At 46.6% G+C, this 72,089-nt stretch overlaps 2 protein-coding genes across 2 annotated transcripts; one reads left to right on the plus strand and one right to left on the minus strand.

Moving 5' to 3' along the window:
* Nucleotides 1-29,043: 29,043 nt before the first annotated feature.
* On the minus strand, nt 29,044-36,306 carry ccdc172 (coiled-coil domain containing 172). Its single transcript, XM_034552471.1, has 8 exons — nt 36,228-36,306; nt 35,953-36,038; nt 34,222-34,338; nt 33,870-34,035; nt 32,986-33,087; nt 32,300-32,402; nt 29,298-29,379; nt 29,044-29,082 (listed from the first exon to the last, which is right to left on the minus strand). Exons 1-8 carry the CDS (start codon nt 36,304-36,306, stop codon nt 29,044-29,046), a joined length of 774 nt encoding a protein of 257 aa, XP_034408362.1.
* Nucleotides 36,307-39,162: 2,856 nt separating this feature from the next.
* Nucleotides 39,163-51,014, plus strand: gfra1a (gdnf family receptor alpha 1a). The gene is made up of 5 exons (XM_034552472.1): nt 39,163-39,226; nt 39,710-40,018; nt 40,977-41,057; nt 50,410-50,535; nt 50,956-51,014. Exons 1-5 carry the CDS (start codon nt 39,163-39,165, stop codon nt 51,012-51,014), a joined length of 639 nt encoding a protein of 212 aa, XP_034408363.1.
* The last annotated feature ends 21,075 nt before the right edge of the window (nt 51,015-72,089 follow it).

Raw genomic sequence — 72,089 nt, forward strand, 5'->3', positions numbered from 1 at the left:
GAGCGTTGATGAGGATGACGCGTGAAGGTGCAGGACCACGATGTGTGTGTCTGGTGATGGATCATAAAGATAGTAGCGAATGCAGAGGAAGCATTTTAGGATTTAGAGGCTTTTTCTTTTTTTTTCCCCCTGCTACTGTGATAAAGTATGCTGCTCCGGATCAGGAGACGGCCTGATCGGCTTCGTTCTACTTTTTTCTTTTTTTTTTACTTTCACTCTGTGACTGTAAGACACACACACACACACACATGTCTTGATCTTAACTCTTACTTCTTAGATATACAGAGTTAATGTGCCTCAACCGGCCGCTCCGCTGAGCAGAGCTCCTCGGGGGGGGTTACAGTGCGCAGTAAATGAGCATCGACTCCTGGGTCGTTAGGTCTGGGAATTAAAAAACTGGAGCTCAGACTTGGAGCGCGTTTCGGGCCGGCGAGGTGCAAAGTGAGCTTGACTAAGACAACACGGCCCCAGAGGCCACAGAGTGCTGAGTCAGCGAGTTCAGGCCGCTGACGCATGCTGACCAGTAACAACCCGGCGGCTGCCTCGTTGGATGATTACACGCTTTTGACACATTTTACCTGGAATTATTGTTGTTTTTTGTTTTTCCTCATTATTTGTGATTTCTGGGCACAACTGGTTCATTATTTCAGGGGGGGGGGGGGGGGGGGGGGGGAGAAAAAAAAGTGTTTTTCTGACTGAAGCTACTTTGCTCATCATTTTTAGGGGAACATAAAATGATGTATTTGTCAAAGATAAATACATAAATATCCCCAAAACAAATCTTTTTTTTTATTTTTTTTTCAACAAAGTCATTTATCTTGTTGACTTAAATGTTATTTGCAAAAAGTACTGTGCTGAGAAAGTGAACCGGGGTGGCATGAGTATAACACATCAGATACACAAGCGTCTTTGTGTGTTTTGAAAAGCACTATATAAATTCCATGTATTATTATTATTATTATTATTATTCTAGCGGTTCATTTCCTCCTGCTCAGAGCTTCACCCTTTTTCCGGTTCATTCAGATAATGTGTACCTCATCGTCTCGCATATCATAACTACATTATAACTACATTATAACTACATTATAACGATCTCCCTGCCTTCCCATGACCCACGAGTCAATTAGCTGATGCTGCACTTATCCCCCTAATACCTTTCTCTTCTTCTTTTTTCCGTATCCGCTCTCCTCTTTTTGGGGAGAGATTTTAAACAACACGATCTTCCTCTTTCACCCGCTGGTGAGAGTAAGTGGTAAAAAATGTCAGGAAAATCACTGATGTGATTTCCACGCGGAGGTCGATGTGACTCCACACACACACGTCAGAGGACTCCGGAGGATGCTGTCGAAATCTGTTACCGGCTGTAACAACGAGCTAAGTTTTCAGCCGGTAACACAGACGACCTTTGATGAACAGGAAAACAGAATAATATGGTTATCAAGAGAGTCTCAACGAGCCGGAAGGGCGACGTGAAACCAGGATCGCTTACAACGACTTCGCGGCGTCCGTGTTTGTAGGAGAAAAAAAGGACGACGTCGTACGAGCGATCGCAAGAGTTTTTACAACAAATCGAACGGAATCGAGAAATCGAGCACAATGAAACGTTTAGCTGATATTCAACATGGAGGATAAGGAGAATGATACTTTTATGCTTCGTTGTTATACGGGAAACGGCAGTAGCGTCTGAGCTTGGCGAAAAAAACGGTGGTTATCTTACAGAAATATCAGGACTTGAAAAAGGTCAATAAAATATGTGACATTTCCCTAAAAAATACAAAATACAAACGTCGCTTTAAAACCCTGTACTGCAGATACCCTCCTGTCTGTATTTACTCTTTCTTATTACTATTACTCTTCGGGACTCTCTGGACCCTCAGTTAGCAGCTTTTTTTGGACCCTGATGTGATTGGGGGGGGGGGGGGGGGGGGGGGGGGGGTGGACCTTCAAATGATATCTTCTCAGCTGGTATCCGTGGAGTTAAAAATAAATAGTATTTTTGTCCCCGTGCAGGTCGGACGGCGTGCGGTATCGACCGTGGAGCTCCACCTCGTCGCTCTCTCGGGGCCGCGGACGCTGTCGATACGGCAACAACGGCGTGGGTCGGGTCGGCGGTGCATTTGTCATCGCGTGACCATAGATATCTGAGATGCATCTCGCCCACGCGGTCATGTGGGAGGCGCAATGGTGGTGGTGGGGGGGGATGGGGCAGTTATGAATGACACCTTTAGGCTCGGTTATTCTTTTTCAACGACCTTTGCCCATCACTTCTCACGGAATCGCTATCCAGAGGACGCTTTCAGTCGGAGGACTAAGTACATCTGTCTTCAGTCTTTTAGGACTTTATTTATTCGCCCTTAAACTAAGCTGTAGTCCATCTGAACATTTGTCTTACATTTGTAGAGTAGAATAAGCTTTTTTTGGAGTTGTTCCTGATCCGATGTGAGGCCTGGGACGGGGATGTGTACAGATTTGTAAAGCACATTTGTAATTTTGTGATATTGAGCTATACAAAATAAACTGAACTGAATTGAATATGATTGTAGGGAACCACTTGTTGTAGTATTTTTGTAGTAAATGTCGTCTTTCTGACTCCCAACTCGTTCAATGACGCTTCAAAGATCGACTCCGGTGGGAAACTCTCGCGCCTCGATGCGTGTTCCTTTTAATGCATCGTGTCTTTTCAAAATAAAACGTCCGTGTTCACAGGAAGTGATCAGTGGGCCTGATCTTTAAACTCTATGTACCCTCTGGCGTTAATTGTGGACGTGTCAATATATATACGCATATTTACACGCCTTTATTTATTTTTTAATAAGCTTTTGTCTCTACAGGAAGTTCGGTTTAGGCAAGAAATTACCTTAGTTTTTAAAAATAAATTGTAATTGCATATCTCGACTGTGACCAGAGGCTCACGTGACTACCGATACTAACGAGTCGATGTGATTGACGACCGATGTGATAGATTACATCAACGGTCCTGTGTCTGTTCCACATGCCACCTTGTACTACGTCTAATAATACGTCTAATAACGATGCGAGCGGGTTAATATCGAGCGAGTTAGTTGAAATATTAAGGAAACATAGGAAGTTGTGAATAGTGGTGGCTTTTTTATTAAATATCCTGCGCTTCAGAAATGAGCTTTTAAATAACATAAAAGACCATTTGCCCTGGCTGGAGCGATCCAGTTTAGAGCTTTTATTATTTTAGTCGCGCAATCGCTGCCAAAACCAACCGGCCGCCAGGTGTGCCCGTTGCTCTGGAGGCCACCATGGGCGTGTTGATCCGCCCGTGTAGTGACTCAAAGGACTGAAAGCTATATTCTACTTTAAAGTTTCTTTATTTTCTTTGTACACAGTGACTTCTTCCAACAGGTCATGAAATAGTCTGTTAATTGGACACGAGTTGTACGTGGTGGTTTTTTTCCAGCACAAATTTTTGTTTTTTTTTATTTACGTCTCGATCCACGGTCTTTGATAACTTGGACCACATATATATAATCCTTTTTGAAACCTGTCAATCTGCTTTCAGGTTTTGGCGTGTGTTCTAAAATCATCCCAATGAAACTTGTGTAAAATATGGAGTACCCCAGGGCTCTGTTCTTGGCTTTCGGCTTTACTCTCTTTTCATTTCACGTTTAAGGCCAAATGAAACGCATTGGAATGCATTTCCACTATCACTCAGTATAGTCTTCTATACGTATTATTTTACGTATTTTTATGCTCTAAATTAACAGTAACTCCACAACTGAGTGACATCTTTGACAGCCGAGACTCAAACCATTTCTTGTATTCAGCGCATCAAAGAAAAACTGTGGCAAAGTCTAATTTCACAACTTTTCGAGTGCTGGCAGAGACAGTCCAGTATAGCTACTCCAATTGGATTCAAGCCCCCCCCCCCAAAAAAAAATCATGTGAAATACGTGTTTAAAAAAGTCAATATTATTCATAATACTGTGGGCACGCGAGTGGCATCCTGTCAATTGCCACGCGAGCCGTCGAGTCGGCATTCGCTGCATCCGCCAAGACGCGTGTCGAGCGGAGCGTCGCTCCTGTCAGATCTCCGAGCACAAAATACTTCAAACTTTTTTGTTGTGTTGTTGTGGGTTCAGTCCACGTGTTACGCTGCCACACTCTCTCCAGGAAAGCTTTGCAAAGTGTGATAACCAGAGTCCGATCTAACCGACTCGCCAAGTCACTCTTGCATTGAAAAGTTGTTCGCGAACTTTTCCTTTTCTTTCTTTTTTTTTAAAAACACCTCAGTGTTTACGGTCTCATTTCCCCCCCCCCCCCCCCCCCCCCCACCCCCCCCCCCCCCCCCCCCCCCCCCCCCCCCCCCCCCCCCCCCCCCCCCCCCCCCCCCCCCCCCCCCCCCCCCCCCCCCCCCCCCCCCCCCCCCCCCCCCCCCCCCCCCCCCCCCCCCCCCCCCCCCCCCCCCCCCCCCCCCCCCCCCCCCCCCCCCCCCCCACCCCCCACAACACCTGTGGCACCTGGAGGTTAAAACCTGCACCGAAGGAGGAGAGGATAACAAATGATGGAATGTATGGATGGAGAAATGTGTGTGTGTGTGTGTGTGTGGGGGGGGGGTAATCCTGTTAGCCGGCTAATCGTCGTGGATACATGGTCTGGGGACGCAGACTGTCAAGACACGTGAAACTGCAGCCTCAGCATCACCGCTGAGAGTGTGTGTATGTGTGTGTGTGTGTGTGTTTCTGGAAGGGGACGGGTCTGGATATCCATTACCCATTATCATCCGGGGCTCTTGGGGATTACTGTGAATAAAGAGAGAGAGAGAGAGAGAGAGAGAGAATGGGGATTTAGCCTTATATGCTGCAGCTTTTTTTTTTTTTTGCTTCTGCTGTCCGGCTCACCACACAATCAGTTGGCTGACGGGCGAAGCTGCTCAGAAAGGGGAGAAATGCCGCAGGACGTGTCGTACGGAGGGGGGCCGAAGCGGTAATTGAAAACTTGATTAAAATGTTTAATAAAGTTTTTTTTTAAAAAGCCACCTCGACGTCCTCCAATCTAATCCAACCTGTCAAGACCGTGGAAACTGCCATAACTTCCACCGACGACGGCATTCGTCAGCAGAAGTGCAAAGAATAAGTTCTCTGTATTTTTCACGAAGCGTAGAAATAATTGGCAGCAGATGGTGGGCGTCAACATAAAGCTACTTTTTTTTGTTGTTGTTGTTGCTGATCTGTTATGTAGGACAAACATGCACCGGTATAAGTTTCATTAGGTGCAATATATATATATATATATATGGGATTCAGAGCATTAATATAGCTGCAAACACAAAGATATAGTGGATTAATGTCTACGTGAGCAGAGAAGGAAGTCGCTCTCCCTCTGTGTGTGTGTGTGTGTGTGTGTGTGTGTGTGTGTGTGTGTGTGTTATCTAAGCTTCTTCCTTGCGTTGCTGATGTGCACGTGTGTGCATGTGAGGCTGCCCTTACACGGGGGGGTTAAAGCACATGACAGTGTTGAGAGTCCCTTTTTAAAAATAAAAAATACTTTGTTGTGGGTATCATTTGGGAAACATTGTCCTCTCATTGATTTAAAAGAGACATGTTGTTTTTTTTGCAGACATGAATAATGACTGCTCTCTCTCTCTCTCTGTTTGTTGCAAAAGGCCATAGTAATTTGAAATGGGTGACAGTAGCCTCAATATAAAAAATAAATACACTTTGCCACTCTAGTCTCTGTCCCCCACTAGCATCCTCTATTTTCTTTTTCTCCTCTTCATAAGAGTTTGATTTTGTTATAACGGGTAAAATAGCAACACAATGTCTAGATGTGTCTTTATTCTGGTTCGATAATTTTATAAATAAAAAAAACTATAGTTTTTGTATATATAATATGACTATATATATATATATATAAAACGTTATATGCTGTGATAATAAGGGAAAATGGCTCTTTGGATAGGAAAGGTTGCCGACCCCTGACCTAACCATACATTAACATTAATATCAGTCACTTTTGGTGCACTTGTTTTGGTATGAGGACTTAAAACCAACATTCATTGTGTGTCCTCAACTGGTGTAGAAGACCCAACCATCCATCCTGACCTTCCACATGGCCAAAAACATGGCGCTATTTCCTCCTTTTTAGCCACGCTGTGAATGAAATATCTCAACACTAATAGCCGTGCAGTGTGGTCCCGACATCGTGGGTCTCCCTCGGGATGTATTGTAATCACTTTTCTGATCTAGCATCATCAGGTCAACATTTACATTTTGGGGCAATACTTAGGTTTATGACTGAATACCTGCAGAACTAATGACGTTCCCATCAGCCGTGGCTGAAGCCTCGTCTTCAAGGGGGCCAATGAGCAACATGTTAGCATGCTAAACAATGTACCTGTTAGCACTCTCATTGGGAACATGTTAGCATGCTGACGTTAGCATTTAGCTCATAGCACCACGGAGCCTCAGGTACAGTCTCACGCAGCGACTACTGCTTTCAAAAAATAATAAACGCAGGTCATTTAAAGCTATTAAAAAAAATAAAAAATAACCCCCAGAAACAGGATGAGAACGGCTAAACAGGCTTTTTTAGCTGCCCACAACAACAAAAGTAAAAAAAAAAAAAAAGCTACACATTGTGCAATTAAGGATTTATGCCTCCGAGGCGTACGCGAGGTCAGAGTGCAGTGGAGCGAGTTCAGCGCCGCCGCGCTCAAGGGCACGCCGACACAAATCAATACCTGCAGTGACCTGACGGCTCACATCATCAGTCTAATGCTGCCAGTGCGTTATGCTTCCTCTGAAACAACACTATCTCTTCTGTTGTAAAACATGGCCGCATCGCCATTCCGCAGGCACAGCCAACTCAGTGAGTGACGTTCTGCATCTGTTCCAGCTGGTAACATCAAGGACACTCCAAGACACACACACACACACACACACACACACACACACACAAACAATGACTTTTAAACAGTGTTTATATCAAACCTCAAGTTATTCCAAAAGCGGGAATATCATTTGAATAAATGAATACAGTTACTTAGTGCTGTTCAGCATGGCAGTTCATGCACATAAACAAAACGACATTCATATTTCATGTGTTGGAGCCACCGTGTGCTTAACGTACCGTATTGCATATTTCAGGGGCTTTTAGTGACACTAGTTCGGTAGTGTGAAGCCCAAAAGATATCTTGAACACACCGAGGGGGAATGCAGTAGACACACAAATACCGCGTTTACAGCATGCGTGGTGCAGCAAGGGTCCAGATGTTGCCGTGTTCATTTATTTTCCCCCACACACAGCTGCGACTGAAAGAGCGTCACGGGTCATTTGAGATCCCGGTATATGGCCTCACGTTGTTTAGCCTTGAGCCATCATTTGGTTTTCCCTGTGATGTCGTTTTTGAAATCCAGGCAGCAAAGGGACCCCCATCTGCCGTGCGTCTGTGATTGCTTATAATTATGCATCACAAAGTCAATTAATACTGCATGCGAGCGCTCGTTCCACGAGTCCTCGTCGTCTCAAGATTTTCGCGAGACCCGTCGTGCATTCGCAATTTGTTGGCTTTTTGGTTTGATGAAGGATTTTGGATTGGATTGGCAGGACAAGAGACAGCCGGAGAGTGAGAAAGAGGTATGTGCTGTGTGTGTGTGTGTGTGTGTGTGTGTGTGTCAATAAGCCCACAATACATTGCCAAAATTTGAATTGAAAGTGTTCCACATGAGGTCAGAACTTTCTCTCCAAATTTTTAATTACTAGATCACAGTTGCGTCCAATTTCACATTTGTACCACTCGTGTTTCATTAACCCCAACCTCAAGTTTTTTGGAAAACCCCTGAAGTTTTTACTCCCTTTTTCGATAAGACTTGTAATGAGTCTACAGCCACGCTGGCTCTGTGAGGCGGACTCATGTGCATTTGGGTATGTTCATACCCAAATGCATTACAATTCATCGTGAGAAGGGACTCCAACGTGAGCACCACAAAGTTCACGGCAATCCATCCAATCTTCTTTTCTTTTTTTTTTTGTCAACCTCCTTGTTTGCTCTTGAAGATTCATTGTCGAGGCAAAAAAATGTTCCGAGGCCATCCATCAAGCAGTCGTCAAGGTATCATTCTGGAACAAAGTGGTGCTGTTACAGCAACGCAGGGTCCTCACTTGGATTCAGGTGATCCTCATAATGCCTACAGATATGGCCGTAAGTGACAGACATCGGATTTCCTGCGATAAAAAACCCACATTTGCGGTTTTTTGATTGGCCGGTTACTGCATGTAGGATGGAAAAGCTGGACTGTAAAAATATCCTTTTAAGTACCTTCAATTTACAGATACTGTCTTCCAGCTCATCTCGCCTCCCCGTTCCATGTGCCCTTTTCTCTTTCAGGAGAAATTACTCATCCAGAGCAGCCACCTACATTCAGAAAGTGGTGAGTTATGAAATTATTGTCCTCCCGTGATAGCACCGTTCATCCAGTTTCTCCTCACAATAAAGAGTCCCTCGCATTGATAAAGCCAAGTACAAGTAGTTCATCTGACAGACATTTTAATTGCCTTTTTTCAATCCTCTTTCAACTACTGTCCATTTTTCTTTTAATTATGATGAGGAGAGAAAGGTGTTAAAAAAAAAATAAAAAAAATATGACAAGATTGCTGGAGACACTAGAAGTGACTCACTTCCCCCGTCTCGTGTAAGACGGCGCCATCAATAAAATTAGCCGTGAGACAGCCGAGGGACAGCGGAGCCAATTGGTGGGACGTTGTGATGAGCTGAAGCTACTGGTAGACGAGCCAAACAGTGGGGGAACTGGGTCGTCCTCGCCATTACAGAGACGTGAGTTATGTTTAACATTAGAATTTAGAAGCTCAAATAAAAGATAAATGGTTGGTACCATACTGAGGAGAGAGGTGGGAAAAACTGAAGATAGAAAAAAAGCGTACAGCCTAATCTCAGAGGAAACTGTGTGATATAGCACAGGATATCACCTTGAATTCTCCTTCAAATTGGCTCATTTGCAGTGTTTTGTTTCTAAAGTGGCTTTCTTATATTCTTCGAATTACATTTCAACCTGCCTGAGAAATAATTAAGTGTGAAATTTTAAATTATATCTCTGCGTTAGGAGGACGGGAAAAAAAATGTATTATAGAATTCAGCTGGATCAAATTGTTAATTAACTTTTTCTCACTATTTGTACTGTGAAAATTCACCTACTGGTAATTATTAGGATCCTAAGGTAGCACATATAAATGCACAAGAGAGTGTGTTTGATAGTGAAGGCGAAGGGTCGGTGATGCGTCCTCATAATCTAAGCAGCAAGCAGCAGCACAAAGCACTTGATTGATTTCTGTGTTGAACTTTGGAAAAACTCCGCCATGAATTTTGCATAAAGAATAAAAATCCATCTTTTTTTTAAATGATTTGTTTTGCAGCACTAATACCAAACCCAAACCATCCACTGGATAGAAGTAGTGGACGTAGTCACAGTGATGTCACTCATTGGTTTGTGGACGGTTTTGAAGCCTCAAGTTTAGCATTTTGACCGTCGCCATCTTGCTTTTGCTTTGCAACCACAATTAACAATGAACTCAGTGAGAAAATCTTAAAGTTACAGGATGAAAACACAGAAAGGACAACGCCGTGGCAACGCCGATCAATCACGAGGTTGACGAAGTTGATCACGAAACCATCCACTCATGTTTACTAAGGTATGGGAGAGAAGTAGGATTTTCTAATAGCAACGTAACAAGATTTTACGTGATTTGTTACGGTCATTCAGGAATCCCAGGGGGGCGTTCATTGATGATCTTGAGATCCTCATGACATTTTTGTGTTGCCCCATTTCTGGTAAGCCCCCAAATAATGTGAGCAGTGGTGTAGGCGAGGCTTTTGGAAACAAAAGGTAGGGGTCATTTCAGAAGTGATTTGCTCTTTCAGTGATGTGAAGCAGGTCAAGCATACCTGCAGTCACAATAAACCCTCAATGGATCGTCCCACGGTATGCATACAGCATCGTCTGGACTAGAGCGCATGCCATGACATAGTTACACTGATTCACTGGGGCATTTGGCTTGGTTGTGACTGTTTTCCAAATAAAACGGTGATGATTTATAAACCGTTCTGACCCACCGCCTCAAAGGATGCGGATTGAAGCTGAAGGTTGGGAGGCAATGCTTTTTGGTTGTGGTGGTAAGAAGCCAATAGTGACTGTGGTTAGCAGGTGAGATGTGTACCAGCAGTCTCCAGTGTCGGAGAGAGAGAGATAGATTGTATACCGAGACCCTCCATCTTGAGATTTAGCCAAACTACAAAAGGTACACGCGAGGACTGCCTTGCATCACGGTACCTTCACATGAACACAAAGCAGTCATTAACCCATTCGTAAGTGGTGGAGGAGGAAGAGAAGGTACTGTGCGGTAACATGCAGCCTGTTTGTTGAACTGAACCGGCCTCAAACAGGAGACTGGACAGGAATGACCAACACTTTCAGCTCGAACCGGCTATCCCACACTGCCATCTGTGGATCAGTGTGTGAACACCACCCCCCCCCATCACAAAAAAAAACAAACTTGAGACTGCCCTTACATAAGTGATCTATAAACCTGCAGTGTGAGTGGGTGCCTGATAATACCCGAGCTGAGATGATTCTCAGCTGTGAGATCCCGCCGGAGAGCCAATGCGAGGTCGACCCGCTTGTGCTGATTTACATGTGACCCACATCACTGCACCAGTTCTGTGCCTCCGAAAGATCGAGGGGGAGTGAAAGGGATTGAAAGAAACACAGACGGAGAGGCTGCACACACACACACACACACACACACACACACACACGTACAGTAATTTCTGCCCGTCTCTGATGCAGTGAACCCAATCCCATCTGTTCAAGGAGGATAAATTCTGGCAGAGGGAATTTATCTGCAGCCAGGATTTATTTACTGGAAACAACTTTTGGGTTTTCTTCCTGGAGCAGCCTGTCTCTTTCTTCTCGTTTTCACTCCTCCCTCATGCTGTTTCTGCCTCCCCGCCGTGTGTGTTGTCCCGCCGGTTCTGTGCGAGCTCGGCCAGGTCGATAGCCACTAATGAAAGGCGCCTTTATGAAGGTGTCAGCTGCTTTCCCTCACCGGAGCAAGCAGCTCTAATTTAAAGTAATGGTTATTGGCTAAGCCATTGATTTATCGAGCTGGTGATTAGTGCACTGTATCAGCACCCGGAGAGGAGGGGAGGGACGGAGGGACGGAGGGAGGGAGGGAGATGGAGTGCAAAAGATGGAAGGCGGGAGTCGAGGAGGACGTAGTGTCTGATGTGGATGGGTGCTAAGGTGGGAGATAGAGGAAAGATGGGAAAGTATTTGTAGTTGTGTTGCTATGAGACCAAAAAAAGACAACAACCACAAGCGATGTCAATGTCAGGCTCTATCATCACTGTCCTATTTCCTGGATCAAATAAAACCTGACAAAATGAAGTGATTCTTGATCCAAAAAAAATAAATAAACCAAATATGTATTCAGCCTTGGCTAAGCCCCCGGTCCCCTTCTGCTTTCGCCATCAAGCTGTCGGAGTCACCGTGGAGCCCACACGGCCACTAACTGCACAGCCTGAATAAATATGATCTACCTTTCCAAAAAAAAAGAGAAACAGACAAATTATATCAGGATGCCGGGCTGATTCAGCAGTGAAAACAGGTTGAAAAGATCACGATAGAAGCTAAAGCTACAGATCACAGTGTACAAGTGAACCACCGCGTCACCTGATGATCGAGACAGAAGACAATGAAATCGAGGAACAACACAGTTCCTGTAAAGCCGGGTAGATCTTCTTCCATTGTTGCAATCGTTAAAAAGCATTATAAATATACATTAAGTATACCTTCAGTAGCCAGCGTCAGCTTAGTAATGCTATGCTAACGTACCAAACTATGAGGCTCTAGGTACCCTTCAGTTTTGGACGAGTCAGGGTTGTGACAATGTACGCTTGTTGCATCCGTGCTGTCTTTTCAAAATAAACTTCCGTCTTCACAGGAAGTTTGGAGAAAAAAACAACAAAAAAAAGGTAAAGAAAAGCTTTTAACTTCACTTACTGGGTACTTTGTTTGACCCATCCAGCACCTGTGCTGTTTCTCTTTATACTAATGCAGTTTCTATGACCTTACGTGGACGGGTTTGCATTGGAGTCAGTTGAAAGACCAATATGCCTCATAGAGACGCTAAAGGGCGCCTCAAACACTATTTAAAGAAGGACCTGGATTTAGAAACCAACAGTAGCCAAAGCCGTTGATGCCCCAGGACAGCCAATGGTCCGCCGCAGAGGAACCCCAGTGCTGTAGAAGAAATACATTTATATTGCTGCTCTACTTCTTTCTCCAGTCTGTGACACAGTTTAAGAAAAAGTTTTCAAGTTTGTGTCTATATTTTCAGCAGGTACGTCTAAAAAGTATAATTTTTCTCACCGTCTTCTCCTTCAGTCCACATAAAGTTGCCTTTCTCCAACCTCACAAAATACGGTTTTGGTACTGCTCTTCCCAGTGGATCCATTGGAGTATGGCAATCTCATGTAGCGTGGAGGGAGAAAATAAATTCATGAATGGATTACCAAATGTCTCGTCTAGTGTCGGGGGGGGGGGGGGGGGGGGGGGGGGGGGGGGTTTGTGGCTGCAGAGTAATAGGGCGAAATCCCCTCCGAAGAACTGAAGGATTAGCCTAAACTTCAGGAGATAACCACTTTCCCACAAGCAATTCCCAAAAGTGCTCTTGACTAAAATCGTAACCATTTGTTGGAATAACACCATTGTTCCTTTCAATGGCGGTTTGGACACATTTGTAATAAAGTCGTGGTGGTTGGGACCGCAGCTCCAGAGCAGCACTTGGAAGAATAGTTTGTCATCAATTATTTAAGTCCTCGCGATTTCGCCTCCAAAAGGTATAAGGAAGTAATGATACAGCTGGGAGGACAGTTTTCAAGCAGATAAAACGGGTTTTACAGACTTCTTAGGACTAGAACCTACACTGAATATACATTTGGAAAGTAAAAACATACATTCAACCATCATCAAGTCTGTTTACATGCACTCTAGAACTCCTGTGATCTGGTCGTGCCTATCCAAATCTCCATGATGATACTTGTATCTACCGTCTTTCACACGCTCGTCTTTCACACCTCGGTGTTGCCTCTCTCAGTTTGGCACAGATGACTTTATATTAATAATTTGAGGGAGAACCCGGAGTGTGTCGCCGACACTCTTTGACTATGTGCAGTGTTGTTACACTGTCATCAAGTGACACATCCTCCACTTCAACGGGCGTCAGGCGATCCCCGAAGCCGAGACGAAATGATCATAATGCTTGTTTTCTGATGGATTACTGACTCGACTCAAAAGACACACCTGTGCAGACGGCACGCCGTGATCAGAAAGCTCAATTGTTGAATCGTTTGCACAGCTTTTGATTACATTTAACTAATCCGCCAGAGTGAAATGTCTTCACAGTGGCAGTAATTACGAAATAGGCTTAAGTGCACACTGGATTGGTACTGGCGGAGTGCAGCAGTGTATTGGCAGTTTAGAAATGACAGTTTTTTAAAGCATGTGGGTTTTTGGACATGTTGCTTCATAAAAGAGCTTCGCAAAGAGACCAGATAATTGTCTGTCTAAGCAATAATCTTGTTCTAACAAGGGTACAATTCATCCAGAGAAGAGAAAAACTACTAAACCTCTACTTCTGGAGATTCATACGCTAATGATCGAACAAATCTTTTCCCGTAATGCTTTTTTTAGTTCGGTATGAACCGCTCCCCGGTGAATAATCCGAGTCTTACACTCTTGAATCGTCACAAATCGTCTCACCTCGTCCTGCCGATCCGACTTACATGCAAACCAAAACTAGCTGCAGCCTTCAACGACATCACAAACTCACTGGGTATTGCAGCGACGTCACACCGGAACTTCCCAGCATTATCACACACCGATCAGACCGATTTAAAACATATGTGTCTTCCTACGTACGCTCCGGGGTCGGATCGGCCAGACCACGTGCTCCGGTGGCCTGGCTCACATTGAGTTGGACTCAGTTGGGGTGGACAGCGTATGGACACAATCGGGACTAATTACCAAAATATATAGGTAGGTCTCCATCATCTTCCCCCCAACAAGGGAGTTCCACCATGCGGGGAGAATAAAGTAATACACTTTTACAGTGGGGGGGGGGGGGGGGGGGGGGACAACTCCAAGGAAAGATATCACAAACACGAAGCAGCAAAACAGCCCTTCAGCATTCGGCTCCGTGTGAGCGTCCGAGGAGCCATAACCGCTAATATAAAATTGAATAAGGATGAGAAGTGACATTTTTCCATCACCTTGCCGTTGTGCCGTCCAGAGCTTCGGATGAGCCGAGAGGGAAACAGGGGGGGGAGGGGGGGGGGGGGGGTCCGCAGATAGGGGTCACGCTTTCATTAAAGAGGCTAATGGCGTACGGAGACCAGGAGCTGATATTAGCCACAGAGAAACCTATTAAGAGCGGGCTGGAGACAGTCGTGATGAGGAGCTGATTACAAAATCACTGAAAGGAAAATGACTTGGCAGATAAGTAGAAACTGGAGCTCGGAAGCTGTAAAAAGACACCGAGGCAGACTGTGCAGAGGGCAGACGACTGAGAGGAAGCCAGTTTCAGGCAGAGGGGGGGTCGGGGACCGAGGCTACAATGAACCAAATGTGGCGAATGAGATTGTTGCTGTTCCGATTGCTTGAAATGTATTTTACATCATTTCCCAAACCACACCAGGGTGTTGCACTACCCTTCTGGGATGCGTCACCGTTCCAGTGTTGGAGGATAATATTGTAACTCAATTTACTCAAAAGGAATTTAAAAATCTCGGACTTGCCTGAAACTCACGCTATACTTTCTTTATATATCAGATGAAGTGTATTGATTCCGGATGAAGAGAGAGAGACACACACACACGCGTTTGTATAACCCATATAGGGAAACAGTTTTCTTTTTGTAAGATTCTCCCTGCTTCAAATCATACTAATTGTCTGTGTGGTCAGAAATACACTCATTCTGTGCATGTAGTTATGTGTGCACAATCTGTGACAGAGAGTCTGTTTGTTTTGCATGAGGCTGATGTGGAGAGCCTCCAGTTTTCCGTCTGTTGGAGGGGGGGGGGGGGGGCCGGGACCGGTGAATATGTCAGATCATCTGGCCATCTGCCTGTCTGACTGGACAGATGCTCCACCTGTGGGCCAATCGCAGACTATCCACCGGATCAATGACGGGGGGGGGGGGGGGGGGGGCTCCAGTGCTACGTTGCGTTTCCAGTTCAAGAGAAATTCCTCCATTCTGCTTTTCAGGTAACAATCTAAGCGATGTTAACAGAGATGACGACGGCCACAAACAGAAACGGACCGTCATATTCAATGTTTCAAGTGGTTTGATTAGGAAAAAGGAGGCCCAGGACCAGAAGGTAAACAGGTAAACCTTCATTTTGAGGCGTCTATTAAATACATTTGAGCTTTTAAATTCATTCCCCGGGCTCCCTGATTGTAAACTGAATAATCCCAATCCAAAACATGCAACGAGTGAAGGCCTGAACCTTGCCAGAGTCACGGAGTTCAGCCGCAACACTAAATCGTGCATGAGAACAAGCCGCTCTGAAGAGAAACAAAAACCTTTTACCAACTGAAAAGCAGTTATTCTCGCTGCATCATTTAACTGCAATAACCTTCCAGCTGTAACTTTTAATTGTGGACTATTTAAGCACATTATTTATCGGGCTATCGTTAGCGCTCCGTAGCTTTTCTCGTGAGCTGCTGGCTTGCAGGGCAGACATTAGAAGAAGAAGAAGAAGAAGAAGAAGAAGAGGATGAAAAGATGCTCACTCATAACTACTTTGCATTTAGCTCCAAGGTCCACGTGGGTCTTTTTGTAAATGTTTTACCTCGGGGTCAAATCAACTCCTTTCTCCAGTCCGTCATGTTCAGTTTATCAAGCAGGCAAACGGATAATTATTTGGAAAAGGATCGTTAACATTCAGTTTCATGCTAATAAAAACCCGTCCAAACGAGGTATTAAAAGTGCCCCCACGTGGCACACCAGCCGAAGAAGCATCTTGTGCCATTAAAGTGGTTTGAAACGACTCTTGTGACGCCAGCTCGTGATTTATGTTTCAAGTCATCAAGCCTCTCATGCTCATCTCAACGTTTCAATATAAAGTCCAATAAAGCGGTGAAGCCATAATAGAAACTATCCTAAAAAACGTCCCGGCAACTTCGGTTTTTCCTGAAGATTTTTCTCTCCGAGTCGCTCTTTTCTCGACGGAGGCATGCGACATAGAAACGTAACGTACCTTTAATTCAAATTATTGATTTAAACTGTGACTTAAAACACTGTATTATTCTCTTCAATTAAACCAAAATAACACTAACCAAAAGAATACCTTTAAAATTGTCATGGACACAATTGGAGCTTTGGTATAATAGCTGTAAAGATGTAAAGGAGAACATGCATGTGTGGTCATAGAAGCAAATATCACTAGTTATGCACTAATTTTAAGATGATATGATATGAAAAGTCAACATATCTGCAGCGGTACATGAAAATCATTCTTTTTAGGGTATTAACTTTTCAAGTTTTATCAAAAGCATTAACCAGAGCGAAGGTCAACTCCTTCCATGACAGGATCTGTGTGTGTGTGTGTGTGTGTGTGTGTGTGTGTGTGTGTGTGTGTGCACCTTGAACTCATGCCAGCTGCTCTTGCTTGCAGACAAACAATCAATCAATTACTCACAAAGCTTCAGGTGGTGCAATCATCTGCGCTTGAGCTCGCAAGCGTCTCATTTGCTCGCTTTGACACATATTACCCTGCAGAGGTTAGAATACCGGTGACACGGCGCGCTCATTAGCATACAGACAGATCGCGGCACACACACACACACACACACACACACACGCCCGGTGATTGGCAGTACAATTGTGACAACGCACAAAAGGGCTGCAGTCTGTCCAAATCAAATCTGGCATATGGAAGAAAAGAAATAAAGGAAAAAGTGCAGCTTTCAGAAGTTTAATGAAATCATTTTCCTTTGGTTATGGTTTATTTATAACCGTTATAAAGCCGTGAGGACGAAGGCTTGTTTTAGCGTCGCGGTGGGATCAGCACCTGCTCAGGGACACGGGACCTTATTTACTTTCCCTGTCTGGATTGTAGAAGTATTGATCCGTGCGCGCTGGAATCCCCCAAAAAAAACAAACAACTCAACAATGGAATAGCTGAAACACAGACTGTGGCATTTGCAGGACAGGCTGGTTGGAGGAAAAAAAAACAAAAGAAAAAACGAGCGACAACTGTGACATTTGTAAATAATGAAGGAAGGAGCACCTTTTCTCTGCTGTGTTTAGCGAAGCATCTGCTTCGGGGTCCCGAGGTGTTTAAAAAAAAAAACAACAACAACAAAAACCACACGTACTTCACCCGACACGGCCGCCGCCGCCACCACCGCCACCGCCACCGCCACCGCGCTCCCACGCAGATCAGCTCTCGAGGCAAATAACAGCTGACGTGCAAAGTCAGGCCGACTTCTTTCTCGCAGGTTCTGCACATTTAACACGGAGACTAAACGCCTGTGTGTGCGTGTGCGTGTGTGTGTGTGTGTGTGTGCGTGTGTGTGGCCCTTCTGGTGCTCTGACTCATACGCTAATGCTGCTGCGTTGCTGATGCTAACTTCTCTTTTTTAAATCGCGTTGACGTTACATTTAGAAGTCAGTTTAGCTCAGAGGAATATATATATATATATATATATATATATATATATATATATATATATGTGTATATGTGTATATGGGTTTTGGGATGAATGTAAGCCGATTAATTTTCCCTTTCTGGTTTATACTTTTGAGAGAAGAGGTTAATTATCGACGTGGAGGTTTACAGCTCTCTCCATTTGTTTGTCAAAGTTTAAACACTGAAGATTTGTGTGGGTTTTTACTCAGGGAGCAAATCCACTGATTGGGATGAAAACATGTTGACATTTTAAACGCTCATGTGACTGAGCCTTTAGAGACAGCTTAGCGATTTACAGGGGGAAATTGTTCATCTCTTTCTTTTTACCACGTTTACTCTGCACAAAGCAACCCCCCCCCCCCCCCCCCCCCCCCCCCCCCCCCCCCCACCCATAATTCTGATATTTCTGGAGGCACTGAAGGAGTTACTCAATCAACATCTTCAAATATTCCAACTGCGACTGTATATTTGGAGATAATCATATCACACTGGTTTCATAACTTTCACAAATCGGAGATCAGAGCTGCGTTTTGCATATTGGGTATTTTCTCGCAATGCAACTGTATTATGTTGTATCGGTATCTTGAAAAAGGTATCACAAATATCAAGATACACACATGGTAGGAGTATGATGTTGAAGTCAATGTGACTGAAACATGATGGGAGTCATATTGCTGCAGTGATAAAAAAAAACATAACCACGTTATTTATTCATTGTGTGTGTGTTATTGTGTGTGTGTATATACACACACACACACACACACAATAACACCGGTCTTCCGGCCTCATGATAATTTTCTGCCATGGAATTAAAGAGCTATGATTATTTAAGGGATGCATGCTGCATGGAGACGCAAGTCATATACGTGATGGACCTATTTATTCCAGGCAGAACAACATTATTTGCAGTAAACCTTCTTTTTTTTTTTTTTTTTTTTCTTGCTTCAAAATTAGAACATTTACAATCCAAAATGAGGCTTTATGAATAAATCAACACTTAATGCATTTTTGATAAGCACTCAGAAGATTTACTGTCTTTTTTTTTTTTTTTTTTTTGATTTCCTGAGTTAAATGTCTGGTTTTATAATCAATCACCTGTGTTTAAGAAGAAAAATTGCCTTGTGAATGTCAGGCAGCAAAGTCTTTTTCCAAGACGTTCTATATTAGAATTGATAAACGGTTTTGGAATAAATCTATTTTTTATATCTTCACTTTAACATGTATTGGCTGCAGTGGAAATGTGGATGAGTGTGTGTGACTGGGCGTCCATCCACTTTATGCTTCGTCTCTATATACAGTGTTCCCGTTTCTAATCTTTCAGGTCAGATTTTAAGTGCAATGTGATAAAAAAAAAAAAATTATATATTTTTTTTTAAAAAGAAGCCCAGAAAGTTGATCGACAGTGTGAATCAAGACTTGCGAAGGCGTGGGAGCTCCCGTCTCCGTCTCCGTCCATCATCTGGCCTAACCGGCGCCACTGTAGTCTTTTTTTTTTTTTTTACGAGCCTCGGTAGCTTCCTTCAAATTGCATTAATTTACAGTCGCGTGAAGCGGAAAATTAAACCAATAACTCACACACAGACAGACAGACAGACATTTGCACACTCAGATCTCATATGGAAATCACAGTGGGTAAAACGGAAAACTTCCAAAGTTGTCTCGAGTTTTCTTTCCCCGCAATGACATCGTGTTTTTGAAAGAGCCAAACTCGCCCAACGAGGGAGGGTTCCTCAAAAGACCAGGAAGAACCCTAAAGCTGCTTCTGGTGCTACTAATCTGAAAAGCCCTTCTATCGTCCCACGGCGCCATTAGCAGTTTTCCGTGTCTCGGAAAAAAATAGAAACCGCGGAATAACTTGAAAGCGAAGGAGTTGTCTTTTTGTTGAGCTTTTCGTGTTTGATTTTTTTTACACGCTCACAGACATTACCTGCATACAACGTGGCGCGTATTGGTTCTCGCTGGTCTTATACTTAGTTAAAAAGAATACAAAATAAACCTGATTTCATTAAAAAAAAAAGGACGTTCCACGTGTTGCGATAAAACATTTTAGGGCGTCATTACCGTGAAACGCCTGCAGTTTAGCTGGGTTTTTTCGGGATATGAAAGTAACTTCACAAAAAAAACTCCACTTTGGGACCCAAACGCCGGTCTCCCGGGTGAAAGTCCTCTTAGTTTGTTTGACCCCTCCCACCCGACACCTTTATATAGCCTTTTTCCACTTTGTAAAATACGACACTTCGCGCAGCATTATCTCGCGTTATGTTTTCACTCATTTCAAACTACAAAGCCTAAAAAATGACACGTGGCAAAAAATAAATAACTTCATAACAAAGTGTTGTGTGTTTTTAGGAAGTCGTCCCCCCCCCCCCCCGATGAATTCACCAGGATTACCTAGTTAAAATCTTGATGTTCTCATTCTCCTCATGCTTCACAGTCCATGTTTGTCCTGATAGAGGAGAATTATTTACACTCTAAATAAACCATCTCTCCCATCCTGTTTATTTGTGTCCCTCAAGCACTTGAGTGGCCAAGCTGTTTCTCTCTCTCTCTCTCCCTGTTATTGTTCTCTCCTTTCACTCCTTCTCTTTGGTGGACCACCGGCCCGTCCCGGGACCTCTCTTTCCTATACCCCTGGCTGTCGGTGGTGTGCCTGGTTCCAGATGTTTGGACCTGGATGGTCAGCGCCTCCTCTCTCGGGGGGGGGGGGGGTCCCATATCTGTGTGAATGGCGTGCCCATCGCTCTGCCTCTCGAGTCCCGTGCAGTCTGTTCTCTCTCTCTCTCTCCGGGTCTCCGTGGCGAGGGGAGCTGGAGAGGCAAACGTGGGCTCGAGGCCCAATCCGCTTTTTTGGCGCCACCTGAAAGTTGCTGGGGTCATTTTCTTCTCCGTATTTGCTTCGTGTGGAAGAAAAGACTTCCAGTTTGGATTCGTGCGGACCGCTTTGGAGACACGCCAGTTCGGGCCAGAGCCAAACAAAACCCAGCAGGAGGAGACGCATTCGTCCACGTTTGTCATCGGCTTCGGCGAAGGCTCGAGTGAAGTCCAGTCAACAGAAAAGGGACGCGAGAAACCCAGCTGTCCTCTTTGACGGACAGTTTAAAGCTTTTTCATCTTGGCTTTCAAATAGCTTTATATCAAATGGTGACTTTTGCTGTGTGTTTACAGCTTTTTTTATTTTATGTATGCATTGTCTTGGATTTATATCGCGCTATACAAACTTATTATTCCTAATAAATTGTTTGCAAACCAGCACTGCCAAAAAAACAAACATCAATAACATCATACATGACGTGTACATCCCCTTGTTGTTTATATATAATAGCCTAACCTATGATTGGTTCTTTAAAATTGAATGAAGACATGCTTGGGTTTTATTATTATTGGAGGTGGATCCTCCTGTGAGTCCTAAATGAATATTGAATTAAACTGATGTGAGAATATGAATGAATCACGTCATCAGAGTTCCTCAATCTTAAACATGCACGAGAATATAAGTGAAACACATGTTGGTGTCGATTCTTCCTTTGAAAGTCAATAAAAAAATGAAATAAAAGTTTCACGGATCTTAAGATATCGATCTCCAACAAAAGCCTCGTCTCCGCCATTTTAAAAATAATAAATAAATAAATAAAAAGCTGGTGTTCTGTTCTTGGGAGAAGATAATCTGGCACCAGGTTGTTGGCCTCCTGTCAGCTTGCGCTGACCCTTCACAGACAAGGACAGCGACCTTTTGACCCCCCTTTTCCCCGAGTGTGTCCCTCTGTCGTGAAGCTACGGAGCGAATCCCCAACACACACATCCACTCGGGATGATGCAGAGGTCAGACCGTGAGGTCAGGAGGCCGAGCCGCGAGCAAACCAACGACCGATTACAGACATTTATGAATCGGAGCTCTCATTACGTTTCTGCATTGTATATTTATTTATTTTTTCTGTCGTGTATTCCTACGTTATCTCCACATTAAGTACGATTAATGTACTGTCTATGAAGAAGTAAGACAGCTAGAGTCACTTGGTCAAATACAACTTAATTATGATTTTTTTTTTTTTGCTTCTGAAAAGAATAAAATAAGAATTAAACTGTGTGCATGTAGCGCTGAAAAAGAAAAGAAAAAAGGACCGCCGGTGTTCAGGAGTGTGTAACAGGACAGGTGGTAAACAAGAGCTCGGTAGAGCCGGCAGGGGGGGAAACAGGTGTTCAGGGACGGGGCCGCCATCTTTAAAAAAATCCACATTTGCATCTCATAAATATTCGATAAATGAATGGTTTCCTCCATCTGGTGCGTGTGCTTGCTCGGCTGCGTGGATGTTCTCTTCGTTCCCGTGTAGGTGTTCAGAGATCTGCATGTTCGGTTTGAGTGGCAGCGTGAACTCGTCATAGGAAAAGCCGAGAGGTAAAGAGAGAGAGAGGAGATCTCGTTTTCGCGTTGATTTTGTTTGTTGTTGTTGTTGTTGTTGTTGTTTTCCTCCCGTACAGTAAGCGTCGTCTCGCTAATTTGTCTGGCGAGGGGCGGGGGGGGGGGGGGGGGGGGGGGGGGGGGGGGGGGGGGGGGGGGGGGGTCAAGGTTCTGTGTGTGTTGCCTGCGCCTTTTTTTTTACACAAAAAAGGGGTGATAAAAATGAGCTAATAGACGTTATTAGCTATTCATCAGTTCAAAGGCTGCGGTGATCCTCCCAAAACAGGGAAAAGGAGGTCTTTGAAACAGGTAGCGCGGTCGTCTTTCCTGAATACCAATTAGCTCGGCGCTCCTGGCTCATCCGTGTGAATCATTTGACAAACGGAGTCGCAGTTTTCCACGCCTGGATAATTCGGGACAAGGAGCGCCATGAGGGGAGGGGGTGGGGGGGGGGGGGGGGGGGGGGGGGGGGAGTGTAAGTATTTGAGAGAATAGGTTAGACAAGAGAGGGAGAGCGTTGTTGCTGTCGCACGCGGCATTCATCATCATCTTTATGCCACGCGGTCACAAAGGGCTTCTCTCTCTGTGTGTGTGTGTGTGTGTGTGTGTGTGTGTGTGTGTGTGTCCATGCATTCATGTTGGACTTGTGAGTGTGTGCTTGTGTACACAGAGCCCGGCCTCTCCAGAGAACCCGTAGCAGTGGTCATACAATTTTAATGATTAGACTCAGAATTTAATAGGGGGTTTAAAAAAATAAAAAATAAAAGATAAGAGTAATGAGAATACTTAGTATTTTAGTGGATGTGCTATTTGTATAATGAGATAGTAGGGATATTATTATTTAAATCTGAAACGTAGCGCAGGATCAGCAGCGTGGTTTTCCATTTGTTTTGTGGATATTTATTTTTAAGTGTGTAATGTGGACCTTGTCCTACTGATGGAAGCAAATAAACATAAATGGTGTGACATGCTCTGTCTATCTGAGGATGACGAAATCGCGGACGCTGCCAGCACCTTCACTACCGGCTTGAACCTGTTTAAGAGAACTTTGTTCACATTTATCAACTGAAAACGCAATAAAAAAGTGTGTGTGTGTGTGTGTGTGTGTGGCTGGAGTAATGCTCATATTAATTATACGATTAAAAAAAAAGAATAATAACTAGGTATGTGCAATTGTAACTTTCTTTTCCTCCCTCCATTCAGCGCTCTGCTTCACAGGAAGATCTCTTTACGAAACACATTTCCCCGTTAAGGGTACAGTTGGCATTTCAGGCTTTTTTTTTGAGCCCGACAGGAGCGATGTCTAAATATTTTCAAGACAGTATTGTCAGACAGAAGTGGAGCTAAAAGAATTTCAAAACGGCCACCGAGGTGTTCATCGAGAAGCTGAGCCGGAGGTCAAGAGGGGGGGGGGGGGTCAGGTGCCCCGGCGAGATTTACCGGCTGAGGATGTTTACTTATCGTGGCTCACGGAGCTGGAAAATGAGGTATGGAAAAAAATAAAATAATAAAATCCCAATTTCTCTGCATCTGCACGTTATTCGGTAAACAAACCAGGAGATAAAAACCAGGACGCGTCCCTTCGGTTGGAGCTCCAACATGATTAAAAGAATCCATCATCCGTAAAAACTCTTTGACGCCAGGGGGATTCTCAGGGCACGTTTTACTTTAATCGCCTCGAATCTGAATATTATCATCTTCAGCCGTAGTGGGAGTTAAAAAATAGATAAATAAATAAAACATTCGGTAAATTTTCCTAGAAAATCTGCGGCAATGAAACAAAAACAACAAAAGCAGCTTTGCTGACCTTTTGCAAAAAAAAAAAAAAAAAATGCAACGTTTTATTAAAAAGAATGGAACGAACCAAAGGCCAGATTTAGAAGAATATTTTTGATATATAACGTCACTAAAACACGCCGCTATATGTCCCCCCCCCCCCCCCCCCCCCCGGTATTCTGAGGGCATTCAGATAACCTGGAGAGAAAAAATAAAAACACCAATATCGTAAGAAGCGATGACGTCGTTTTTGGAAAGGTTCGTTAGCTGTCGACCCGACGTTGAGCTAACGAGCTCTAATTGATTATCGGCCGTGAGGGTGCGGCCGCGGTGAACAAGGGAGAGGTGACCTCTGTTGGCGGCGGGGGTCGATGGGAGTACAGGGAGGCCAGGGACAACTTGGTGCCGTGTGCAATAACAGCGTTATGACAGTGGGATGACGGTCAGAGGGTTTTCATCAATATCCAAAATTTCAGAGGGATGTGAGCAGAGGTTTTATTCCACGCTCGGTTTATTTTGGGAGGAATATGAGTGTGTAAAGAATATGAAATAAATACCCACAATTGTACATACCATGGCGTATTCAAGGTACCACTTCGAGAGCTTTCGGCCTCTCACACTCTTTACCAGCTGACGTCAGATCAGTCCCGGAGGGTTCAGGGTTTAAAGCTTTGAGGGGGGTCATCGGGATCGGGATCGGACCCACGACTCCGCCTGACAACGTATCCCAGGAGGGCTTATTTCCATTTTTCATCCAGCAAAAAGGACGGGAGGGGGAGGAGGGGGATGGGGGGAGGATGGACGTAGCGGTCAGCTGACGACGTCGGGAAAATGATTTTGGGAACTCTTGTAGAAACAGAAAAGATTAAAGACAAAATAAAATGTTGAAAAAAGAGACAAAGTGTGACACCAGGTGGAGGAACACTACCGAGACCCCCATTTCCTCCCCGTTGCTACATGATGTTTTCATGCATCACAATGCATTGCACGAATGGAGGCATCAGGCCACAACAACAACAACAACAACAACAACAACAACAACTCCTCGCCCTCTGAACCAATGCAACATGTCAAATGCTTAAGCTTTAATTCATTCATAATTGTATTTTTTTGTTTGTTTTTTTACTCGTCCACGCTGCGTGTACACACCGTGACGACACTTCTACTTTCTCTCATTTCTTTAGTTCGCGATGCGGATTCCAGACAAAAAAAAAACAGGCGGAGAATGTAAGCGCGCCGCTACGATAATTACGGCTTTCAAGGTCCATGCGGAGCACCGATCTTTGTTCCTCATATCAAACATTAAACATTTTTTAATTACATTTTTTTTTTTTTTTAAAAAAAGCCAATTTCCCTCGTTAATGAGCTCAAACACTCTTTAAAAGAGTTTCAATGATTCATCGGCTGCCAGACATCCATAATGAATAACATCCATCCGGTGAATTATTTACACAGTCATCCTTCGTGGCATCACTTACTTGACACCGAGTCACTTTTTTTTTTTTTGTATTTGTGGGTGTAGGTTTCACGCTGACATTGTGGCGGGTGGCGTCTGAGCGGTACAAAGGCTTCCTGCCGGCTCCCCCCCCCCCCCCCCCGTCGTCGTCAGCACGAAGGGGGGGGGGGGGGGGGGGGGGGGGTATTATTAGAAGGAATGGGACAGATGAATGTAAACTGGAATAGCACACAACAAAACGTAGCGTTCCAAAGTTCACCTCCGGAAAAGACCGTTTCTTTCGAAATGTTGGAAACTCCACAAATTGGTGGGCAGATCACACTATTGGCCAATTGTTGTAAACTTTGCACCCGCGGGTGGGGACCGACACGATAAATCCCTCCGTCCCGGCGTCCTCTAGCCTTCATCCAGAAGTGTTCAGGTGTGGTTGTCATGGCGTCATGGGGAACATTGGCTCTAATTTGCACACTAGCAGGTAATCTCACGGCATTGTGCGTTCCTCTGTGATGTGTTGATCACTCAGTACATTTAGACTGACAGTGTGTGTGTGTGTGTGTGTGTATGTGTGTGTGTGTGTGTGTGTGTAGTCTTGTCCTCTGCATTTGATGAAACTTTACCTCACAAGTGTACCTCTCAAACGCAGCTCTTGAAGCGTCTATCAGCAGATCTCGAGGTGAACTCTAAACGACACATAAAAGTGCTATTTTTTTTTGGGGGGGGGGGGGGGGGGGGGGGGGGGGGTTGCTCTGCTTACGAGGGAACCAACACGACTGTTGCGTCTGATCCCGTCCTGCAGGTGGCGGTAGAGTGTGGCGGTGACCTGACGTCTGCGTGGACGACACAGGAGACGTCTGCTCTCCTGCTCTCCCTGAGGAATGTGACCGATATCCTGCACACGCACATGCTGCAAGGTATAAGGGAGTGTGTGTGTGTGTGTGTGTGTGTGTGTTGTCTTATCTGGGTGACCAGTTTAAAATTAGATTAAGGTTAGTTTATTGTGAAGAAATGCAACACTTTATAATGAGCAAACATTACTACAGCAATGACTACATCTACTTGATCCCATTTGCAAAAGGCACTTAAAGTCCAACCCTGACTCAGGTGAACTTTCCTGAGGATGCCGTCATCTCGGATTACAACAAACCTGCTCCTTGTGCAGATGTAACGTGGAGCTCACTGTTCTTCAACCAGTCGGAGCGCCGCATAGGGCTTAGGCCTGGAGGAGGCTGCGGATGACAAGAGGGACAAAAATAATGGGCCTCGAACATGTCCGATGTTTTAAATGCCTCTCAATTCATTCATTAAATCTAGATTGCCACGGTGCTAACCCAAAGCAATGCCCGGAAGCCGAAGTCCCCGACAACGGAGGGTTGGCGTGCGTCACAGTGGCCAACAGGCGCTACTGCAAACCTCTGTGCGAGCACGTAAGTGAAAAAAGACATTTCTGCCCAAACATAAAAGGAAAAAAAAACAAACAAAAAAAAAAACAGAATACATAATTTGGAGTCTTCTTCCGCAGGGTTACGATTTTGCTTTTCTCAGGAGGAGTCGTCCGTACGAAGAATGCAGCGCGCAGACCCGGTTTCAGTGGCAGACCCAGTACGTCGGAGGAAACAAGCTGGCTGTGTGCCACGGTGAGGCGTTTCCTTCAGGACGTTACGTTCAAAGCATTCGTAGCTATACCTGCGGAAGATATTGGTGCGTTATATCGCACGTAACCATAAACGAGGACAGCAAAAGCACACAGGAAGGAAGGGGGGGGGGGGTCCCACAATGTTGAGGCGTCACGTAATTATTTTTTTGACACTTACCGTGGTTACTTGAAACTAAACTCTAACCGAGTTCTTTCCTGTGAAGTTTATTTTGAAAAAAGGCTTTTGTACGATTTTCGTAAAGATGTCATGCAAACCAAACGTGGGGTGGAACCTTCGAGGATACCTTTTGGTTTTATAAAAAATTTAAAAAAAAAAAGGGACAGGGTGTAGGATTCGGTGGCATCGAGCGGTGCGGTTGCACAGATTAGCCCCCCCCCTATGCGGTTCATGCTAACGCGGTTTCACAAAGAGAACTACGGTACCGTAGGAAAAAAACGTGGTAGACTCCGTGAAGAGGACCTGCTATCTACGTGATCTAAGCTAACGGAAACGTCCTAAACTGTCCACTCACATTATGTATTAACACCCTTAACTCTGCTCTTAACTCCGCCCCTTAACTTCCCTCTCGCTCCATTTCTAGAATCACATATTCAAGTGTCCGGAGTGAAGACGGCGTATTTTCCTAAAGACCAGGACTGCCTCACCACAAAGACCAGCAACGGCCTGCAGAGCGGCGTCATCGTAGACCTGACCGCCGAGCTGATGGCCGCAGGCGTACATGGAGCGCCGCAGTCCGCCTGCCTCGTGTGCGGATGAGAACGACGCATTTACAAGGTCACGGCTTTATGTTTTTTTTTTTAAATTTTTTAAATGGAATAAAACTATTCCCGTTACCTTCGTTTCCGTTTCGCTCATTGTTTAACGTGCCCCGCCGGACGAGATCCGGAGAGCAGCAGTCGTTATATATATATATATATTTTAGATCCAGACGCACTTTACTGAGGGGGGGGTCAAGGTTAAAAAGTCCAAATGAGATTGCGGGATCTTGTTAGGTGGCCATTGACGTTACGGATCATTCTATTAGGACTCATCAGAGAGAAAACGACCCTCTGGTGTCGGCCGACAGACGGTGTAATCATCAATTACTGAAATAACTGTCGGCGGGGCTTGAGGGATTGACGGTGGCATCTCTCATTAGGAGGCAGACAACAGACAAAAACACCATTTATTTCCCTTTAATGTTTCTTGCTGGTAACTGACTCACATTTCAGCAGAACCAGTGGCCGACGGTCATGAAACCTTCGCACCAGTCCCACAGGGGGGTGTCGGTGGGGGGGGGGGGGGGTGGGGGCGAGGGAGATTTTTATTCTTATTAGCAAATACATTTGAATTTTTACTCCGTGGTCTTTTAACATGTATAACTGCAGTGCACCTTTGAGCCACATGGGGGAGAGGCTGAAGGTGTATGTATGTTATTATTGTAGCATGCATTCTATTTGTTTTACTGATGAGAAAAAAACAACACCTAAATGCATTTATTTTCTCTATTTATTTAAAGTATTTTACATGTGAATATATTTTCAACAGCATGAGAGCATGAAAAAGTTTGACAGACATGCATCTCTTTGAAATGGTTTACAGAAATTATGTTGAGCATTAAAAAAAAAAAACATGCTCTATTGAAACAAATTCATCTTACATCTATGTTTCAATTCGGTATGTAAGCTTCTCTGTCATGACTCAACAACCCCTAGAACTGCAGTGCGACTCTTTGTCCACTAGATGGCGATCTACAACCACTCTTTGAATGCCTCGTTTGTGCATGTGGTTCGTCTCGTGCGCATAAATCATAAAGTAACTAACAAGCAACATTTCTCATTGAAGCGAACTACTTGAAACAGACATTGTATTTTGATCTTGAGAATATGGAAGAGAGGAAAAAGGTCACAGGTGCTCTATTCATGTAACTTTTAAAGTAAATAGTAAACAAACACACTGTTGACTTATCTCCGTTTGTTCTTCATATTCACGTTAGTTTTGTAAGAGAGGAGACAATCGGTGACCCGTCGACGTTCAGCCAAACCTAAAGCTGCTCCCTTCCTTGGCTGCCGTCCACATTTTGCTGATAGAAAAAAAGAAAAAAAAAGAGAAGAAATGAAAAGAGAGGAAAAAGACTAAATGAACGCTTACAAAGAACCCACCACAGAATGAGGATGAATATAATTATTTTTTTATTACTTCCTTCTTCCTGGTGGTGAGAATGAATAACGACGTGTAAATGTATAAATGTTCCGCGTTTTATTCGCCTTTGAATGAACGCTTTTGTTCCCCACGTACCGACTTCAGGAAGTCTATCTCGGAGCTGAGCGCCTCTCGCAGCAGCTCCCCTTCTTTATGCATCTCCAGCTCCTTCCTCATCCTGGGGGGGGGGGGGGGGGGGGAAATAAATACAATACAAATTGAAACCCAATGTGAGCAACTGAAGGAAAGAAAGAAAAAAAAAATCATGAAAGTTGAAAACACATTGTTTTGTCTTTTGTGTTGTTGATATCTTGCTGTTGTGGTTAATCACTCAGAAACCAAATAAACTACATGAAACATGCATATTGCGACAGAACGCTCACGAATAATAAACCAGCTTAAGATAATAGTTTCTTTTCTCCAGAAGTCTTCAGATTGTTCCGTTTCAGCATGTCAACGTGCACGATAAACGACTCCAGTACCGGAAATACACTCGGCGGCCAAACGTACAATTAGTTTGACAGTTGAGTGAAACGTCTCCTTGACTGTGGAACAAAAGAAACCCACAAAAAAAAAAACACTTTTCTGCGATTTTCTTTGTGTTTTACGACATTGTTAGTTTTCTCTGAGTTTATTGTGTTTTATTGTTTGATTGTTTTATTGTAAAGCAGTGTGTAAACTGGGTTTTTAAAAAAGGTGCTATAAAAACAACATCCAGAAGGATTTGTCGTTAGCTACAAGCTAATGCACGCTAACAGGAAGTGGGGACCTCGTGATGTGACTCACGAGAAGTGAGCCGATACACAAACTTCTTTCACGCCATCTGCTCTCAAAAGTTAATATTTCACGCTATAACTTCATGAACACAAATTAAATTGTGTTACTCGGTTGAGTTTGTTTCTGGGGGTTGAAAAAAAATAAAAATAAAAGAAGCATTGGACTCTTTGTGATTTTAAAAAGCGTCGGCAGGTGTTTCGAACGATCTATACGGAGCTGCACGTGAATCTGAACCTTCATCTTCCTTTTATTGGAAGTTAATGAAACAATAAAAACAGCGCAGCCAAAATTGCACTCTCGCAAGCAGCGTTTCAAACTTTGCTCTTCTGTGTGGAACTTACAAATCAAATTATTTTTTAGGGGCGAGCACACGGTATGATGCCATTTATTTGGGAGGTGGGGGGGGGGGGGGGGGGGGGGGGGGGGTTCTGCAGTTAAATATGAGACATCAGCACCGCAAAGACATCTTCAAATGAGCCTTCATATATATATAATATAGCACATAACACAACTCCTAAATCCCGAGGGCACATGGACTGACTATTCCAGGTATTATTTTATATATATATATTTATTTTTTTTCTCCGCTCTAGTGCGCGACAGTGAACGATCGACAGCGGGCAGCCTCCCTGTTTTGCACATTGAACACTTTTTAAATGACTGCAGCACTCATTCAAATTGACGCGCATTCAATTTCCAACAATCAATAAGCGTGGAGAGTTAAATGAGAGACGGCGAAGACGGGATTGATGGGCTCAGAACGGACGATCATACGAAGAGGGCTGAGGAGGAGGCCCCCCCCCCCCCCCCCCCCCCTGAAGACACACTCAGCACTTCCTGCAGGCTAATAAACCCAAGGGGGGGGGGGGGGCTGATAGATGGAACGAGACATGCTACCCACATGCGTGAGTGAGTTAAGGCAAGAAGGAGGATGGGGGGGTGGGGGGGGGGGGGGGGTAGAGCTTTGAAATATGTAGATTGACTGCTATATAATTAACTAGTATTAAATTATGCCGTCTCAGACTTGACGAGTGACCAAAAGCCCATTACTTTTATTTAAAAAGCCAGCTGCTCTTTTCACAGATATCCATGGGTGACAATTAAGGGAAACCTGAATACGTGAGTCCGTGCAGGGGGTCGTAGGACGGATGGCGAGGATGACAATTATGTCAGCCACGCTATGGCTAACTCACCTCAACCCAATTAAACACCCATTGGAGATGTTGGACTCTCCAGCGCCATGGTTACGTCAGGACCGTTGCTTTGGAAACTCGCGTCGAACCGACACTCAAAAGGATTCTTAATACTCGTTGACTTTTATTAATTTTCTGCTCATTCATTTTGAGACAGACGCACAGCTTCCTCTTACTGTTGGTACAAACATCTATTATATTGATGGAAATTCCACGCGCAGTTCCACACTAGTGTATATATGTATGTGTTCTGTTAAATGTTGTACATTTCTCAGCTCCGTTCAAAGTCGCTCTATATGCTTGTTTGGTAAAATCATACGTCACGTTGGAAATGAAAAAAAAAAAAAAAAAATCGAATGGCAGCTCTTTTCGCTGCATAAGCATTCAGTGCAAATACTTAAATCTCTGCCCCTCGTTAATCCCCCCCCCCCCCCCCCCCCCCCCCCCCCCCAAAAGACCTCCCTGCATCAATCACATTGGCCTCAGTTTCCTCCACTTGTTGACTGAATGAAATACACTATGGATCAAAGCCTTAATTAAGCCAAATGCTCCTAATGCGGTTATTTACACTTCTGGACTTGGACTCCAGCCAGCAGGATACAGAGAGAGAGAGAAACACCGACATGGGGGGGGTGGGGGGTGGGGGGCTCACTGGTCCACTCAGCACTTCTCGCAGTATTTCACTTCTGCGCCCCGTGAATAAAACACCTTCCGTCTGATGAGCCGGCGGTGCGACGCGTCCCGGTCGACACCCAGATTCCCTCCTGCCGAGTGCGATCGGCACCACGAGGGGCGTCGGAGGCCGTCGGTGCGACCACCGAGGTGAACTCCCACCAGTTTGATTAAGAAAACAACGCAGCGCTGGCGGAGGGGGGACAGCTAATTAAAAGACCACTGCTGCTCACCCAGGATTATTTAAAAAATAGCAGGAAGCTTCTTTGAATTAACACAACAATAGCTCAACGCCGTGTTTCCATTCGGTTTTGTTCCGTTTTGTGTTTGGATGCTTTTATTTCCCCCGCAGCGTTTTTTACAGTTTACTCTTCTGTGTCTCCGCCATACACCGTTATGGTATCGTCACGATACACAACGCCCTCCCGGCGGCCAGACAGGTGTGAAGACACTCACCTCAGACAGGTGGCGTCGGTGAGCGGCCTCCGACTGACAAACAGGCTCTCCGCTCGCAGAGACGCCGTCGTTGCTTCGGCTTCGGCCAGCTGCCGATCCAGGTCTGCAGTCAGAAAAAAGATGGCAAGCGAGACAAGACACACGTGTGCATTGTTAAAACATTTGAGGGGGCTGAGACAATGGGACCGAGATTGCATCGTACGGTACCCCCCCACCCCACCCCCGCACATCACCTCTCCCACTCATGGACCGATCACTCAATCTAGACTTCCTGGAGAGCACTGCGTCGTCAAAAAACACACCCACGGCACCGTGGCTTTTTATTTTTATTTTTATTTTTTTTAAATGGGGCGATATTTTCATTCCAAACAAGCTTAAACCTGCATTTGTGCTGGATAGCTTCCGGCGGAGAACGCATAGCGTGTAGGCGTGAGCGAAGCCCCCCCCCCCTGAACCCGCCTTCACACCTGGTTGTGAAACCAGAGACACACTTTATGTTCAACATCTGGGCTCAAGATACTGTACGACTGCCCCACCCCCCTTTTTCTCTAGATTTGGTTTCCGTCAAGCCAAAAGAAGAAATAAATATATATTTTTTTAAATAAAAAAAAATAAAAAAGGGCAGTTTAAAAAGTGCTCTCTCAGAACCACATTACCGACAGGAAATGAACATTCGGTATGTTCACCTTTCTGGGTGTAATCCAGGCCCTGCAGCGTGATCTGGAGCGCTCTCTGCTCCTTCTGCAGTGAGCTCACGCGGTCGTTCCTGCGGCTCATCAGCTCCATCTCTGATTGTGGGGGGAGGGGGGGGAAGGTGAAAAAGGTGAATCCTATTTAGGCCTCCAGGATGATTGAGAAAAATAAAAAAAATCATCCAGAGGGCTGAAGTTCAGTGAGAATTCTTACTGCTCGATGGAGAGAAAAACTTCTCAATTCCCAGGTGAATGCCATGTGGGCATTTTTCTTTAAATTGACTTTAAACGCTACCAACAATAAGAAAACTCAGATTAAATACACAATATGAAGACACTGGTCCTCATTGGTGAAGGGAGCGATACCCTCAACCTGTCGGAACTAATGAAAACACTTCAAACCACATCAGGATAATTTGTCATTAAAAGTCGCCCGGCTTTGAGAAATATAATATAATATAATATATAAACCATTGGGACTGCAACTTCTGTAAAAATAATTACAACACAGTATGTGTTGATTGAACATATTGATGAAATTAAATTAACACTATGCATAGCTTTCCTTTCCTTTTGAATACAAATCTTAGACTACTGTAGCTTTAAGCTTTGTCTGTCGGTGCACATTATTGATCATATGGATACACTGATCAGATACCTGGCATGGAAACATCTTAAAAAAAAAAAAAAAAATGGCATCACTTGGTCGAACTGTCGTCGTCTCCAGCCGAGCATCGTTTGGGCTCGACTGGTTCCAACATGGCTGCCGAGTCACTAATGTTCTCATTGTACAACTAAATGCTACGCTGACGTACAACATGATCATACAACATCATCTGTCTACCGCGACAGCGGCACAACTGACAGTCTCCTGCGACCTTTGTGTAAGGATTCCACCTCCCTCTGCAGGTCCAGGACCTCGGTGTGCGCTTGGCTCTGGAACACGACGCCTCTGTTCGCGCAAAGACTGAACTCCCCGTTGAACTTTGAGATCTCTTGGAGGAAGTTCTCCTCCTCTTCTTTCCACTCCCACTTTATCTTGGCCTGGGATGAAAAGACAAGATCATGGGAAATGATGTCCAACAATAATAAAGAGTGCAGCATTGTTGATGATACAAGTTGGAGGACATCTTCGCACTATGAAAGCCGACCGGGTTTTCATATTACACATAACCAACGTGACGTACAAAAAAAAAATGTAAATATTGATTCAGGCGGCTTCAAACCCACGAGGCGGTCCCTCCGTTGGTTTCCGTGGCAGAGCGTCTCCTCAATTCGCCTCAACATCTGGACTTCGCATTTCTTCGCCAGGTCACGATGCAGCTCCATCGCAGACGAGCGCTGAGCCTGGAGCGCGAGGAGATGAGTGGGCAGTCAAGACAGATGTACGAAGAGGGACCTCATACAAGTTAGCGATCCCACAGAAGGAGAAATTAGATTCAATGAAAAATCATGTACACGGCGACATGTTACAGTGAGCCTCTTTTTTTGACTACTTTTAGTCAAAAAAGATCCCCTGAGGTTTCTTTTCGTCTTCAACATCTCTCTCTCACTATATACACACACACACACACACACTTTTAAACTTTTCTTGTTTACTTCCCCTAGCCTCTCATCGCCCCGGTTGTGATTACATGGTACAGCCCAAGGGATAGAAAATTGCCAAATTACGTGGGAGGGTAAATTCATGCAGGACGCCTCTTTAAAAAAAAGACGCCTCGGGCACGACTTCCCGTAGAGTTTTATTTATTTATTTTTTCAGTCTGTTGCTCGAGCTGTCGAGGAGGTGAGTTTCTTGCGTGGCGGCATGCGTTTTTTTTCGCCGAGCACAATCGGCTCCCAAGTTTTCTAAACAGTGTAATTATCTTAAGACAGCTCTCGTAAACTGTAAGGTGTTACGTCACGAGAGCTGTAAACACACACACACACACACACACACACTCACACAGTGTGCTGTAAACACTCCTTGCTTATCTGATGTGAAGCGCTTCAATATTCCACTCCATAGGGGTCAGAATAAAAAGGTATCAGTATCCTGTGTTCTCGGGCCAGATAATACTGCGTTCAGCAAGCTTTACTAATAAGAGAGTAATCTGCTCTTTTGATCGGATGTCCACTTATACAGGCGCAGGAAGAAGTGAGCGATATTTCTGAGGGGGGTCAACGAGCCTGCCTTTGACATCATATCTCACACATGCTGAAAGGTTTCTCTAATGTTATCCGGTGGAAATTAGCAATTGATTTTCCAGCGGCACTGTTGATGAAAACGAATGGGAGAGATTAAGTGTTTTAAATCATAAAAGCAGATCAGCACATCAATATGCCGATATGCACTTCTTTTCCTCATATGTCAATGCCACTATACTGTATGCAGCCCCAAGGTACGGCAATTAATGCAGTTCCTGGTTTTATTTTTGTATCTTTGTCACTAACAAACAATCCCTGTTTTATAAATCCATCCTGGACAAGCAGTACAATTATATGTTTTCCTTCTGACGCAATGGTAAAATATTAACCAATCCTTCATGATGCGACCGCTCCTTACGCAAGAGCCCCAGATGAATATTTACTGTATGTACTCACAGTTCAAGGTCAAACACAATGATATGAGTATAAGGCTGTGCAAATATCAGGCTGAGCTGTCACAACTCACCAGAAAGCTACCATGAAACAGGCAATAGTCACATGTTCCTCCTATGAATGAGTATTAATAACAATTGGTAAAAACCTGTTAAAACTGATTAAACCTATTCGAACGTTAACAACCATTAACACTGTATTGTCGGGCGCCATTTTGTGTCAAGACAACCAATTTTGGTAACAAGTTCAAACACGGCTTTCCAAAATCATCCATGTGCCAAAAGAAGAGGCGGTTATTGAAAAACAGCGCAAGAAAACGTGTTCATAATTCACACATTAGCAACATACGAGAAGAAAAGCAGATGGTTTTCATGGCGTCACCTTTGACTCGATCTCCTCGCAGGTGTTCGCGTTCTTCTCCGTGACGCTCTTGATCTCCTCGATGCATCTGATGATGGCCACTTTGACTGAAGTAGAGATGTGTGGAGAAAACCAACATCAGATTAAATAAAATAAATAATAAATAAATAATAATAAATTAAATTAAACTTAAATGTGGGTTGATAAAAGAGGCTAATAATTCATATTGCTTCTAGCTTGTGTTGCTAGCTGGAATGTAAGCTAGCTATGTTAGCTAAGTTGGCATGCGAGCATACCTTTTTTGTTTTCTTGTGTCTGTTCACTTTGCTGCTGTTCAGTTAGAAGGATTTGTTGGAAGAGTGTGTCTAAACTCATGTTTTGAGTCAATAATTGGCTTAACAAGTCACCTAAAAATGAAAGAAATACACCCCGCTAGCTCACAGCTAGCGTCAGTTAGCGCCCTCCGACGTCTCGTTACGCTCACGTTGCCACGGAGACGAACGTAACCCACGTCGATGACGCAGCTTTTCAGGAAACAACCGCCGGCTGTGACAGCGTCGCCAACCGGTTACAGACGCGACTCACGTCGCTAATAAACGGTAAAGTAATATTTAAAAAAAGAAGAAGCGCAGGTTAAATAGTTAGCCGGCGTTACCGTTAGCTAGCTAGCTAGCTAACTAAACCGGAAGTACATGTGCGACCGGGTCACGTCACCGTGTAGCTACATGTTTGACAAATAACGTTAGCTAACGTCATTCATTTGCGTTTAATGTTTGCCTCAATTACGTCACTATTTCCGTCGCGTGTATACCCCCCCGTGCTGCTACCTCCGTTAACATGACCCCCCCCCCATACTTTCATTGACCAGTCCAATCCCTCGCGCGACTGTTGCACGTAATGAAGCGCTGTGTCAGCACAGTCAGCAGTTTCCTCAACAGTAATCCATTGAGACTCCGCCGCCTACATTTGACACACACGCACGCACACACACACACACACACACACACACATTAAAAAAAAAAAATCTTGAACAGAAAGAAAGAAATGGAGCTTCTGATCCGGTGCCATGAGCCACATTACGCGCGTGAAACGTCAAAATGACCCGAGGACTACATCATTGTGACACGCATTTGCAAAATTAATATCACATATTGATTGAGGCTTTTCATAAATCACCCCCCCCCCCCCCCCCCCTGACTGGCGAGGCTCCCCCTCTGGAGACTGGAGAACAAGCAAAGTCATCACATTGTACCAGCCGCAGCCTGTCGTTCATCCGTACCTACTTTCTGTCATGTTCCCTGTAAAACAAATATATATATTAATAATAAAAAGTGGCGGAATCTATTCAGCAAAATTGAAAAGCCATTTAAAAAAAAAAAAAAGAAAAGAAAAGTGACTGTACCTTTTTGCAGGGTTGATTCATCGCACCTAATCACAGCTTCCCTTTCAATAAGGGAGCATTCACTGAGGTTTAAATAAGCTATTTCATCCCATCTCTGTGTGTGTGTGTGTGTGTGTGCGCGCGTGCGTGTTGATTTACTATGGCGCACGCCAGCATCCTTGATTGATTCATCCCGGTCTTTAATGCAGAGAGGGGGCTCGTTGACATAGTCTGGTCATTTAGTGGATTAGCCTCTAAATATATACCGTGTGCAGGCAAATCAATGCCCCGTAAGAGAGGGTTACGCACGGCGTGGTGCGTCGCCCGTGCACCGTATGACCACCACGCTCTGTCTGGTCGAATCCCTGTCGCCATTTTTAGCCATTTTTGTAATTTCACCCTCACACAAGGAGATATCAAAACAACAACAAATGGTTTCATGTCCCTTTTTTTCTTCTTCTTCTTTTTAAATCAAGGCCCCCCTCTCTGTTCGCTTCAACACCACCGACAGATGGCGGCATCCTCCCGGTGTCAGGGGGGCTTATCGGCCCGTATCTTTTTGTGTATGGAGGATGAATGTTTTATTTAATAAAATAACAATGTGTATCATCAGCATCAACTCTCAGCATGCTGTCGTCACAGGTGGCGGATGATGTTGCGTAAGAATATATATGTTTTTTTGTTGTTGTCATTTTGAGAATGGGATTGACGTGACAGCAAACTGGGAGGAGCCACGCGCATGCTATATAGGTGCATCTGAAATGTGTCCATTCATGTTTATTTTATTTTTAAGTGGCACTCTTTAAAAAAAAAAAAAAAAAGGGGGGATTCCGATCTAACAAATTGCCACGAGCACTCCTGAAAAATACAAAAGCACGCACACACACATGTAGAGTGGATCATTTGACACGCTGTGGTCATATGTGGCACGTGTGTGCTTTTTGACATTTGTTTTGAATGGAAAAGTTATAACGTTTTATTCTGTGAGAATATGAGCTGGGAAAGTAAACATAATCAAAGTAAACATAATTAAAACATCATAATAACCCCAAAGAGAGTTATAGTGATAATAATAAGCTTAAAGCTCATTATTTATATTTTTCTGTGCTGTGATATTACCGTAATAAAGGGAGGATGGGGGGGGGGGCGAGCTCTCAGATCGGAAGGTTTGTCTATGTACATTTATTATAAGACAAACAGTACTTTAGTGCGAGCAGAGAGAGGGGGGGGCGGGGGGAGGAGGAGGGAGGAGGGAGGGGGAGGGGGGTTGCAGGGGGGGGGGGCTGGCACTCTCCTCCCTGCTGATCGCGCTGCAGACGGCCAACGCGTCAGGGCTCCAGTCGGCTGTGTGCGCGCTCAGACGCACAGACTCAAAAGAGCATCCCCACCGGCTGGAGTTCGGAGGACACTTCGGACACCCGCTCTCGCCTCCATCCACCGCAGCTCCCGATCCCTTTGTCTCCCGGCGGTGAGAAGACCACCCGCACGGGAGGAAAAAGAGCCAGAAGGACGAAAAGAATATTGAACTCTTCTTTTGACTGAGAGTCTGATAAACTGCGGCGCATCGGGACCGGGCACTTTTCTTTTCTTTCTTTCTTTTTTCTTCTTCTTTTTAATTGTGTGTGTGTGTGTGTGTGTGTGTGTGTGGAGAGACAATCGTTGTTCGCATGAGGGGAGTCGGAACCGTGTTGTACAGCGGAGCGCGGCGCGCGCACTGCTCCGTCTTTCCAATGGATTTCAGCACAGTGGAAGTACCCTGGGAATCAAACTACTGTTGAGTCGCTTTCAGCTCCTCGCGAATTTCATTCCTCCCCAAAAAAAAGGAGTTTTTCTTTTTCTTTTTTTTAAAAATGTTTCACAAGAAGAGGAAGACGATGATCCTCCAAGTGCTGTACGTCCTTCTGCCTCTTTTGGGTGAGTTTACGCCTTGATTCATTTCCCACCTCGAATATACATCCCAAAGGTGCGTGCGGGGGGTTCAGTGGCTGTATGCATTGTGAGCGTTGTTTTTGAGTGTGTGTGTGTGTGTGTGTGGGGGGGGAGCTGCTCACTGAGAGTCCGGGTAACGTGTGCAGGCTGCCGTGGTCCAAGATACCGAAGTCGATCAGGTGCTGCCCCGTCAAACAAACAGTAACCAACGCCAGAGCAAATCTTCACTCTCATCAGTGTAAAAGTCTGCAAACTGCGTCACGAAGTTATGAAGTATGGCACGAAACCGATCTGGATACAGTTCCACGCCGATGCAGCCTGTGTGTGGGTTCGTCCCTGGCGAACGTACACGTGCGTCATTACGCACCTACACTTTTATTGGTATTATTCACTTCGAAAGTGTCTCTTTTTTGTCTTCTTTTTTTCTTACCCCCCCCCCCCCTCCTCCTCCTCCTCCTCGCCTCCCAGATGTGTCGTCGTGCGCGGAGGAGAGCGCGCGCGCCGCCGGGGCCACGCGGCTGGACTGCGTGAGGGCCAGCGAGCAGTGCCTGAAGGAGCAGGCGTGCAGCACCAAGTACCGCACGATGAGGCAGTGCGCGGCCGGCGGCAAGGAGAGCAACTTCAGCATGGTGGCCGCCATGGAGGCCAAGGACGAGTGCCGGAGCGCCGTGGACGCGCTGAAGCAGAGCCCCCTGTACAACTGCCGCTGCAAGCGGGGCATGAAGAAGGAGAAGAACTGCCTGCGCATCTACTGGGGGATCTACCAGACGTTACAAGGTGGGGTCGGCGCTGCGGATGCAACTTTTCTACTCTACACAACAACAACAACAACAACAACAACAACACTTTAGCATCGGGTCATGTTATTAGTCAGAGTACGGTTTGATGCCACGTGTGTGTATAAAAGGTTTATTAAAGAAGACGCAATAGCACAATATTAATGATTCATTTGTTTTGGAGGGGAAGGGTTAAAGGGGGGGGGGGGCGGGCTCTGCTTAAGTCCCTCGGGGGTCTTTGTTTGGGTGCACTGCTACATTTAGAGTATGCCCTGCAGCTATTAATGTACAACAAAAAAAGGGCCACCCCCATATAGGTTTTTTCTAATCTGCTCAGTAAAGGGGTGGTGTGGGGGGGGGGGGGGGGGGGGGGGGGGGGGGGGTCAGTTGCCCGGCTCCTCCCACTGTTGTATGGACTGGGCAACCATCAGCCCTCACGCTCCCTCCCCTTCCAACTCCATGACCCCTCCCCCCCTGTACCACAAGCACAACAACTCTAAAAAGTAGCACACATCTTTTTATCTATTAAAGCGGTCCACTGCGTTCAGCTTTCATTCGAATGCCCCCCCCCCCCCCTCCTTGACTTGGTTCAACAAGATACTCCTTGACCTCCCAAATCACTTTCCTTGAAGCTAATGGAGCGTGAAGCCCCTCAGCGCTGGCAGTGCCATCTTTAAGTGTTGATCATAGCAGGGGGGGGGGGGGGGGGCTTTCGGTCTCTAAAACTGCATCCAGTGGGTCGGCCTCCAGTTGCGCAACACAGCTGACCAACCTGCCTAATCAAGCGTAGGGCTGTGTGCCAGCGTGGCTATCGACTGACCCGAATATACCTCCCTCCCTCCCCGCATGTCACTTGCAGGCCAATGTGAAGGGGTGAAAGATGAAAAGAGGGATGTTGAAAACAATATCTATATCTATATCTGTACATCTATAAACACATCTTCTTGTCTCCATCGCAGGCAATGACTTCTTGGAGGATTCTCCGTACGAGCCCGTGAACAGCCGTCTGTCTGACATTTTCCGCCTGGCTCCCATCATAGGTAAGAATGAAACAAGAAAACAACAACAACAACAGCAGCAACAACAACAATCTGCTCCCGTGGAGGCTTTCACTCCAATCTCCTTCCCCCCACCCCGCCCCCCCTTTTCGGATATTTTAATTTCTCTCACTGTGCATGCTCTCACCGAAGGTGATCTGTGTGTCAAGTGTGTATCCTCCCTCTTCCTCTCCGCTACATCTGTCTCTCTCTCCGCTCGTCTGCTGGCTGGAAGTGACCTTGCACGGGGAGCTATAGTTCTGAGTCTCATCGAGCAGTGGTTAAATGCTTCAGATGGAGAGGGGAAGAGGGGGTGGGGGTGGGGGGGGGTCCTTCGCCGTGGTTGTGGCGAGCTTCCTCTTGTGGCTGTCTGAATCCACTTGTTGAAAAGGAGCCGCTCTGTGAGTAACGCCGGAGCGTGACAAGCATTTTCCTGTTTCCCATTCGTGTGTGTGCGTGTGTGTGTGTGTGTGTGTGTGTGTGGGGGCGCACGCGCGATGCCGACAGCTTCCTCTAGATGGCGACGCTATTCCCCGCTTCACGGCCACACGTCCCCTGTGTGTGGACCCCACAGACGAGGCACTGTCGTTGGGGGGCATCTATGAATACGGCGCTGCAGGTGATGAGCGGCGTGTCAAAATCAAACAGACACGCTCCGCCTCCACAACGCTGGTATTTTGACCCCTTTTGATAAAAGAGGAGCCTTCTTTTTTTAATTTTTTTATCTCACAATAGGCCCGATTTGCCCAGAGCCAATGTTTTCCTCCTATAAGTGTGGGGGGGGGAGGGGGGAGATCACGATGTGGGTGGTGAGACGGGAGATGAACAAAAATCTTGGCCAACCGGGGGAACCGGCTTCACGACCAATTTGCGAGACAGCGGCTGAGAACGACGGCCTCCTCTCTCCTCCTAGCGACTGTGAGGGGATAAAATTGAGGACTTTCCTCGGAGACCCCCCCCCCCCCCCCCCCCCCCCCCCCCCCCCCCCCCCCCCTGCACACGCCACACTTCATACTTCCCCCCCCCCCCCCCCCCCCCCCCCTTAATGCGTTTTAATACGGGAGGACGAGACACCCCGCGGGGGGGGGCCCATCGGTGCTGGAAGGATCATAGCTCACGTCTCAGGCAGGTGGCATCTATCGCTCCACGGTCCGAGCCTCAGGTTTCTAGAAAGTGGGAACAGACAGATTTATGGTGTCATTCTCATCGTGAAGGCAGGCCAGCTCCTTTTTTATTTAACTTTCCAAATGCCACTCGGATGTTGATCGATTGGCTTTTACTGAATATCTCTCTCTTTGCAAGTGGCAGAGATCAGACGTCGTATCGGCGAGCGGCCCGAGAGTCATTGAAGGACACGACGATGATTTCACTTCATGTTTCATCCTTTTTTCTACTTCTTTCTATTACTTTATTAATTGTTTTAGCACATTAAATGGGGAAAAAAGAGACATTGGTGAAGCCCTCAAGTTGCTCCTTTTGGTCTGACCGACGGTTCAAAACTCCAAAAGTATTCAACGTACGATGGAAATATACCTGGAAGTCCTCACATCTAAAGAAGTTTAGAAAACAAATTTTTTTTTGTTTCATTTTCTCTCAACTTCAGTTCTTCGTGCCCTTCACTTTTTTTGGGGGGCGAGTGATGTTTTTTTAATTTGATTTTTCAGGAGTGAAACCCTATTTAGGAGAATCGTAACATTTGAGGACAAATCCACATCTTGTTTTTGTTTTTATTTTTTATTAATGATCTCGTGACCCCCCCCCCCCCCTCAGATTTATCTTTGGACCCTTTTTGGGACGTCTTCAACCACTTGGGCCTATAGTTTCCAAATACCTTTTCTTTCGTGGTAATTGACACCTTTGCATATCTCTCTCTCTTTTAGCCCGGCGTCATTAAAGTGCAGCTTTAATGGAGAGCATGTCTTTGTCTACAGCGTCGCTATAGGTGGACGAGTTGCTGGCGAAAAAATGGCGATAAGCGTATAAGACAAAGCGGAAAGGGGACACCGGTCGCATGAGAATAGCATCTGATCATTAGAGGAGAATATTGAAGCGCTGGGGACGGAGGGGTGATGGGGGGGGGAGACAGAAAGCATGGGATCACTCTGCCTCCTTTCCGTGGGACTTAAAGGGGCGAGGCGACAGGAAAAGGGGGCCGCGAGGCAGCGATGATGAGAGCTTAGAGCTCGCTGTCGAGCGGAGAGCTCTAGGAAATGTACTCGGCATAAAAATAAAAAAAAAAACACGCGTACGCAAAGTGCTCTCTCGGGGGGATTCTCGTTTAAAAATATATATATATATATATATATATATATATATATTATGCAAATGTATAGATATCGCCTCTGCGCCTATTTAATTTCCCTAATGCCTCCAACGTTACGTGCACTATTGTACGAACAATGCAAACGAGCCTTGAATGTGAAGTGTGTGTGTGTGTGTGTGTGTGTGTGTGTGTGTAAAAAAATGTTTTTTTTCTCACCGGACTTCTTTATGTTGGAGGAGTGAGTGCAGTGTACAGCTTCTTTTCTCATCCCATCTGACCATGCTTTTTTTTGGGGGGTGGGGGTCTTTTTACATAACTTTATGCTTAATTAAAGATGAAATATGAAATATTAATGACTTAATATTGAAACCATTTTATTCTCCCATGTCCTCAGACTTAAGGGGGTTTCCGAGTCAGCAATCTGTGGGCCCCCTATTTCAGGAGGCTCGGTGGGACTCGGTGATCCCGGGCTATAGGAACAATAGGCACCCGCCGTGATCCTATAATTCCATAATCGGCCCCATTTCTCTCGACTGAAGTGACTAAGCCCCGGTGACACCCATACGTACAGCGCACAGATGCACACACACACACTCAAACACACACACACACACACACACACACACCCGCTGTGCCCCGAACACCTGTTCCCCTACACGGTGCCCATAGGCGTCAGTCTCATTTCATTAGAGAGACACGCCATCTTGGCCACAAGTAGACTGTGTGTGTGTGTGTGTGTGTGTGTGTGTGCACGTGCACCTGACGTGAATATAGGCTGTAATTGCTGATTCACAAACAATCACGGAGGGGATAATTAGAGATTTAAACAAAGCGCCATTTCATGAAGCTAAACACGCTTCTCAGAGCTCATGTGAGAATAATACAGAAAAACTTTTAACGCTCCTTTTCCGTCTTATTTGTCTTCATGTTTTTCTGTCTCAATCGCTAACAATGAGTCGCAGTAAATCTCCGGGAGTGGCTTTGAACATGTTTAACCGTGGAAACAAGGTGTTTGAAACACGGACATCGTAGAACACGTCATCTCGAAAGCGGTCCACGTTGGATTCACTGCAACCCCCTGTGTGCGAGTATAGAAGCATGCATGTGCACTGTTTCTAGTTGTTTTTTTCCTCCCGCACTCTGGTAAAGTAAAGCGAATGCCGATGTGCCTTTTTAAACGTGCATTCTTTCTAATAACCACCAGGGGGGGGGCGGGGCGAATCCTCTGGTTTGCTTCTATAGAAGTCTATGGGGGAAATCACCCTGCTTCTCACTTGATGCCCTACTTCAGTAAACAGTGTAACAACCGGTTCACGGTGTCAACACAGCCTTGTAAAAAGACAATTAAACAGGGCCTGTGTTTTTTCCTTTTGGAACTTAAACTTCAGTTTTCAGTCCGTGAAAGTCATTTGTAACAAAAACAAGATGGCGACGACCAGAACGCCAAACTCGAAGGCTTCTAAACATGCTCCACGGAGCAATGGGTCACGCCCACTTCTTGGATATCTCATCATTCTTTGTCCTTGAACTTGTGAGATGCTAGTTGTTGTTTTCCTTTTTTTAAAAATGGGTAAACAGAAAGGTGGACGTGGTCACGCTGAGCAGAAGAAGAAACCCCAAAAAATAAAATAAAATCGTTTTCGTGACTTCACATGAGCAGAGATGAAAATGGCCGCCTCGCTCGTGTTTATGAATCACCGATCCGTGGATCCGATCAGAGGATTATATCTGAGATTCAAGTGGACGGAGAGCTACCTACTACTGGACCTACTGGAGAAATCAGAGCGCTGGAGGAAATGGGATGAAAAAGTGACTGTATTCATGAACACTGGACCAGAAACATCTTCTCGAAACATGCCGATCTCTCTCGATCGGCTTGTTTTTGACACTTTAAATATCTAAATAAAGATTATTTGACATGACTGTTTTATTGGGGTAGAGAAATGTAACGCGCTGCAAAAAAAAAGTGACAATGACCGAGAGTGACTTTGGGTTAAACGGGGTTAAACGACGGGGTGGCGGTGGGTGAACAACGGGTGTCACAACATTCACAGACCCCCCCCCCCCACCCCCGTGAATCAAGACCAGCTGATACAACTGCCACGCTCACTCTTATTCTCAAATGTGTGATAAAGTAGCGTTTTGGGCTGGCGGTGCTCATCTTAAACCGATGTTTGTACCTTTAAAAAAAAAAAAAAAAAAAAAAAGCTTTCCGGTAAACACGGATGGTGCGACGGCCAAAAGGCAGAACCTTCATCACCCCCCCCCCCCCCCCCTTACATGTCAACGGCGTCTCGCTTGAAACGCAACTAATTCTGGACGGATTTTGAACGCCGTTCATCTCCAACTTGTGCATGTTTTTTAATTTTTTTCTACAGGAAGGCTGTGCGATAATCAGAAACTGCGTTCTCTGGCTTATAACCCCCCTCCCCCCCACCTCCTTTTCCTCATCGGTGTGTGTCGATGTCTGTTTGACTTAAAATCTCTCCTTTTAAGCTCCGTCCTCCTCCCAGTTGGCTGGTGCAGCGGCATCACCCACTCATAAGCCCCCCCCCCCCCCCCCAATACACCAAAGCTCAATATAATGTGTCTTTTCCATGTGTCAAGACTTCAAACACGTCCTCTTCCAAGCCGCGGTTGCACACACACGTGCGGCGGGCTGTTTGCGAGTGTGTGAAAAACATCTGTAAGTGTGTGTGCCCGTCTGTCAAGCTTCAAATCTAACACCCCCCCCCCCCCTCGGTGCCGACACACAGGGCAGGGGAGGCTGTCAGCACCACTCAACCACTGGCTGCAGAGGAAGTCACTCTCATTATGAGCTGCCAGTGTTTGGAGATAAGAGTGTCTCCCGCTATCTCTTTGCCTGCTCGTGTGTGTGTGTGTGTGTGTGTGTGTGTGTGTGTGTGTGTGTGTTAATGCGAGATAGAGTCGGGCAGGGAATGCAGAGGAGTCGCCGAGGTATAGACACATCATTTATTGTTCTGTATCTTTTAGGGAGAGAGAGCATCCTTCCCGTTCTTTCTAACTTTATTTTTCTCGCCTTTTTTATTCATCCGCAGTCGGTTGACTGATCACACTTTGCTGCTTCTATTTTTCAGCATTTATAGCTGTGAGTTGCTTCTGGATATAAACTACACGGTTTTCCACCAAGCAGATTTGAGTGTTTACTTCACAGAAGTTTTTTGGAAGGAGTGGGCGTTTTCCTCCTCCTCCCCCCCCCCCAGCCTTGTGATGCACCGATGGGCTGATTTGGGATCAGCTCCGATCCTCACGAAAACCGATCATCCGTTTGGACCGATGTAGTTCTAGTTGTGCCCAGTCGTCATTCCTTTCTTCACGCTGGATGACGACGGTGACGTTCACGGGATCCGGCACGCCGATCGTAAAGCATAAAAGAACAAAAAAAAAAACGAGCCGCTCAGTTCCAGGAATAGAGCGGAGCAGCCGATGACGTCACCGGTGTTCCTGGTTTTGGTTTCGGTGTTCCAGTCGTGCACTTGTGACCTCACCAGCACGCCAATATATATATAAAAAAAAAACTTCTTTTTGTGCGTCATCTTCCAGAAAGCTGTAATGAAAAATGACTCAAATCCCAGAAGAAGATCAAATGAAAGCCGCGTCATCGGAAGATATTTTCTGTCACCGGTGCCGCTCCTGGTCTCGCCTATTTATTTAATACTTCAATACTTTTTACTATAACAAATGCATCGACTTGGCTCCCTCTCGTTATTGATGATTTTCACAGATGGAAACGCATCTCCGACCTTCCTCTCCGTCTAAAAAATAGATATCGATGACATTCGTGACGCGAGATGAAACCTTCTCCCTCAGCGGTGTGTCGTACGCCGCCGTGTTTCTGGCATTCCATCCCGTCACGTATCCGATACCCACCGGGTCTCACCCCCCCCCCCCCCCCCCCCCCCCGCACCGGACTTAGTTTGGTTAAATACTCCCAAAATCCACACTTCCGTTACATTACCGTCCCAGAAAACCCCCCTCGTCTCGCATGAAGCCTAATCAATACGGCGCCGTGTTAGATTGGAAACTCGAGGCCGCGTCGACAAGAATCTTATCGATTTCTCTCTCTCTCTTACCGTCTTTCATTCTCTCTCTCCCCCCCCCCCCCCCGCCCTGTTCCCTCCTTCTTCTCCGCCCCCAGTTCTTCCGTTCAGGCCGAGATCAAAGGCTTTATCCTTCAAGGTTTGAGGTGTACAAGCGCTCCGAGAGAAAGAAAACGTCCTTTTTGTAAACGCACCGTTAATATGCAGCGAGGACTAAACCGAGCACCGCGTTTTAAAATCCCAAACCCTCGAGGCAAGGTCGAGAGGAAGAGCACCTTTTCACATTCCACTTCCTTCATTCATAGAGATCCTCCTAATCCAGGCAGCTGGCCACCTAATAAGGCCGCTCCAGCTGCGGGGGGCCATTTTTTTGGGGGGGGGGCAGCTGGATTCCAAACAGCAGACGTATCATCAGGTCGCCCGTCCAATCGCTGGCCAATGGCGCGCGCCACGGGTGGGGGGGGGGGGGCCAAGAAAATCATTTAGTTAAAGGTGGCCACATTTGGGGGCCTCTGATTGGACGTGAAGTGGCGGGGTGATTCATCACACTTAATAAACTGCGGTTGACAGCTGAAATCAGCGTGGAGGGGGAGCGCCTGCCGCTTTATGCCTGCATGCAAATATGGATAATTAACTCTGTTGCAGACACCCACGCAGACAGAGTTCTATGCAGAGAGGGGGGGGAGGGGGGGGGGGTGAACCGGCATGAATACAGACGCTTATACCTTTTTGGTTTGAGGCACGACGGTGATTTAGATGTCCTGAAAACCCTTTTTTTGCATGGCGTGATGTGCAGATATGAGATATTCCCAAAGTAAATCAGACGGGATTAATGACCTGTTTCATGAGCGAAACTGAGGTTATTTTTTTAACCTAGACATCGAAAAAAAAAAAAAAAAACAAGGACAAAATGCATCTCAGTTTTTGTCGAGACCAAATTTTTCGCCAGTTCTTGCATCTGCCTGTTTGCACGTTCACATTCGTTTTCTCTCTCTCTCTCTCTCTCTCTCTCTCTCCCTCTCTCCCTCTCTCCCTCTCTCCCTCTCTCTCCCTCTCTCTCTCTGCATTGCGTTAAAAACGTGGCAAATAACTACGTTTGAGTCGACGGCGTTAATCGCGGCGTGTTATAATCACGGCAGGTGCGCCAAAGCCGCGGCCTCGCGTTAAGCCGCGGGGGGCTCATAAGCCCCCTCGGCTGCACCCGGTCAACTCGACCGGATTAAGTCGCCTTGGTGGGGGGGTGGGGGGGGTGGGGAGGGGCTTTCGCTTTTCGCTTCTTAACAGAATTTCACACTCCGGACTGAGCCGCACCGCTTCATTCTCTCCGAGAAGTGGAGCGTTAAACGCTCCTTCCAGCGCTCGGGGGCAATCGTTGCCGGTGTCTCCGTCCCGGTTTCACACCGCTTGGCCTAATCTCTTTTTTTTTCTTCGTACCGTAGGTTTGAATCCAGCGGAGACGACGTAGTTTCGTAACTGAGACTTCTTTATTCTACTTGCTGCACGAGGCACATGTGGTGAATGGTGGCCCCCCACGATGCAACGCCACCTGTTGCCTTCGTCACCCCATCTGGGCGTTTTATTTTTTTCTATTTGCGCAGTCGTAAAAAGTCAGGGCCTTGTTTTTATGACCGGGGCGAAAGAAATAAATACAGATAAATTGGTTTTTTTTAATATATATATATATATATACTCGCTCCAGTGGCTTTTAAGGTTGAATCTTTTCCGCGAGTGCAACCAGCCTGCAGCCATTAGTGGACCGTGTGGCGATGCGGTGGTTACGTGTGTCATTACAACGCCTCGAGCTCTCATTGTCGGTGGAAGGTTTTTTACTCGCGGTCGTCATGCACAGCTGCTCCGCGGTCTGGCTAGAATCCTTCTTCACGTGCTTATGGGAACCGAGCACCCTTTCTTTTCAAACGGATGTCCCGAGTTTTGCAATTCCTGCAGAACTTATATATATATATATATATATATATATATATATATAAAACACTCTCTAACTAACACACTCTTTGGAGAATAATGGCTTCAACCCTTCTCTCCATCCCATCTCTCCCTTTTGTGCCTCCTCTTTTGATCGCAGCAGCATCCCTGAAAAGCCAACACTCGGCCTTAAACGCACGCAACCAAGAGCCGAGAGTGCATATCACACATACACACACACACACACACACACACACACACACACATGCGCGCGCCAACAGCGTCCCGCTGAGCTCTTGTTCTGTGCCAGTCTCTGTTTGCAGAGATGTTAAATGAGGGGATTGATACATAAATTTGCATTTGTTTCATCCCGAGCCGTCCTCCCAACTAAAAAATCTATAACTGCGTGCCCCCAATTTGCCAGCCTGGCTTTTTCGGATGCTTCTATTCCGGGCTCGCGTTCAAATCGATTCCTCTGGTTTCTCTTCACACGCCGATTATGGTGCGGCGGTGTCGATGTGTAATCTTTCGCTAAACTCCTCCAATACGCACTCGCGGCACACACACACACACACACACACACACACACACACACACACACACACACACACACACACACACACACACACACACACACACACACACGCGCGCGCGCGCACGCAGCGGCTTGTGAACGACACCGACGATGCGTTTGGAGATTCTCGGAGCTTCGTCTTCACTCCCTTCTGCCGCAGATAAGAACTATACTCCCTCAGTGATGTCACGGGCAACCACTCCTCTTTCCTTTGTTTCCTCTTCCTCAGCGCGCCGAGCTGCTCTCACACTGCTCTAACTTTTCACGAAACCTTCAGGATACCCCCCCCCACCCACCCCCACCCCCCTTGTGCTTTCACCTTTTTTACCCACCTGGAAAAAAACATCCAGAATGCGACTTCTGAATGATCTGAATGCTCTCTTTCCTTCCTTTGAGTATCCCCTTTTATCATTTGGACCCTCCCTGTGACCTTTGTGAACCCTGCTGACCCCACTCCACTCCACCCGCCCCCACCCCACCTCCCTCCCTGATGGCTGTTGGTTGGTGGTCCTGAATGAAGCGCATCTCTTGCAGAGGGTGGGGAACCTTGGAGCGTCTCGGCCTCTTCGGGGGGCGCCCGGGGCAGAGGGAGCCCCTCCTTCACGGAACTCCAGGATCCCAGTAGAAACAGGAGAGCTCATCCCAATTGGGCCATACTGGGTAACGACATAGAGCTGTGTGTGTGTGTGTGTGTGTGTGTGTGTGTGTGTGTGTGTGTGTGTGTGTGTGTGTGTGTGATCGTGCATGGTCTTGAGAGTTGCTTTTCTCTGCTATGAACACGGATAGAAAGAAGAGAGAAGAATCGTGTCGTTTTAATTAATGTACAAATATCTTTGTTGGCGATTTATTTGCCAGCTCAAAAGTTAAAGAATTTTCAAACGCAAAACATGGATTATAGTCGGCGTCGCTTTATTAGTAGTAATAATACACAAAATGTATGTTTTCGGGGGCCCGTTTACAACACGCGTAGAAGCAGCTCAAACCGAGCAGGAGCGCACACTGTGGATGATATTTTAATGCACGTATCATCCCCCCGTTCGTACCTTTTAGAAAACCTTTTTGTTGGGTTGTGTCCTGCAGCGGGGGCCAACGTCTTCGGGTGGTCTCGCACTGACGCCGCTCCCACCTGCTCCGTGTGAGACGCGCGTCATGTCAGCTTCCCCTTTTGATGCGTTGATCTGTTCGCGCTCCTCGGTATTCAGATTCAAGACAGTTATAGATTTCGGGGGCTCGTCGGGGTTTGACGTGTCCTTCAGAAGAGCTCCTACAGCTGATGTGCTTTCTGTTGGGGGGGAAAAGAAAGAAGAAAAAAAAACACACCCTGGAGAAGCAGAAGATGCGTCATATTTTGATATTCCCGCCAGTGCCATTTTTGGCTTATGAATTTCCATTTTAGAGGGCAGTACGGTGTCTGTGACTGCTACATTAGTTTTATGGCCAAAAACAGCTTATTGCTGGTGCAAAGGGGGGAAATATTTCATTTTTTGCATCGCGGCCCCCGCCGAAAAAAGGTTTTGCTCTGTGAATGAACTCTGTCATCACTTTGCAATTCACTGGGTGCTTTCAATGCATACATTTGGGTGTAGAGAGAGTGTGTGTGTGTGTGTGTGTGTGTGTGTGTGCGTGCACACGGACACAGGGGTGTGTCACGGTAAAAAGATTATTTTGCGCAAAGATGTTTGTCGCTGTCAAATGCACGTCGACACACACACACACACACACGCGCGCATTCGGACACACACACGCGCGGACACACACACACACACACACACACACACACACACACACGCATGCATGCACAAAAGGCCAAAAGGGGCAAACACAGAAATGCACACTCACTCGGTAACGCACACACGTTCTGCTGGGAGTCCTGCTGAAGGGGGGGATTACATCAATCGGGTTGTGAGTGTGAATCACGCTGAACTGTGTGTTCTGACTAAAAGCTGAGGGCCGACACACACACACACACACACACACACACACACACACACCCCGTCTCCTCGCCTCTTTTCCCCCTCTCTGCATTTCAACCCCCCGGTGGGAGCCTTTCCATCCACCTTATTCCATGCAGATTTTTCAATTTGCGCATTCAACACAGAGTGAGATGTTCAGACGTGGTCGTGTATACCATAACTTGGTTGCGCAATATTTCAATACACAGGTGATGCGGTACCCGATTCACCTGCCGGCGTAGCCGGGATGTGCGGTCGCGCGCTCCCACTGTGCAGAAAGACCAAAAGTAAATGTTGGATTGTGTGTGTGTGTGTGTGTGTGTGTGTGTGTGTGTGTGTGTGTGTGTGTGTGTGTGTGTGTGTGTGAATATGGATTCCACCGAGGGCTTTAACTCTAAATACCGTCCCCCCCCCTAAAAAGATGTGTGTGGTTTAATAAGATTCATCGTCCCAGGTAATAATTGTTTCGGTACGGCGTCCCAAGGAGGATTCGAAGAAGAGTAAAACTTCACGCTCTGAATTTTAAAACACTTTTTACGAGCAGCGCTTGGAGCCGAAAAAACAAACAAAAAAATGGGCCTCGGATCAGATTTCACCTCTTTTGTCTTTTTTTTATTGCGAGTCGAGTTTTCCAAAACCGTAAACTCATCTCCGAGCAACAGATGTCACGTTATTAAAGTGTGAACTTTAGGCGGAGGCCCGGTGGGTGACAAGCCCCTCTTTAAAAAGACCTAATGAAGCGTCCCAGGTGCTCATTTTGAGTTTTTAATATCACAAAGAAACCAACAAAAACAATGCAGATGGCCTTTTTATTAAATGTGTATATGTAAGAATATTAACGCGTGTCGGTGTAGATTCACAGATCGTGATATGTGAATGTTGTTTTAGTGTAACCTTATTATTGTTTTAGGAAGCACACTTATTTAGAAACTGGCACTTTAATACAGAACTTATTAAAGTGCCAGTTTATACACTTTAGTACAATATGTCCAGTTTTGGAGACTTTCAGAGAGAAACGTTGAACTTTTTTACTCGTATTAGATTATATTATATTATATTATACTTTATTCATCGCCAGGGGGGAAATGTCTTGACGCAGCAGCAAAACATATTTTTTTTTTTTTACAATAAAATCAAATAAAATAGCAGGACATATTACATTTAAGAATTTATCTGACACTCCATACATCATAGATTCAGATTTTAAAGATGCATATTAATACAAATCATTCTTTTTGGCCATCCGTGACTCTCTCCACCGCTTGTCATCGGCAGCTCAGGAGATTTTTGGCCACCGGGCCGCGGCTGTCTTCTTTTTTTGGACTAAATGAGAGCGACTAAAAAATCTCCTCCCTGCCTGAAAGAGGGAGAGAGAGCTTATTATAAATCGGCATTCTTAATCAGAGGAGCTCGCCCCCCCCCCCACCCCCCCCACCCCCGAGCGTTTATCTCCTCACTCTCGTTCTTGTGGAACTTTTGCAAAATTCTCCTCAGCCATAACACCAAATACAGATGATTAATTAGGAACGTGGGGGAGGCCTCGAGGTACATATAATATTCAGCTCCGTTAAATGTGTTTTTTTTTTCTTCTTCTAATTTGCATTTTTCAAGAAGAAAACCCCCTTTTCCAAATATTAGAAATAAGGAGAAATATGGAATGTGCGGAGATGCACGTGAAGCGTCTCGGGATTTATTATTATTTTTTTGTTGAACCAGCTGCGGTAAAAAAAAAAAAAAAAAAAAAAAAAAAAAAAAAGGTCACGGAGCATCGTCGGCGACAGTGAGGTATTACCATCTCCATCTTCCTGGTGCGAGGCATCCGGCGCCCGGTCGCGGGTCATAAAGCACCAAAAAAAGAAACAACGTTTGACTGAATTGATACGGCTCGTGCATAATTCATGAGGCCCGAAACGTGTTTCCACTGAGGAGGCTCGTCGAGATGTCTGACTCGCCTGTTGAAGTCCATGTTTTATGTATTTCTCCGTCATGTCATGGCAATATAGCAACATTATCGTGCACGCCATTGCTTTTTTTCTTTCTTCTTCTTCTTCTTCTTCTTCACTATCTGTGAGATGCCGTCTCGAGCCAATTTATCAGTTTATGTGCAAAACTGAAACACGAGAAAAATAGCGCATTATGTGCTCGAAATCACGCACCGAAAGCCCCCCCCCCCCCCCCAAAAAAAAAGACATTGATTTTCATTTAGGATACATTGCCTCCTGTATCGTGACATTCTAATTAATATTTAGAAGAAAGGATAATGACCGAGGGAATGTGAGCTGGAAATAACACACGGAGAGAGTATATTGTGATGATTGGAGCTGACGATGCCACCTAAAGGGGATGGAGAGCTGTGTGTGTGTGTGTGTGTGTGTGTGTGTGTGTGTGCTGCTATTATTCATAGACGTAGACGGATGTGGTGTGAGTGGTTTCAAGGTCAGAGAAGACAGTAAACAGTGTGGCTCGCTCTGACCCGGAGGTCGACTCGCTCGAGGCTCGGCGGACCGGAATGTTTTTTATTTTTATTTATTTTATTTATTTATTCTCCAGACTCGTGCTGTGATAGAGACACCGATGAAAAGGAAAAGAGCCGTGACAGAGAAGGAGTCTGTCCGTGTCTCCCGGTGAGTCGGCGTCCATCATGCGAAGAAGCCCCATTATTCACAGCTTCACATTGACCGGGAGCACGGGAGGGAGAGGTGGAAGGGACGTAGTGTGCAATAGGACTAGCGAGGTGGGAGGGGGAGGGGGGGGGGCTTCTCTAAGCATGTGTGTGTGTGTGTGTGTGTGTGTGTGTGCGCAGGTGTTTACAGGCTTGAGCGTGAAGTCGACCGCGTGGCGTCCCGGTGTGTGTGATTCACAACAGTCTGCCGCCGTGCCAGCGGAGCGTCTGTTTTTAAACCACCGATGTCAACACACAAACACACACACACACACACACCAAAGTACTGAAAAAAGGGGTGCTCCCCTCCCCCACTGCTCCCAGTATGCAGCGATGGTGGACTCCGACCCCGACGGGCGGCATGACGCGGACCCCTGCGGAGCGGCTTCCTACAGTCCCGAAGGACGTTTGAGAACGTTTGTTGGCAGGAAGTGGCGACATTTTGCTTCGTAAACGTTCGCAATTGTAAGCTTTGGAAGACGGCGGTGCAGAGGAGGAACCGTAGAGACCGGCGGTGCGGAGGAGGAACCGTAGAGAACGGCGGTGCGGAGGAGGAACCGTAGAGAACGGCGGTGCGGAGGAGGAACCGTAGAGACCGGCGATGCGGAGGAGGAACCGTAGAGACCGGCGGTGCGGAGGAGGAACCGTAGAGACCGGCGATGCGGAGGAGGAACCGTAGAGACCGGCGGTGCGGAGAAGGAACCGTAGAGACCGGCGGTGCGGAGGAGGAACCGTAGAGACCGGCGATGCGGAGGAGGAACCGTAGAGACCGGCGATGCGGAGGAGGAACCGTAGAGACCGGCGATGCGGAGAAGGAACCGTAGAGACCGGCGGTGCGGAGGAGGAACCGTAGAGACCGGCGGTGTGGAGGAGGAACCGTAGAGACCGGCGATACGGAGGAGGAACCGTAGAGACCGGCGGTGCGGAGGAGGAACCGTAGAGACCGGCGATGCGGAGGAGGAACCGTAGAGACCGGCGATACGAAGGAGGAACCGTAGAGAACGGCGATGCGGAGGAGGAACCGTAGAGACCGGCGGTGCGGAGGAGGAACCGTAGAGACCGGCGATGCGGAGGAGGAACCGTAGAGACCGGCGATGCGGAGAAGGAACCGTAGAGACCGGTGGTGCGGAGGAGGAACCGTAGAGAACGGCGGTGCGGAGGAGGAACCGTAGAGACCGGCGATGCGGAGGAGGAACCGTAGAGACCGGCGATGCGGAGTAGGAACCGTAGAGAACGGCGGTGCGGAAGAGGAACCGTAGAGACCGGCGATGCGGAGGAGGAACCGTAGAGACCGGCGATGCGGAGGAGGAAACCGTAGAGACCGGCGATGCGGAGGAGGAACCGTAGAGACCGGCGATGCGGAGGAGGAACCGTAGAGACCGGCGATGCGGAGAAGGAACCGTAGAGACCGGCGGTGCGGAGGAGGAACCGTAGAGACCGGCGGTGTGGAGGAGGAACCGTAGAGACCGGCGATACGGAGGAGGAACCGTAGAGACCGGCGGTGCGGAGGAGGAACCGTAGAGACCGGCGATGCGGAGGAGGAACCGTAGAGACCGGCGATCCGAAGGAGGAACCGTAGAGAACGGCGATGCGGAGGAGGAACCGTAGAGACCGGCGGTGCGGAGGAGGAACCGTAGAGACCGGCGATGCGGAGGAGGAACCGTAGAGACCGGCGGTGCGGAGGAGGAACCGTAGAGACCGGCGATGCGGAGGAGGAACCGTAGAGACCGGCGATACGGAGGAGGAACCGTAGAGACCGGCGGTGCGGAGGAGGAACCGTAGAGACCGGCGATGCGGAGGAGGAACCGTAGAGACCGGCGATACGAAGGAGGAACCGTAGAGAACGGCGATGCGGAGGAGGAACCGTAGAGACCGGCGGTGCGGAGGAGGAACCGTAGAGACCGGCGATGCGGAGGAGGAACCGTAGAGACCGGCGATGCGGAGAAGGAACCGTAGAGACCGGAGGTGCGGAGGAGGAACCGTAGAGAACGGCGGTGCGGAGGGGGAACCGTAGAGACCGGCGATGCGGAGGAGGAACCGTAGAGACCGGCGATGCGGAGAAGGAACCGTAGAGAACGGCGGTGCGGAAGAGGAACCGTAGAGACCGGCGATGCGGAGGAGGAACCGTAGAGACCGGCGATGCGGAGGAGGAACCGTAGAGACCGGCGATGCGGAGGAGGAACCGTAGAGACCGGCGATGCGGAGGAGGAACCGTAGAGACCGGCGGTGCGGAGGAGGAACCGTAGAGACCGGCGATGCGGAGGAGGAACCGTAGAGACCGGCGATACGAAGGAGGAACCGTAGAGACCGGCGTTGCGGAGGAGGAACCGTAGAGAACGGCGGTGCGGAGGAGGAACCGTAGAGACCGGCGATGCGGAGGAGGAACCGTAGAGACCGGCGATGCGGAGAAGGAACCGTAGAGACCGGTGGTGCGGAGGAGGAACCGTAGAGAACGGCGGTGCGGAGGAGGAACCGTAGAGACCGGCGATGCGGAGGAGGAACCGTAGAGACCGGCGATGCGGAGAAGGAACCGTAGAGAACGGCGGTGCGGAAGAGGAACCGTAGAGACCGGCGATGCGGAGGAGGAACCGTAGAGACCGGCGATGCGGAGGAGGAACCGTAGAGACCGGCGATGCGGAGGAGGAACCGTAGAGACCGGCGATGCGGAGAAGGAACCGTAGAGACCGGCGGTGCGGAGGAGGAACCGTAGAGACCGGCGATGCGGAGGAGGAACCGTACAGACCGGCGATACGAAGGAGGAACCGTAGAGACCGGCGGTGCAGAGGAGGAACCGTAGAGAACGGCGATGCGGAGGAGGAACCGTAGAGACCGGCGGTGCGGAGGAGGAACCGTAGAGACCGGCGATGCGGAGGAGGAACCGTAGAGACCGGCGATGCGGAGAAGGAACCGTAGAGACCGGCGGTGCGAATGAGGAACCGTAGAGAACGGCGGTGCGGAGGAGGAACCGTAGAAGACCGGCGATGCGGAGGAGGAACCGTAGAGACCGGCGATGCGGAGGAGGAACCGTAGAGACCGGCGATGCGGAGCAGGAACCGTAGAGAACGGCGGTGCGGAAGAGGAACCGTAGAGACCGGCGATGCGGAGGAGGAACCGTAGAGACCGGCGATGCGGAGGAGGAACCGTAGAGAACGGCGTTACGGAGGACGAACCGTAGAGAACGGCGTTACAGAGGAGGAACCGTAGAGAACGGCGTTACAGAGGAGGAACCGTAGAGAACGGCGGTGCGGAGGAGGAACCGTAGAGACCGGCGATACGAAGGAGGAACCGTAGAGACCGGCGGTGCGGAGGAGGAACCGTAGAGAACGGCGATGCGGAGGAGGAACCGTAGAGACCGGCGGTGCGGAGGAGGAACCGTAGAGACCGGCGATGCGGAGGAGGAACCGTAGAGGACCGGCGATGCGGAGAAGGAACCGTAGAGACCGGCGGTGCGAAGGAGGAACCGTAGAGAACGGCGGTGCGGAGGAGGAACCGTAGAGACCGGCGATGCGGAGGAGGAACCGTAGAGACCGGCGATGCGGAGGAGGAACCGTAGAGACCGGCGATGCGGAGAAGGAACCGTAGAGAACGGCGGTGCGGAAGAGGAACCGTAGAGACCGGCGATGCGGAGGAGGAACCGTAGAGACCGGCGATGCGGAGGAGGAACCGTAGAGAACGGCGTTACGGAGGACGAACCGTAGAGAACGGCGTTACAGAGGAGGAACCGTAGAGAACGGCGTTACAGAGGAGGAACCGTAGAGAACGGCGGTGCGGAGGAGGAACCGTAGAGACCGGCGATACGGAGGAGGAACCGTAGAGAACGGCGTTACGGAGGAGGAACCGTAGAGAACGGCGTTACGGAGGAGGAACCGTAGAGAACGGCGATGCGGAGGAGGAACCGTAGAGAACGCGGTGCGGAGGAGGAACCTTAGAGAACGCGTCTTAATACTTTCAACGTTACTTTCCATTGAAACGTCAGCGGAGATGAAAGTCGTTTCACTTCCAGCCTTTTTTTTATTTTCCAGCCTTTTAATGATCATATCGCGTCTTCACCTAAATCCTATTACAAAAAACAAAAACAAAGCATTACTCTTCGGCGAGAGCATCAAATCAGCTCCTTCCTAATGGAAGTGTTGCCCTCACATAAACTGTGTCTGGGCCTTTTTTAAAAATGTTTTAATATTCTGTTTCTAATTGGTTTAAATGGAGACGACGCGTTCCTGATTCTTGGACCGTACGTCAGGAGGCATTCGTCCCGTTATTAATATTACGCCTGTTTTTAGAAAAAGTCAACCGATCACACAAAAACAAAAGTGTTTCATGTGGAACGATCCAATCGTGGAGCGCTGGAGGCCACTGCACTGTAGTTGGGGTACACCAAACTATTGAGTGCACTTTATTCTCCACTATTTCTCTTCCAGTGAACTCAAACCTGCTTTTTAAAACATTTTTTTTTGGTACAAAGCTCAGAGGAAACAATGTTTTCTTCTCTTCCTTTGAAAAAAAAAAAAAATATGGGTTTGACCGGTAGCGACGAATTCCATCACTGACGGCTGGCCGGTGGAAACACCAGAAGTTTTTGTTTGTACCAACAACAACAACAACAACAAACAACAGAAGGTTCCGAGGGCTTCGAGAGCTGTTTTTACGAGTTTCAAAAGCAGCGAAGTTATGAGCACGAAATCGCCAATCGAGGCCTTTTTAAAAAAAAAACACGCGATTGCACGTTCTTTCTTTTAGTTGTCAATTATTAATCTGTCCCCGTATTTTTAATGGGGTTTGATGGAACGCAACATTTTTTTATTTTTTATATTGACGCCCAATGTGAAGGGCTTCCCTTGGTTTGAATCATTCCTTTAAAGTATTTATTAATAGCGTGCACTACCTATAAGAAGTCATTTAGCACTCCTCTGTTTCCGCCTGCGTTGGCTTGACAAAACAAAGCTGTTTAGTCAGATAAAAAAAATGAAATAAAAAAAAAAGACACTGGCACGTTTACTTATTTAGATGACGGGAGAATACTGATGTGTGTGTGTGTGTGTGTGTGTGTACATGCCAGAGACTTAGCCTTGTGTGTGTGTGTGTGTGACTTTGCGTCCCTGCCAGTGACAGACAGAGAGCGAGCCGAGCGAGCGTAGGCTGTGTGCTTTTTAAACTTTTTTTGGGGGGGGGGGATTTACATGCAAAGCGCCGGCTGCTCCTGCATCTTAACTCGGGGAAGTGAAGGTTGAAATGCACTCGCCGCAAATGCGCTTACGACCGGCGGAGGAAACCAATTTTCGTTCACAAGTGGGAACTCAGAGTAAATGTATTCCTTAACACTCAACCACCCTCCATGTCAAGACTTGCCCCCCACTCCCCCCCCCTCTGGAATAACCAGGACCACGATACGATGAGTTAAGTCACCCCACAGCTGGTTTGGCCGGTTGCACTTGCAGACAGAATTAGCAGTGACGGCTCTCACAGTAAAACTGTGTATTATTTATTTTTCTTCTACTTCTAAAACGTCCATCGAGTTGTTAAACCGCTCGAGTTTGAAACGTATCAGTGTTCTTCAGCACGTGAAGTGCACTCGTCCTCAGGGTTGCAGCAGCGCAGTTATGGAGATAAGAGGAGCAGTGAGCAAATGGATTTGGACGTCGAAATGTATATATATATATATATTTATATATTTATATAGTGCACCAGTTCACACGAGTGCGGATTTGATCCCGACGGAGTCTCGGGGTCGCTTTTGCAATTTGGCTTCGCTCTCACACGGGAACAGAAGCTCTTTAATATTGTCATTTTTGTATCCGCGCTTCCCTTAAATGTTTCAGATTAAAGGTGAAACGTGCGTGGAAGCGGTCGCTTTAAGGGGTAGAACAAGTTGGATTTTAAAAAGTTCAAAGAGCGACGTGTATGTGAGGTATATGTGTGTTGCCCTGCGCTCCTCAGCCAGCTCTGACGTTTATGTATCAAGTGGTTTAATGGCTACATTTTAGTTGATATTAAAGAGAGTGTGTGTGTATAGATTATGTATGGCAAAGAGATCTTTAAATGCATTTTTATCTCTTTTTTCTGCCAACGGTCAACATATATAACATATTGTGTAGCTCCAGCCTTCTTTTCTCACCCTCACCTCCGCCTGCTTTTCATCCCCCCCCCCCCCCCCCCCCCCCCCCCCCATGTAGTAGTTGGGATTATGCGCTCAGGCTGCGCTCGCTCCCCGGCCCTCCGGCTTTATTTACACAAAGAATTGAATAAGTTGTGAGGCGGGTCTGAAACTATTTCTCATTACCATTAGGCTCCGGGGAGGGTAATGAACGTGGGGATTGGGTTGTCAGAGAGGTGTTAGCGGGGCCCTCTGTTGATTCATGCAAACTGTGTTCAAAAAGGAAACGCACGCGTGGAACACCGTGCCGTGCACGTTGAAATTCCAGGCAAGGTTAATGTATGTATAAAGAATGTGTTAATATACATTCATTAACCTGTATGTGCATATATATATATATTTATTCTACTGAGGGAAATAGACCCTGAATCTCTCCCCAGTGTGTCTTTAAGGCCTCACTATATCTTCTAAACCCTAAATCCGGACGTGGAGAGAGCAGATGTGACTCGGCCTGGTTCGGCCCGGCCTGGCTGTGACGGCAGCTAATGGCATCGTCTACACAGCAGATCCTAGAGCAGCTCAAGTAGCACCCACACACGGGGTGAAGGTAATTGCAGAAAAGCCAGCGTGAAGTCTCACAAGAGCAATTTAGTTTTGTCTTGACGCCGAGCATCATGGGACTTTTATTCTCCTCCTCTATTCTCAATCTTTTTTATTCTCCATCTCTTTATTCTCCTTCTCCATCTCTTTATCCTCCTTCTCCTTATTCTCCACCTCTTTATTGTCCTTCTCTTTATTCTCCATCTCTTTATCCCCCATCTCTTTATTCTCCATCTTTTTATTCTCCATCTCTTTATTCTTCTTCTCTTTATTCCCCATCTCTGTATTCTCCTTCTCCTTATTCTCCATCTCTTTATCCTCCATCTCTTTATTCTCCATTTTTGTATTCTCCATTGCCTTATTCTCCTTATTCCCCTTCTCCTTATTATCCATCTCTTTATTCCCTTTCTCTGTATTCTCCACCTCTTTATTCTCTTTCTCCTTATTCTTCATCTTTTTATTCTCCTTATTCCCCTTCTCATTATTCTCCATCTCTTTATTCCCCATCTCTGTATTCTCCACCTCTTTATTCTCCTTCTCCTTATTCTCCATCTCTTTATTCTCCTTTTCCTTCTTCTCCACCTCTGTATTCTCCACCTCTTTATTCTCCACCTCATTATTCTCCTTCTCCTTATTCTCCACCTCTTTATTCTTCACCTCTTTATTCTCCATCTCTGTATTCTCCTTCTCCTTATTCTCCATCTCTTTATCCTCCATCTCTTTATTCTCCATTTTTTATTCTCCATCGCCTTATTCTCCTTATTCCCCTTCTCCTTATTATCCATCTCTTTATTCCCCATCTCTGTATTCTCCACCTCTTTATTCTCCTTCTCCTTATTCTCCATCTCTTTATTCTCCTTTTCCTTCTTCTCCACCTCTTTCTTCTCCACCTCATTATGCTCCACCTCTTTATTCTTCTTCTCTTTATTCCCCATCTCTGTATTCTCCATCTCTTTATTCTCCTTATTCCCCTTCTCCTTATTCTCAATCTCTGTATTCTTCTTCTCTTTATTCCCCATCGCTGTGTTCTCCACCTCTTTATTCTCCTTCTCCTTATTCTCCATCTCTTTATCCTCCATCTCTTTATTCTCCATTTTTGTATTCTCCATCGCCTTATTCTCCTTATTCCCCTTCTCCTTATTATCCATCTCTTTATTCCCCTTCTCTGTATTCTCCACCTCTTTATTCTCTTTCTCCTTATTCTTCATCTTTTTATTCTCCTTATTCCCCTTCTCATTATTCTCCATCTCTTTATTCCCCATCTCTGTATTCTCCACCTCTTTATTCTCCTTCTCCTTATTCTCCATCTCTTTATTCCCCTTCTCTTTATTCCCCATCTCTGTATTCTCCAGCTCTTTATTCCCCATCTCTGTATTCTCCACCTCCTTATTCTCCATCTCTTTATTCTCCTTTTCCTTCTTCTCCACCTCTGTATTCTCCACCTCTTTATTCTCCACCTCATTATTCTCCTTCTCCTTATTCTCCACCTCTTTATTCTTCACCTCTTTATTCTCCATCTCTGTATTCTCCACATCTTTATTCTCCATCTCTTTATTCTCCTTCTCCTTATTCTCCATCTCTTTATCCTCCATCTCTTTATTCTCCATTGCCTTATTCTCCTTATTCCCCTTCTCCTTATTATCCATCTCTTTATTCCCCATCTCTGTATTCTCCACCTCTTTATTCTCCTTCTCCTTATTCTCCATCTCTTTATTCTCCTTTTCCTTCTTCTCCACCTCTTTATTCTCCACCTCATTATTCTCCTTCTCCTTATTCTCCACCTCTTTATTCTCCTTCTCTGTATTCTCCACCTCTTTATTCTCCATCTCTTTATTCTCCTTCTCTCTGTTCTCCTTCTGTGTTTTTAAAGTTCATTTCACAATATGAAAGTGAACAAAAGGCCCGTGGTCCCAGCGCTCCATATGGCGCTCTATAAGAGGGGAAAACAAACAAATTAATGAAACTAACTCTCCGCATTGTGTCCTGCTGCATATTTATTTGACCTCTTAACAATATTGCCCTGTGGGTTCTGCATGCGGAAGAAAAAGGAACGTTGCTTTCTAGTTTAATGATGTCGACTTGTTCTAGATCTGATAATCGGTGCAACATTTGGATCAAAGACTCGTTCCCTCGTTCCCTCGTTCCCTCTCTCCTCTGAATTATATATGTCTCGGTCACACTCGCTTTAGGGATATTCATAACAGCTCTCTCTTTACATTGATAACATAGTGTATATGTAACCCAGATGTATATTGATTTGTAGACACTTGTTCAGGGCCTTTCACGACCTTGAATGACCTCTCTGTGGACTCTATTGCCCGGCGATCTTTTCTCTATACCCTCTATATGTCAGTCAGATGATTGCTGGCTCATCTTCCAAAAGAAGATGTTCCCCCACACGTGGATTCATTGATATGAACGTACAAAGTCTCCTTCTCCTTCTTTTTGTTCTGTCGAGGGGGGAAGATTTCCTCCTGACTTTGACTCTGAAACAACGAAAAGCTGCCCCGTTTTTGCTTCTTTTCCTTTTTTTTCTGGCCGAATTGCGATGCGTCTCCAGATAGATATCGAAAGTGAGCGGAGTCTGTCTGTTTTGGAAACGAAGTTAAGACCGGCGGAGCGAGGCCGGGGGAGTGTGTTTGTGTGTGTGTGTGTGTGTGTGTGTGTGTGTGTGTGTGTTATTGCTTTTGTTTTGCCTGCCTCCCACCAGAGTAATCAGTTCAGCCGCTGACAGTTGATGTAATCAGCCGGCTGACGGATGGACGGAGGCGGAGGCGCATTTACGTCCGCGTGGGGGGGGGGAGAGAGGGAAAAAAAAGCGCTTGTGAATCTGGAGTGCAATCTAAAAGGTAGATTCAAACACATAAAACAAACAAACGCAGATGCCTTAAATGTGGGTGCACTCCCCTCCCCCCCCCCCCCCCCCAGCCCCCTCAACCACCACTCACAATGTCAATTTTCAGCTGGAATTTGCTGTGGATCGCCCCGCGGGAATCATTTGTGTACATTGCAGGTCTGCTGCTCTCCGGTAGGGAGACGGTCCGAATGCCGGGGTTTGTTTCGCACTATTTGTCCTCTGCTGCAGGAACAAATACTTCACAATCATCCCTCTCTCTCTCTCTCTCTCTCTCTCTCTCCCTCTCTCCCTCTCCTTTAAGCGACGGAGAGACATCGGGGATGGGGTTGCCGCGGCGCCGCCGCTAAGCTCCAGAGATCCCATTAGCGTATAGCGCGCGAGAGATGAAAACCAGTTGACGCAAAGGGGTCCCCGAGCAGCGCGGGGAGGCGGGGGGGGGGGGGGGGGGGGGGGGGGGGGATTTAACTGGGACGCAGGAAGTTCGCTCACAGATGGGGGATTTATACCTGTGGCGAAGCATAAAGGTGCACCGCCGGCGGTTACATCGTTTTCATCTGGCGCGATTATGTGTTCGAGTAACTGTGACTCACAGAGCATTACAGGATAATGGCTTTTCTAAGATTTTCTTTATTTTTTTTTTAAGGCTAAGTGAAGATGAGAGCTGCGTCATCGCGAGGTCAGGAGGCCCACGCGGGACAGCTTAGCGGGGTCCAGGCCCACGGTTTTTCCTTTCACCCACTCCCAGTTCATTCTTGACTCGAGTCCCACTTGCCTGCGTGATCCCGAGTCTTTGTTTCAGTATTTTGCCCTCTGGTGTCTCCGAGTCCTGTTGGACTTCAGGTGGGAATCTCCAAAAAACCTGTTGAGATCTCAATAGCGCGGCACTCCAGGATTCACTAGGTTAGGCGGAGACAGTTCCTCTTCGTGAAAATGCCCTTTTCATGCTCTCCACCGGTGAGTCGTTAATCACTCGTAGCATTCGTCCTTCTTCTCCGCCCGATGACGGATGCCGTGGACATCGCCGCGTCGGCACTTTTGGATTCGTTGCCTTGATGGGAACAAATTAACTGCGGCTGTACGTAGTTGATATTCTGTCCGCTGCGCCCCCCCCCCCCCCATCTTCCCCTCCCTCCTTCAGGTGGATTTTTTTGATGATGTCATTGAGGTTTTTTTTTTTTTAACGGCGTACGGATTTAGTACAGACAAGGACAAGGATTTATTTGCTTTAATCGCGAAAGAGTTTTTAAGTAATTAAAGGCCAGTGACACACCGTGAGGGGGGGGGGGGGGGGGGACTTTTATTGTGAAAGGTAGGAACGTACGGAGTGAATCGAGTCTGCTCTGCTTCTGTCAGGGTTGCAATCAAATGCCGTCTTGGTTCGGGACCATCGGTGGACCAATTTGAATGCTGAACTGTGAAACAAAGCCATTGGGTTTCCTGCTGCCATCGTCCTCCAGAACGTGGCCGGTCCCCATCTCTAGCTCTTTATCTCAGCTGTCGTCTCTTCAATAAATACCCCCCCCCCCATCTCTGAGTAACATTCCCATCTCCGCTATCTGACCCCACCGACGTTCCTGCACTGGGCTCTTCTTATCTTTGAGTCTCTCCCCCACTCAGCTCGTATCTCTTCTCCCGGCTCTCGTCTGTCATACGAGATTGGTCAAGGGTAAGAGCGAGACAAAAGTTACTAACTAATTGGACAATAAAATGATTTACATTAATTAAACTGGGAAGTGTGGGAGGAAAAACCTTCTCAAACCCTGGGGAGAAGAAAAAATACTCCCTGCGTGGGATGATTCAATCGAAAAGGCGCTTCCAGAATTATTGCTCTCCGCGGATACGGGTCTCATAATTGCTGTAGCACATTAGGGCCGTCAGAAATAGGGCCGACAGATATAGGGCGTTTTTTTTTAGATATTATTCGCATTATTGAATCATCACTTACATATTCAAATGTCCGTTTTCCGTGTGCTACACAAACGAACGGAGCTCTCCAGTCGAGGTGTCTGCATCCTTTGGAGTCCGTACTTATGTCACGTGACCCGAGAGAAGCAGCACTCGCCACTGAAAACATCACAACGAGCGGACCACGGGGGAAAAAAACGTCACTGTGGTGTTCGCGGTGATGACTCCAGATTAGTTTTGGGACTCAGAGTGTGGATTATCCATACATCAGTAGTCTCGGTCCCCTTCAGGTCCCTCCTAAAAGCACGTCGGTCTTCCTAGTTCGACAGTACTTTTTTGCTTCTGCTGGATCGGCGGTGACCAGACAGTTAATATAAAACATGTTTTGAAAATCCCTCGCAGGGCTGTTAAATCAGAAAGTCCGGGTTGCAGACTGAATCTGGCATTACGTCGAGTCGCTTCCAGGGATGAGCCGCGGTATTCGGGGGGCGACTGGTGCCTTCTAAAAAGTGATATAAGCTCTTATATGTCGTGTGACTTTCCTCTCACATCTTCATCCATCTCCTCTCCTGTCTCCGCCTCCTCCCACACCTTCCCTTTCACCCATCAGGGCGCCCCCGGTTCAGTCCTCTCAGAGCATCGATTTTCCCAAAAGAAGCTATCAAAAGTTGTCGAAGGCCAGGAGGCAGGAGCGCTCTCGCTTGAGGGCGCCCGAGAATAATAAGACGGACCGGTGCTCGTGTCTCTGACTTTCGTACGCGGAATCGGTTTCATAGCTGCAGCATCGTTGTCATAACGTGTGGGTAAAAGGGGGGGGGGGGGGGGAGCTCTGCTACAAGTGGCCAGAGCTGTGTGGACTCATTGGATTGGCTAATTGTTTCAGGACTAATGTTAGCGCTTATGTCACTCTTTTGTGTGTGCGTGCGTGCGTGCGTGTGTGTGTGTGTGTGGGAGAGAGTGTGAGCGCGGCGAGAGGCGGGGGCGGGTAGATTTAACATCATGGCTGCTTGCGACCAGCTTTGGGCTGCATGCTGACGTCCGTGTGACGGACGGGCAGAACTGAACTGAACGTCTCCCTCAAGACGGAGAGCTCCAGTCACCGGGAACGGTGGCAGATATTTGTGATTTGTGTGATGTGACGTGTGTGTGTGTGTGTGTGTGTGTGTGTGATGGTTTGCTGATGGCGGCCCCCCCGGATTCATCTGAAGCTGCGTACATCCAGCTAGGTCAGGCCTTTCCTGCTCAGCCCCACCGGAGACTATCTCCCTCGACAACAGGCCAGACTAAACTGCAGCAGAGACCTGAACATGCACACACACACACACACACACACACACACACAAACACTTTAACATACTTGCACACGGAGAGCATCAGAGTCCCAGAGAGGACCATCATGCGTCCACAGCTCCTATAAAAAGAGATGGAAACAGAGATAATGTACTGATTTCAGCTGTGAATCTGAATGTGTGCTGGCTTTTCTCTGGAAAGTGGAATGTCTACCGGTTTTGAACCATTTGTCAATTCAATGATGTCACCGTGGACGTAAATTGTGATGCATTATTCACGATAGCCTTCACGCTTCATCGATGAGCAGGTAGCATACACTTGGTAGAATAATCGATAGTTGCGGCCGGAGAAAGTAGACCAATGCAAACATATTGCCAACTCTTTGGTATTTAATTTATAAAATATAGAAATAAACATATTCTCATCAAAATGTTTGGCATTTTTTGCTTATAAAGTGACTTTGATTCATTAATACTCAAAGTTCAATAGATTTTCTGGCGATTTTAAAATATCAACACCAATTAAAAACGTGTCTTACATGTTTTCAAACCACCTGCTGCGACCCAAACTCGTTACAAACACGCGTGAAGTAGCACTTCGAGGGTTAATAGCTGAAATAAAGGGCTTAGTTTATGAGTTTAACTGTCAGCAGGCTCTCCGTGTCCCTCAGGAAACAGACGGCATTTTTTAATCTTTTTTACCGTTAACTCTTTGTTTAAGAGAAACGAGTGACGCCATGGCAACTGAAGAGGAGAGAGGAGACGAGAGACCTTTTGGAGCAGCCGTGTGGTCTTTCTTCCTGCTCCAATGAAGACTGCTGGAGCGGAAACGCTCAACAGTGGAGGAGAATAGTTTGTGAATTGCGTTAACTTCTGCGTCTCGAGTGTTGGGATTTATTTCAAAGTGGCATTCGGGCTCCACGTTTACAGAAAACGAAGCCATCACACACCTCTTAGCGTTTCGCCTTCCTCCTCTACTACCAGCTGACACTTGAGCCTGCTCCTGTGTTTTTCTTCTTTCTTTTTTTTTTCTCTCCGAGTGCTAATGCAGCCATATTTATAGCCGACACGCCCAGGGGATGCACGCGAGGCCCCCTGGCCGTGGTGAAACAGCAAATGTACATTTCCATAGGTTGTAAGGCATCGATTCCCCCCCCCCCCCCCAGATTAAGAAGCGGTGCAATGCTTAGCAGCAGAACATTGGAAATGTGTCCCGATACGCTGTTATCAGCTGGCCGGGGAGAGTCATGGGGACATATATATATATATATATAAGGGCACATGAAAAGGGAAAAGATATATGTATAAATCCCTCTATATATACATATATAGATTTATATATATGGTGATAGAAAGAAAGAGACAGATGCTACTTAAAGAAATATAAAATAAACACACACACACACACACACACATCTAATCAGCATACGAGCAGCCTCTCCAATTAGCTCTCCTTATTATTCCAATCTGTCAGATGGAAGGGAGCACAGCAGAGAGAAATCAAACATCCCCAGGCCAAGCACATTTAACATATCCTCTCAGGATGGCGGGCGAACGAGCGAGCGAGGCGGGCGGACTGGGAAATTAAACAGGAGGATTTCCAGAGAGCAACACTCTCGTTGTACACCTGCAGCGATCGTCTGGGCGTGATGAAAATTTGACGGGGAAACAGGTTCTGGTGTGTGTGTGTGTGTGTGTGTGTGCTTGTTTTTTTGTTTTTTTTATCTTCCCCGGCAGAAAGAAGAAGAAGAAGAAGAAAAAAATGTCCACGCGCTGGAAGACGGCCAAGAAACATAATGGAGTCTGAGAGGCTGTATTATTCGTATCGCTTCGGAGTGCACTCGGATGGGATGACTTGCATCGGTCTGCAGGAAACTATCCCCAAAAAAAATGATAAGGATTGCACTTTGCTTGTAGCCGGTGCCGAGGTCCACTTTTTACACACAGAGACACTTTGATTTAAGCGTTTATACGGCGCAACGAACGCTCTGACGAGGTCCCGCTGGAGCTCGTGGAGATTAACGCTTAACGTTTTGTTACGAAATCCAACTCTCTCTCTCGGAAAAAAATAAAGAAATGGGCTCGTTTCAACTCTAGTGGAGGATAATTGTATTTCGGATAAGGAATTGTGTTTGATGTAATTATACAGCTCGTGCGAAATCTGAGGATTTTGTGCTTTTGAAAGCCCTCAAAATACTTTAATCAGTCCTTTCCTGAAATGTGCTCTTCTTCCTCTTTTTCCTGAACAACTTACAGGACCAGAACTCTTGCTGGGATTAGACTGTTACCTGGCTGAGCCTCCATTTAATTGGGCGTGTCGGCGATTGGCCCTGAACTAGTGGGTATTTCACAGGAAGGATTTTATTTTTGTACTTATACGCGGGACTATTCCTTCTGTAGTATCGACGCGTTGAAGGGCTTTTCTAACGACGCAGTCGGGCACTGCGAGGAACCAAAAGAAAGTCTCCGCTCAAGGTTACAGCTACTTTTTTTTAATCTAAATAACGTGTAATCTGCTGCCCCAGTCACCCAATGACGTATTTCAGAGAGAGATTAAAGAGGTGTTAGTGTTTACTCAGTAAATAATATGACAAAATATGTTCAGTCGCTCACTTATGTTTAGAAGTTCTCTACAAGTGGTGAACATATTGGATAAAAAGACATATTTGCGTGTCACGGAACCAGATATTCACATTTGGCTACGGGGATGGAGGGACGGGTGTGTTTTAGCTCTACTACTACTGTGTGTGTGTGTGTGTGTGTGTGTGTGGCACGTTTGTTAGCGCGTGCAGCCAGTTTGACCCAGATCTGTGTGTGTCGTTGAAGGTCAAACCGTGTCCATCAAAGTAGACGGTCAATATATATATTATTTTTTTTTGGGCCCGGAGGCTGCAAACCAAATCGTTGTTAAAATGTTTTCTGGCACATGCACAACAAACAAATAGTGTCGCTGTAACACACTAGAAGTCGACATGAATCAGTAAATCCCACAACTTCTCCAGTTCCTGGAGCAAAGTTCCTCTCCTGCGCTCCTCTCACCGGAGATCTATCTCACATTTGTCTCGAACAAATATTGTTTCCAAAGTGAAGCTGCAATATCAACCTTATTGAATAATAAATTACCCTCTCTGTGAAATGCCTCCAGGTTAATACGTGCAATGAATAAATAACAGGGAAACTCAACACTGACTTTGGAAACAGGAAATGCAGCTTTTTAAAAATTATTATTTTAGTCCAAATGAAGGAATTCTTTTGTGCGCGCTCAAATTTCGGCTGGAGCGCACTGGTTGCTTCAGATTTTAATTAATGCACTAGGGTGCATTAATATGGATGTCGGGTTGAGTCATATTGTGCTGGCAGCAGTTAAAAGAGAATTAGTTCTCCGCTCCGACATTGTCTCTTTTAATTGAATAAATAAAGTCGTTTCTCGCTCAAATAGATTTTTTTTCTTCTTTTATCTCCGAAGAGCGTTTATTTAAGCCGAGTCTTGATAATTAAAGGTAAGTTTGATGGTTATGATAGAGCTGGGTCTCCGTCGGGCGCGTTCGCTTTCGTCACAATTAATCTGCTTCATCCTTTATTGTCTCCACGAGGACACGAAACGGATTCTTATTCCCGTCCATTTATTTGTCTGTGTTTTAATGTTAAATGCTTTTCTTTGGGTTTTCCGAGTCCCTCTCCTGTTCCGTAATCGCCAGCCCAAGTCGGCCTGATCCACTCAGCCGTCATGTTCACACGCTCGTTCAAACACATCGAAAAATCCCGGAGGGGGGGAGGGGAGGGCTGATGGTGAAACTGTCAACCGCTGCCTCAGTTTCCTCCCCCTCCATCGCCCACGTCCCCTTGACACCGCCATCTGTCTCTGAGGCGCGGTACTGTGTAGAGGGAGGGGGGGAGTAGATACAGCTCCGCCATTTGGTTAGGTTGAAAATCATATTTCATAGTTCGAAAAAGCCTGTCAGGAAATGTGGAATTTGAAGAAACGAGAGCGGCCCTCAGTTGACAGATGACCATGGGGAACATTGTTTAAGTTCTGCATCCGATAAGTCGGGTGTTTTAGCAACGAGCCAGTCCTTCGTCCATACCCTAACCAGTCCTCCGTCTATACCCTAACCAGTCCTCCGTCTATACCCTAACCAGTCCTCCGTCTATACCCTAACCAGTCCTCCGTCCATACCCTAACCAGTCCTCCGTCCATACCCTAACCAGTCCTCCGTCCATACCCTAACCAGTCCTCTGTCTATACCCTAACCAGTCCTTCGTCCATACCCTAACCAGTCCTTCATCCATACCCTAACCAGTCCTTCGTCCATACCCTAACCAGTCCAAAATGACTCGTATGAAGGTTTCCTTAATCTGCAGCATCCACGGTCAAGATTTGGTTAAGTTCGGGCAACAGAGAGCGCTTGGTTGGTCAACCCTAGAGACACTGGGGTTGACTGTAATTAGACGGTGGAACAGATGCTCAACGTCTTACCCAATAGCTGTTACTGCTGACTAAGGTGTGATACTTTTAGAGAGCAGTCATCACTGTCCACGCATGACTGCAAAAGGCCGTTATTCAGGAATGCATTGGCCATGCATGGGTAGTTTTATGGTAGTTTGCGGTAGTTTTAGTAATTTGAGCAAGCTGCCACGACCGCCTTGTTGCCCGGGGTTGTGTTGTTTCAGGCCTCATTGCACGTACATGCTGCGCATGCTTAGCAGGAGCAGAACGGCGAGCTGAATCGGAGGATTGCTCGGCTCGACCCCATCCTGCTCGAGCAAAGTCCTCGTGTTCAGTGGGATCCTTTCTGAGCCCTCCACGAAAGAAAATAAATCCAGCTGCTCCTCCCCCCCCCCCCCACCGAGGAAGCAG

This window comes from Cyclopterus lumpus, chromosome 15, assembly GCF_009769545.1.
Source record: "Cyclopterus lumpus isolate fCycLum1 chromosome 15, fCycLum1.pri, whole genome shotgun sequence".
Taxonomy (NCBI): domain Eukaryota; kingdom Metazoa; phylum Chordata; class Actinopteri; order Perciformes; family Cyclopteridae; genus Cyclopterus; species Cyclopterus lumpus.

Bases quoted from the DNA above. Each gene is read 5' to 3' on its own strand.
- ccdc172 (XM_034552471.1), bottom strand. From the start codon at position 36,306: ATGAGTTTAGACACACTCTTCCAACAAATCCTTCTAACTGAACAGCAG. The intron at 36,039-36,227 runs GTATGCTCGCAT...TCTCTACTTCAG, and splicing joins GACACAAGAAAACAAAAAAG to TCAAAGTGGCCATCATCAGA. The intron at 34,036-34,221 runs GTGGGTTTGAAG...TTTTCATCCCAG, and splicing joins ACCAACGGAGGGACCGCCTC to GCCAAGATAAAGTGGGAGTG.
- gfra1a (XM_034552472.1), top strand. From the start codon at position 39,163: ATGTTTCACAAGAAGAGGAAGACGATGATCCTCCAAGTGCTGTACGTC. The intron at 41,058-50,409 runs GTAAGAATGAAA...CATCTCTTGCAG, and splicing joins CCGCCTGGCTCCCATCATAG to AGGGTGGGGAACCTTGGAGC. The intron at 50,536-50,955 runs GTAACGACATAG...TGTGTCCTGCAG, and splicing joins TCCCAATTGGGCCATACTGG to CGGGGGCCAACGTCTTCGGG.